The sequence below is a fragment of the Drosophila willistoni genome, chromosome 3R (genome assembly GCF_018902025.1).
Source record: "Drosophila willistoni isolate 14030-0811.24 chromosome 3R, UCI_dwil_1.1, whole genome shotgun sequence".
Taxonomy (NCBI): Eukaryota; Metazoa; Arthropoda; class Insecta; order Diptera; family Drosophilidae; genus Drosophila; species Drosophila willistoni.
The window spans coordinates 16172991-16231491 of record NC_061086.1 but is presented as its reverse complement, the minus strand read 5'-3'; the positions used below and the strand labels follow the sequence as shown (position 1 = coordinate 16231491).

The 58501-nt window shown below is 37.9% G+C and overlaps 10 protein-coding genes across 10 annotated transcripts; 5 read left to right on the top strand and 5 right to left on the bottom strand.

Annotated features, from left to right (window-relative positions):
- The first annotated feature begins 1382 nt into the window (after positions 1-1382).
- On the top strand, positions 1383-15696 carry LOC6650970 (neuropeptide SIFamide receptor). The gene is made up of 5 exons (XM_047012762.1): positions 1383-2259; positions 2340-2406; positions 9377-9476; positions 14094-14732; positions 14797-15696. Exons 1-5 carry the CDS (start codon positions 1441-1443, stop codon positions 15515-15517), a joined length of 2346 nt encoding a protein of 781 aa, XP_046868718.1. The 5' UTR covers positions 1383-1440; the 3' UTR covers positions 15518-15696.
- Positions 9723-10212, bottom strand: LOC6650971. The gene is made up of 3 exons (XM_002074122.1): positions 10201-10212; positions 9983-10119; positions 9723-9864 (listed from the first exon to the last, which is right to left on the bottom strand). Exons 1-3 carry the CDS (start codon positions 10210-10212, stop codon positions 9723-9725), a joined length of 291 nt encoding a protein of 96 aa, XP_002074158.1.
- A 2772-nt stretch (positions 15697-18468) lies between the features above and the next one.
- Positions 18469-19402, top strand: LOC6650969 (farnesol dehydrogenase). The gene is made up of 2 exons (XM_002074120.4): positions 18469-19082; positions 19143-19402. The coding sequence occupies exons 1-2, from the start codon at positions 18510-18512 to the stop codon at positions 19320-19322; spliced, it is 753 nt and encodes a 250-aa protein (XP_002074156.1). The 5' UTR covers positions 18469-18509; the 3' UTR covers positions 19323-19402.
- Positions 19403-19894: 492 nt separating this feature from the next.
- LOC6650968 (3'-5' ssDNA/RNA exonuclease TatD) lies at positions 19895-22330 on the top strand. The gene is made up of 4 exons (XM_002074119.4): positions 19895-20340; positions 20663-21011; positions 21077-21358; positions 21427-22330. Exons 1-4 carry the CDS (start codon positions 20142-20144, stop codon positions 21563-21565), a joined length of 969 nt encoding a protein of 322 aa, XP_002074155.2. The 5' UTR covers positions 19895-20141; the 3' UTR covers positions 21566-22330.
- A 1-nt stretch (position 22331) lies between these two features.
- On the bottom strand, positions 22332-23278 carry LOC6650967 (isopentenyl-diphosphate Delta-isomerase 1). The gene is made up of 2 exons (XM_002074118.4): positions 22907-23278; positions 22332-22847 (listed from the first exon to the last, which is right to left on the bottom strand). The coding sequence occupies exons 1-2, from the start codon at positions 23207-23209 to the stop codon at positions 22392-22394; spliced, it is 759 nt and encodes a 252-aa protein (XP_002074154.1). The 5' UTR covers positions 23210-23278; the 3' UTR covers positions 22332-22391.
- A 70-nt stretch (positions 23279-23348) lies between these two features.
- Positions 23349-24273, top strand: LOC6651738 (AP-2 complex subunit sigma). The gene is made up of 3 exons (XM_002074117.4): positions 23349-23481; positions 23545-23694; positions 23779-24273. Exons 1-3 carry the CDS (start codon positions 23479-23481, stop codon positions 24052-24054), a joined length of 429 nt encoding a protein of 142 aa, XP_002074153.1. The 5' UTR covers positions 23349-23478; the 3' UTR covers positions 24055-24273.
- A 325-nt stretch (positions 24274-24598) lies between these two features.
- LOC6651737 (ras-related protein Rab-1A) lies at positions 24599-27439 on the top strand. Its single transcript, XM_002074116.4, has 5 exons — positions 24599-24939; positions 25861-25981; positions 26054-26101; positions 26164-26391; positions 26769-27439. The coding sequence occupies exons 1-5, from the start codon at positions 24917-24919 to the stop codon at positions 26964-26966; spliced, it is 618 nt and encodes a 205-aa protein (XP_002074152.1). The 5' UTR covers positions 24599-24916; the 3' UTR covers positions 26967-27439.
- Positions 27440-28254: 815 nt separating this feature from the next.
- On the bottom strand, positions 28255-30059 carry LOC111519396 (neuromedin-U receptor 1-like). Its single transcript, XM_023179894.2, has 2 exons — positions 30037-30059; positions 28255-29410 (listed from the first exon to the last, which is right to left on the bottom strand). Exons 1-2 carry the CDS (start codon positions 30057-30059, stop codon positions 28378-28380), a joined length of 1056 nt encoding a protein of 351 aa, XP_023035662.1. The 3' UTR covers positions 28255-28377.
- Positions 30060-30538: 479 nt separating this feature from the next.
- LOC6651735 (growth hormone secretagogue receptor type 1) lies at positions 30539-35053 on the bottom strand. Its single transcript, XM_023180420.2, has 4 exons — positions 34516-35053; positions 34278-34440; positions 34027-34207; positions 30539-32230 (listed from the first exon to the last, which is right to left on the bottom strand). The coding sequence occupies exons 1-4, from the start codon at positions 34603-34605 to the stop codon at positions 31282-31284; spliced, it is 1383 nt and encodes a 460-aa protein (XP_023036188.1). The 5' UTR covers positions 34606-35053; the 3' UTR covers positions 30539-31281.
- A 19846-nt stretch (positions 35054-54899) lies between these two features.
- On the bottom strand, positions 54900-57915 carry LOC6651734 (nose resistant to fluoxetine protein 6). The gene is made up of 9 exons (XM_002074113.3): positions 57621-57915; positions 57172-57556; positions 57033-57106; positions 56770-56969; positions 56599-56711; positions 56320-56536; positions 56074-56246; positions 55541-56006; positions 54900-55479 (listed from the first exon to the last, which is right to left on the bottom strand). Exons 1-9 carry the CDS (start codon positions 57898-57900, stop codon positions 55153-55155), a joined length of 2235 nt encoding a protein of 744 aa, XP_002074149.1. The 5' UTR covers positions 57901-57915; the 3' UTR covers positions 54900-55152.
- Between the last annotated feature and the right edge of the window lie 586 nt (positions 57916-58501).

Here is a 58501-nt window from a genome sequence, read left to right as displayed (position 1 = left end):
TTAATTAGTTTTGCCTGGACCTTTAGTCTAACGTTTAGTCATACGCCCCCATTGATGACTCTAGGGGCCAGCGGACACTGACTATCATCATCATCATCGTCATTATTAGGAGAACCCAACCGCAGAGCCAGCAGCATCTAAGCACAATTAGGTTTGAAGCACTTTCACACTTGCTCTGTCACAGCCAGAGCTGTGAATCGTGCATCCTTGGTCAGGGCACACAAGTCGAGGCACCAGCTGTGGCAACAGGACCTCTTTTGTCGCCAGTCGCCAGTTTGTCTGCTCTGTTGAAGCATATATATTGGACACAGACACTCCTCCTAACACTAACGAATCGAATGATATGGCTTTTTGGGTCTCCCAAAAGGCGCTTGTTTCAAGGCGCTTACTGGCTATTTTTTTTTTGGTTTTCTGTTCTTTTTTTGCCACTCAATCGAAGTGTTTTCGTGTGCTTGGCAGTTGTGCTTAATGGAATTTTTATATGCTACCATTGAATTGAGTCAATTGCTCGTTTAGTCGCTGCTTATTCGGCTATATTTGTTACATATTTGTTGTGCGCTTTTTCGTTCTTTGAGGTCAAAGTGCAAGCCAACACATTGTTTTTCAATTGTGCCAAACGAAATGGCGTTACAATTAATTAACCCCGCGCATGTGTTGGAGATGCTGCAAAAATTGGTACTACATACATACATACATACATATAAAATGTTCATATGATGAATGATGACCATGTCCCTGAGCCAAATGGCCTTCTCTTTAAGCTGCCGCTCCCGCGAACCATGCGTCCAGGCACCCCAAACATTTGGCCTTATCTGAAATATGCACACAAGTCCTTGAGCCGCTGAGTTTTTTATCCTTTTTTTTTTTTTTTTGTTCGTCGTAATGCCAACTAAGGCAAAGGCAAAGTAAAGCAGCAAAACTTAAACTGAGTGAAATCGAATCCACAAATCTACATCCCAATCGGCAACACAATTTTGTATGTAGGTGCAAATTATTTTGCAGCCTTGACAAGTGCAACAGCAACAACAACAACAGCAATAACAGTCTTTTACACACAATTACAAAACAAAAAGTTTTGGCCAAAAAGTTAATTAAATGTTATTTTGTTTTCTTTTTCCTCTCTCGTTGTGTAATTTTATTTATTTCGTTTGGAAAAGCCACGAAATTTTTTTCAACATATCCAACAATTTCAAATGTTCTTCTAAAGCCAACAAAATGCCAAGCGACAATGCCATTTTTATAGACTTTTTCTAACAAAAAACAAAAACAAAAAAATTACTAATAATAAAAAGCAAAAAACCAACGAAACCAACCCCCAATAATAAATAGAAATAACTATACATACATATATGTATATATAAAGATACTCAAGCAGAGATAACACTCACTAATCAAGGCGCCATTGAAAGTGTCATCTAGTTTATCCAAGTCAGCCTGACGATGTCGGCTAACGGGAGGATTCGCAAGCGAAAGCATAAAAACCATACAAGTGGCGTCACATCGACTCTGACGGCAACATCAACATCAACAACAGCAACAACAACAGCAGCAGCAACAACAACAACAGCATCAGCAACTATAACATCTAGCAGCAAACCCTGGGCCATAAACGATGAGGACGGCTCTCTCGATGGGGATTACAATAATTTCACGCATAATTTCGTCGATTTGCAGAATCTTCTGAATTTCAACGACAGCAACAATGTTGCCAGCAACGTCTACAGCAGCAACAGCAACAGCAATAGCACCAACACTAACTCTAGCTCCTCAAGCACATCGAGTGCCATTAAATTGAGTAACGGTGCCATTATGGAAACACTTTTGGGCACCGTCTTGACCACAGCCACGGCTACAGTATCCCCTGCTGCCACAACAACAGCAGCAGCAGCTTTGGCATCGGCGGCAGCATCCACTTCCGTTGGGAATCCATTGCCTGGCTTGGCCATTGCCGATGCCACCTCGTCCACCTACTATGCCAACTTGCTGAGCATATCGCCGGCAACCACCAGCATAATTACTGCAGCAGCAGCAGCCACCAAATCCTACAATGACAGTTCCCTGCACTGGGAGCAAATCGATGGCAATGTGGATTTCGGTTTCGACTCCATATATCGTCATTCATTGACCATGTCCATTGTCTATTGTGTGGCATATATTGTGGTATTCCTGGTGGGACTCATTGGCAATAGCTTTGTGATTGCTGTTGTATTGCGGGCTCCACGTATGCGCACCGTTACCAACTATTTCATTGTGAATCTGGTAAGAGTTTCTCCACATCGATCACTTGAATCTTCATTATTTTTTGGTGTTCTTTTTCGTTTGCTTTCTCCTAATTTCAGGCCATTGCGGACATCCTGGTGATTGTATTTTGCCTGCCAGCCACTCTAATTGGCAACATCTTTGTGCGTAAGTACATTACTTAGACTTGTAAGACGGCGAGATTTATTTGCTGCTATTAACGCCAAAAGACTCGCTTTTTCTGTTTGCTGTGCATATTAACTGAATTTATGTGTTGCAATTAATCGCCGCTTAGATTAGGCTCTCGGGCAAATGACATGGCGTAAATTTGTTGCCCCTCGTCTGCTTGTGGTGATTTTGCCACGTGTCGTATTAGTAATTTGCCGAATTTACCAAATGAGCATATATATATACAAAACGAGCATATATGTACATATGTATATATATATTCCTGTAAAACAGAGCATTTTGAAACTATTTTGAAATTTCATGTTACCCTAAGGATGATAATAAAATCAAACATCGTCAATTTTTTTGGCAATCAATAAATATTCAATTAATTGAAAAATAATTGCTAAGGCCTTGTTTCACGACAGTGGCAATTTGACCAATGGGTACTTTTCCTTTACTTGTCCTTTCAATTCATAGATAATTCAGTTCTTAATTCCATTTTCATTGGCATTTACCGAAATTGTCCTTGTTTGAAGTTGTATTAAAAATTAAATGATAATAACTTTTATCATTAAACTCAGAACAAAAACTATTTGGGAACTAAATTTTTATTACCGATTTTAAAAAAAAATCCATGTTTTTTTAGATGTTATAACAAAAATTTAATATTAATAATGTTAATAAGTCGTATGCGTACCCACAGCTTTTAAGCTATTGCTAGGAAACGTTGTACTCTATTCTTTCTGATGGACAACTTGGCGAAATCGGATTGTTCGGGGAACCATAATAATGGAAATCGAAAAAAATAAAGTTTTCTCTATATAAACTTTTTATATAAATAGACTATAAAAGTATATCGTATACCTATATCTTGAGATAGAGAAATACAATTTAGAATAATTTAAACAGAACATTAGTCTAACCGAAATTAGTTGATATTTTTGCCTAAATGTACACTATGGATTTTAAAAAAACGAAAAGATTCCTTAGAATACACCAATTTATGTGGCATCTTTTGGGGATGGAACTACTTTACATCCACACAGACAATGAAAAGGCAAAATAGTAACCATTTTAAAGACATTGTCAGAGACATTAATTAAATATGTACCTTGTGCAAAAGCTGTATACTTTATTCAACTGTTTGTTTGTCATGAAACTTGTCACTTTGTATTCTTCAACGCCCAACGGCTCATTAATTTAATGTCCTTGTCATGACACCTCAATTGTTTTCACTTCTTGTGGATTAGCTAGTCGAAATTACAAATTTCAAATGCGTATAACCAATTACTCGTAGTTGGAGGATTTCAAAGTATCTGCGACCCAATATAAACAAGGTTATGCATAATTATTTTGGTTTCATTTAAATAAATTTTCCTGACATCTACCTAACTATTTGTCTCTCTGTTGAGGTGCTGTCATACGAGAATTGATTGTCATAGAGCTTCTTATTTGGCAGCAGCAACAGCGGCGGCAGGCAACCCAAGAATTCACATGCAAATGGCAAATAAGCAAGTCACAAATCGCCGTCGACATGAAAAAATGATCGAAATCCTTCAGAAATCAAATTTTGATTGTAATGCATAGCATGTCAGGGTAGCTACCTACAATTCTGGCTACCTCAACATCAAGCCACCTGACCTGGTCCTAGTATTTACATACATACGTACATATTTAGGCTTGTAGATTGTGCCAAGTTTTGCCAATTAAATTTTTTCCTGACTTGTAAAACTCTTTGGGTCTCTCTCTCCTCTCTCTCTCTCTCTTTTTTTTTCTTGTTGCTATACCAAAAATAAAGAACTCTAAGAAACAACATTGCACTCAAAACACTGAATAGGGCTTGGGGTTTTTCGGTGGTGGTTGGATAATGGGGAATGAGTTGTGTGTGGGCCTTAGTCCTCCTTAGTCAAAACGAAATGAGCCGAATGTGAAAGGACGAGAAAACGAATGAAGCGCGCAGCGAACACAACAAAAAAAAAATGAATGAGTCTGCTGCATTGTGGGTCCATGTGTGTGTGTGTGTGTTTGTGTGTGACTGTGTGTGTCATTGCGCACTCTCGCTGCTGTCTCTCTGGTCGCTCTCACTCTCAATGTATGTACTCAGACTAGCGTTATTGCTGTTGCCTGTTGTGTGGGGTGGCCCAAAGGATCATCGACACAAAACTGACCTAATTTCACAAATTCATTCTAGGCGCAGGGTTTCTGTGGCGGGCGGACTGCGCGGCATGTCAGAACGAATGGTTCTTAGTGGGTCATAGTGGGTGGTGCTAGTGGCAACCTTTTTGACTTGCCTTTGGCTTGGGCTTGGGCTTGGGTTTGGGCCCAAGACTCGGCCCCAAAACAGCTGAGGCCTAAGCAATAGCAAACAAATTGCAGCCCTTCGGCTGGCATTTTGACTTCTGTATCCCCACTTGCTCTTCTGCCCTTCTCCCTCTCTCTCGCTGCCCACCCTTAAGCAATTTCGATTCACTTTCGACAGGTTGCCGAATAGGCCCCCAAAAGGTGCTTAAAATTGAAGCCGATGGATAGAACAAAATGCGGTGAAAGGGTCTTTTGACGGACGGGGGGGGGGGGAGGTGTAGGAAAAGAGCCCCAAGATAATGTCGGGTCTATGCCATATTTGCACATGGCTTGGGGTATATATTATGTATGTATGTATGTATTTCGATTGGACAAAGGGAGAATTATATGAAATCAAATTCGCCGCGTTGATTTCGACGCCAGCTTTGGCCATTATCTAAGCACACCTTTAGCCTCAGAATTGCAATGGAAGGTTGTTTGCATTCAAGGCTCTTTGCGGCTGGATGAATTGACCTAAATATTTCGCATGGCAAACCTAATAGTCAGGGTTATACACACACACACAGTCACACACACACACACACACACGAATGGACTATGTGAGTATCGTATACCTGGGCTGGGCTCGATTGGGTTGGGTTGGGTTGGTTTTGGGTTGAGTTGGTCTGACTTGTGCGCCTTGAGTACGGAATGTGGGCACTAGCCCTTATTTATGTGAATTTCGAAAACCAATAAAATGCGAAATGAATTGATTTCCTAGCAACGAATGCCTTGAGACGAAGGATATTCGCGCTTTATATTTATCTTTTATTTTCATTGTCTATTATCAATGCGAAATGGTTATCATTAAGGCAATTTTTATGCAATTTGTGAATCCGTGTCACGTTTTTATTTATGTTGCTTGGTTTTTGAAGTCACGTTGCCATTTTCTTCATTAAATTGCTGCGTGATTTGCAACCAGCTAACAATAAGAACAACAACCAACAGGCATCCCGCGATGCTGATAATGAAGTCATTTTTCAGCACTTTACTCTGGCTGATTGTATTTTAATTTAGTTGCTACGTGCCACCTCCAATGCTCCTGCTAGCGGGTCCTTTTTCTGCCTCTCAACCACTTGGCGCTCATCTTGCGGTATTCAATTTGCCAACAGAACACGCAGAAAACAGCCAAGCAGCTGCTTCAGCAGGAGAAGGAGCAGGAGCACGAGTTGGAGCAGTAGCTGCCGGTGGACGTGACATAAAAGTGATAATCATAACAATAACGCATTTGTCTCGAGTGTTATGCCTTTTCCATGGCCATACCAAATCGAAGTTTTACTCATATACCCCCCCACCGCCCACATAACCATACCCGTACCCATGCCCATTTCCCGCTGGCCGATTTGTTACGCCTGATTATTTCATTAACTTTATGGCCTTACTTGAGTACATGATTGGGCCAGGACAGAAGCATGAACAAGACCAAGAGCGAGTCTCAATGCCACAGAGCACGAACAATGCGAAGCAAATCCAATTGACTTGGCCTACAATGCGGCGCAAACTTTTCCTGACAAGACAAGAAAACGAATTCCATAGATAAGGTCAGAGGGCGTACTTTCCGATACCTCTTTTGCATAGACGATATTGATATTTATCAATCTGTCTGCAATTAATAATTGTCTAAATTTAAATAAATAATTACCAGCCTATCGAGGCATAATTAAAAACCAATTATGGTAAGAGTAATTAAATTTTTATAGAATTCATAAGCCAAATAATGTATACCCCCTCCTATGACAAATGGGTCACAGGGTATTAAAAAGGCTTAAGCATTAGTTGGTGGACATTTTAATTTTTTTTTCATGAGCACATTTGAAGGTTGCCTGATAAGCTCAAATATCGATTGGGATTATCTCCAGTAGTTGATCAATATTGAGCAAAAAGCTAATGCTTATAAATAGTAATTTTGTTGCGTTTGTTGTGTTCGTTGCTGCTGCTGCTTTCGGGGCTGGTTGTGCTTCTGCTTCTAGCCATGTCTGTTTGCCATATGTTGACTTGTCAAAACAAACTTAACGATTCATCCCACTTGAGACTGAGCAGTGAAAGGGGACTTTGTGAGAAACTTGAGAGATATTTAACAAACACTTGCGAAAAAATGAGAATGTTGCCCAAAATAAATCATCGCATTTTCATTTCCATTTTTATTGGCATTCGAAACTTTATTGATTAGGTTTAACACAAAACGTATATCATTTTAATAGTCATCAGTCTATATCCAGAATATTATTTTTTTTATTAGAAAAGTTCATAAAAACTAAAGCTTTTAATCTGCTTTGGCTATGATGACATTTTAAATGGGCTGGCAAATTCGAGTACCCCAAAGGCTATGCGGATAGGCCTCAATTTTCACAGGTTACAATTATTTTTCCCCCCAGCTAAATTATATATTTTGTGGCAGTTTTAATGTTGTTTCGTGCTTTAAGCTCCGCTATTTAAATGATAAAGTTTTAGACCTAAACGTCCTTGGGTTATCTAAATAGATGGCCACAAAAATCTGTTAGGAAAGAGTTCTCTATGAAACTTTGAATCTCAACGAAAACTTTATAAGTATTGAGTTAATAAATTTTCAAGTTTATGAACTTTTTCCTCAATATGGCCAGTTTTTTGGGATTTCCGTTTCTCACGTATTTGCTTCTATAACAATTTAATAATTTGTCTATATTATTAGAAATTTCTTATTAAGATTGAAGTTGAAATTAAGAATCCTAGTAAAAATCCTTAATGATGTAATTTGTATCTACATTTGTAAAAGAAATCTGAAGCCTGCTAACCAAATACAAAAAACTGAGAAAAAGTCAATAACAATTGCAAATAACGATTACATTTAAACCTTTTTCTGACACAACCAAAAACGAATGCTAGAATTCGGCTTATACTTTCAGCCTCATAAATTTCAATGTAATTGTATTTAAATCAATTTAAATAGTTGTCAACCCTGATCTAGAATTGAATCTCTTAAAGGTATATAAATTCCTATGTTAATCAGATGTGTAGTTTGGTGTAAACCAATTAAATTTAATTATCTACATTAATTCCCTTGGACTTGAAACTAAATTGGCACCATAAAGGCTTTATGACAAGAAAGTTGAAGTGGTTTGAACAAAACTTTATCTTGTCAGATTAATAAGTAGAAAGTTTTGCATTAGACTAAAAACTTTTCTGTCCACCAACCACAAAACTAACCATATACCATATACCAATATATCAAAGTTTATCCTTATCAGCCATAGAACGAAGTTAAAATAAGTATAAAACAATATGTATATGTATATATGTACATATGTATGTATGTAGTCAAATACTCATATTAATGGCTTCGGTCTCGGTCTGTTGCACTTGCAGGTTGGCCTCTCAGCTTAAAGCCAAACCAATTCAAAAAACAAAAAATATAAAGAGATCGAATGGGACGCAAAAGCAAACAACGAAAAATGAAAACCAAAATTGAAATGAAACGAAACGAAAACCCATTTAAGCTTCTGTCTACTTACATTTGCTCACATTTGAGTGTCTCTTCACATCAGTAGCATGGTGTGTGTGTGTGTGTGAGAGTGTGTTTGTCGTGTTTGGAGGATGTGTGTCTGTTTGGACGACGTCAACAGAGGCAAAAAGGTTCATAGCCACAAAGTACAAATAATATTTCTATTTTTATGTGCCAAATCATATTAAATTTGGCTTTTATTGGCCTCTGCAACTTGCCGTGGTCCACAGTGCGTATGCATAATAATAAAAAGTGAAAACAAATCGAGATAAGACAGGCGAACGAGACAGGAAATTAGCCGTCCGTCCGACCGCCCGTTCGTCCGTACAGCGGTTGAGAAGGCGTCTCCTGCAACGTGCATTGAACTCCAAGCCAATTCCAAACAAAATCCCAGTAAAACGGAACCCATCCTTCGCGCTCTATGTCATCGCTGTGCTAATGATGTGTGTGTGTGTGCTGCTAGTGTTGTTTAATTGCCGTTCAATGATATGTCATGCCCGCCAATCCCGGGCCCGGTTTTGGCTTGGTTCGAATTGTTATTTCGTCGCTGTCTGTCATCAACCTTAACAAACTTTGCCCCAGGTCACCCTCTCTGTCCCTCTCTCTCTCTCTCTGTATCTCTCTGTATATTTTTATATGGTCGTGTTGTGTCTGAGTGAGTTAAGTATTTGCTTTTAGCATAAAATTCATAACGCATAGTTATATGCGGAGTAGAGATGGGGGATAGTCAGGCTCGTGTCTTCCATCAAATAGAATAAAAGGAATACAAATTAACTTAGGCAAACAATGCCAGGGAAGGACTGCCTGCCTGCTTTGCTTGCACCGACGCCAAGACTCAATATACATGGCTATTGGGTTTTTGGATGGGATGGGATTGGGTGGGGCGGTCTTGGCCGCAATCTGAGTCTTGTCACCAAATTATGAATGATATGCAGCACATAAATCTCAGTCAGCAAACAACGGCGGCGACGTGGGCGACATGAACAACGTCAACGACGAACATTGAACGCTAACAGGGACAGCGATGGCAACTGGCCACAACCACAACCACGACGACATGACCGAAAGTTACTCAGCATAATTTTTGCATTGTTTATGTACAATATTAACTCCTATATACCATCTCTCTTCTTCTTTTTCTTCTTCTAGCCTGGATGCTTGGATGGCTGATGTGCAAGTTTGTGCCCTATATACAGGGTGTTTCGGTGGCGGCATCGGTTTACAGTTTAATTGCCGTATCCTTGGACAGGTAAGTGGAACATTAAGATGGGGTTTGGAAATGGGCAAGAGTTGGGTGCACTCAACCAAAGTGTTATTGAACTCGTTTCATTGCAATTAATAAGAATCCATTTTACAATTCACTTAATTTCCTTTGGGTAAAAAAAGTTTAAACCATTTGTTTGGCTATTCACATTTTTATTGTGGGATCAGATTGGAATTGGAATGGGATACGGGATGGGAATCGGGGTATTTTGGAAATTGGCTGCAATTGCACTTAATGATGGACAACTAGAGCTGGGGCAGCATGATGCACAGGTACAAGTGGAACCACTGGCTTCACATGATGCACTGCCACCACTGGCTTGGCCACAATTGGGGTGATGACCTTCACGGCAGCTGGATGATGCACAACATGACTGAAAGGAAAAGACCATGACGTGGCAATAAAAATGAAATAAGTGTTTCGGGTGGGTGTGTGTGTGTGTGTTGTGCGGTGTGTCACAAAAATGGATTACATGGCTGTCATCGACTTACGAGTGCACTGAGTGGGCCCCATGATGAATGATTGGAGTATGGACTACGGCAGGATGATGCGCCACGACGGGAGCAACGGCTACTACACCGGGATAGGCACAAACCTGAGCGGCAGCAAATGCGGCAAGAACAAACAGCTGCAAAGGCATTGATAAATTAATGATGGCCTAATAAATGGCTTCCTTTCATCCATTCTCCAAAAAAAATATGATACTCACAACTTTGAACATTTTGTTTGGATGAGAAGGATGTGTGTGGCTTGGTGTGTGTATATTTGGATGCTTAGCAAACTGTAACTATTGCCAATTGACAACTCGGGCCTGGCTTTTATAGGAGTTGTGGGTTCTAACCAGTTGTTGGTTGTTGGCCAGCAGCTGACTAGATTACTGCGAAAGTGAACGCCGCTGCGGCCGCAGCGCGTTGCATTGATATTTTCGCTCAATGCAAGCCGCTGGGAAAACTGGTCAAGATCAAGTTCAGCATAGTTGGTTCGCCTTGTACGTATTAGGAATATATGTACATAGATATATGATGTTTTATGTTTAAATTTTTTTGTTGAATTTTTATCTCATTTCAATTATTCTAGAATGCTGTTTTAATATGTGCGCCTTGCCTTGCCTTGCCTTGCGTTGCCTTGTGGCTGTTGTCTATTGATTTTGTTCTCGAATGCTTCAATGATTTGCCATCGAAATGTCAAACCTTCTGCTTCCTGTATCGTAAAAATAAAAACAGAAAAATGAAATGGGAATGGAAATGGAAATGGCAGAGAGTCGAGAGATTTCACTGACCATTTCGAATTCGCATGCTCATAAAACGGCGAAGTATTGTGGGCGGGCAGCTGACTTATCAAGTGATACTAAAACGTTTTGACGTGTGCCAGTCATAACCCCCAAGGACAATAAGAGGCGCCAAATGTTTGCCGCTTTATGAATGCCTGCGAGAGGGTGTGGATTGGGTGGATTTTGGTTGAATGTGCGGCATTTTCATTTATATCAATTTCAGGCGAAATATCCTGGCCACTGTTGGTGTCATTTTTCAGCCAGCGGGGACAACAACAAGCAGCCATAATAGAAGTACATCATTTGATCATTTCACCGCCCACATGAAATTCATTCTCCCCCCTTAAGTCTTAGTACAAGTTAAAGTCCAAGTTGTCTTTACTTATTCGTTGTTTTGCTTTGTTGTATATATTTTACGAGCCACTCGTAAACCAAATCGAAATTTAAGATTTATTATCTGAAACAAGAAACTTAAATCTCTCTTTCGTTTGGACTTGTGGTTAGGAGTTATATGGAGTGGGTGGGAATTGACTTAGCTTATCACTTGCTTATACTTATGCCAATGCCATTTAATTAGGGTCGTTAGTTTTATGAATACGAATACTGATCCCTACTCACACACACACAGCAAGTATATGTGTGTGTATTATCATAAGGGCTATATATCAAGGAATTCTCTCATATATATATAAACATAGTAGTTGTGAGTTGTGTCTTTATGGCAATGAGCCAGTGAGCTTTCCTTTTTTGCTTTCCTTTGTGTGTTTTTTCATTGGTGTGTACCAAAATGTCAACTCAGTGCCCAGGACACACAGAACAGAACAAGGAACAGAGCCATAAAATCTTATATGTAGCAACCAGAGGGCCAAGTAGATGGGAAGATGGGAAGATGGAGGACGGGCCCAAAAGGATCAGCAGAGAAACTACGGCCAATTATTAAATTTGCTAGATCCTTATGAGCCAAGCGTCGGAATATGTAAATTACTTTCAAGTTTTTTTTTTGTGGAAAGCGTCGACAAGATGAAGGCATTTCGCCTTGAGCACAATCCAATACATTTGCATATGTATCATAATTCAGTCAACGTCTACATATCTTTCCATTCGTAATCAGCAGAGAGGAAAATTTCCACCCTGCAACAAAGTAATGGGGTGTATGTCAAGGCAGACCTTAACTTAGTTAATAATTACAGTGTTTTAAGGCCGATTTTTAAATATTTCATTCAAACATTCTATTTGTATACCCCGCATCAAGCTAATGTAGGCATTTGTGGCCCAACAAAACAACAGACACCCATTTACTTAAGCTAAATAAAGGCTATTAAATCCTGCCCATATCAGTGTTTAGCTGAATGGCTAATTACGTGTCCTAAGAGTACTTTATAGTGTAAAAATGGCAGCAAATTTTGATGAGTATGAAAAATCCCTAGATTAGTGCTCTTTCAAGTGTTCGTCAAGGGGTATCTTAGTCATTTTTGAATAGTTAAAACTAAAGACAAAAAGTTACAAGTAAATAGGAGTAATTTTAGTGCATATATGGAATCAGGGTGTATTAATTTTGGTCAGAAGATAAAAGATTAAAAAAAGGAAAGTAAAGTAAATTCGATTTTTTATTTATTCAACTCAGTTAATCTTCAAATAAGTGACTTATTAACTACTTGAATTTACCTAATTTAATTGTATTTTTAAATCTTATTTAATCGATTTATTTAAGACAAACGTCTCAAATGTTTTTTTTTAAAGCCATTTATCTATTTATTGCTTTGAAAAAAATGTACAAAAGATATGAAAGACAATTATTAAATACAAGAACTTAAAAAATTTACAATCAGTGCTTTAGTTTTTAATGTTACAAAAATTAAATTGGTTGGCAAATGTTTTAATAATCAGTGACATATTTAAGAGGAGTAGAATTGATATAAAATATTAGTAACAATAATAATTGAATGTCTTTCACATAAAAAATTATTATTGCTCAAATCTGATAAGGTGCAATTAAAGTTTTGGCATAAATCATACATTTAAAATTGTGAAGATTCTTCAATTTAAAAAGTCTTTGTACATATCAACTGTCATTTGATAAATTCAATAATTGAACTTGGCAGATATATAAGATATATATATAATTTATATAATGTCCAAAGATATCTCTAAATAGTCTAAAATTCATTAGTTAAAATAGGCAGAAAGAAAATACAATAAAAGATAAATTATGTATATAATTTATATAATCTCCATAAATATCTGTAAATATTTCAATAGTCTTTTGTATTTAATATTTACTGATATAATTTATATTTAGTTCGAATGCATTGTTTGTCCTCAAGACCAAACTCAATTAAATGCTTTGAAAGAAGTATGACGATGGCCCCTGCCAGTCTTAACCGCAAATCGCGTAGACAAATTATGTTAATACAATTTGTTGGCATCTATAAATAAACATTATGACAATTTAATATTGGCTTTCATTGAGAGGACAGTATCTCCCCGTTCTGACCCTTCGTCGAGAGCACCTCCAGACGAGACCAAGTCTCTAGCCTTTGGTTTGCAAGCTTCATTTCCATTTTGTTTGTTAGCTATTTTTGTCCTGAGTTGAGGAGCTTCTTCTCCTTTAATGGAATTACCGTTGTGTTATCTGGCAAATGTTTTGGTGGGCAGACGACGACCCTGCAAAAATTCTGCGAGTACAAAGCGCAGCCCAAAGATGGGGATGGGGAGGTGCCTCCCCCCTATAATTATGTGGTACCAACCCAGACTAGTGCCCCGTACAATTCTTGTCTATGACTATTGAACAGGCGCCATAATAAGTGGGACTGCACTAAGCTAAATGAAATGAAAAATGCTGAACTCGTTGGCGTTGACGTTGAGGTTGAGGATGAGAATGAGGTTGCTCCACCCCCGCTGTCAACTTTGTCGGCTCCTCAGCTCTTATTCAAATTACAATTCATTATGGCAAGCAAAATAAAAAATTGGTACCAAAACCCAGGCCACCATAGCCACCTTTTTCATAGATAGAATGTGAAATACAGAGGGAGAGAGAGAGGTGGAGAAAATAAGTATATGGGAGAGAGAGTTCAATAGACGAGATTGGAAAGCGAAAACTCAGCAGAAAAAAGGCTTAAGGATGCCACCAATGGCTGGTATCCTGCGTGTGCAAATTAATCAGGCAAAGCCAAGATATTTGCATGCCAAGCTCTCTGTTGAAACGGTGTCGTCATCGTCATTGTCGCCCTCGTAGCCGACGCCAGATGATTGCTTGCCATTATCCTTGAGTCCGCTGTCAGCCAGAGATGGTAAACATTCTTCACTCTTTGTTGGCACTTCTTTACTTGCAGGTTCATTGCCATCTGGTGGCCGTTGAAGCAGATGACAAAGCGACGTGCACGCATCATGATAATCGGTATATGGGTAATCGCTCTAGTAACCACCATCCCATGGCTGCTGTTCTTTGATTTGGTCCCCGCCGAGGAGGTCTTCTCAGGTGCCCTGGCCACGGCGTATACACAACCGCAGTATTTGTGCCAGGAAGTCTGGCCACCGGGCACTGATGGCAATTTATATTTTCTGTTGGCCAATCTAGTGGCCTGCTATCTACTGCCCATGTCACTGATAACGCTGTGCTATGTCTTGATCTGGATTAAGGTGTCCACTCGCTCCATACCGGGTGAATCCAAGGATGCCCAAATGGATCGCATGCAGCAGAAGAGTAAAGTGAAAGTTATCAAAATGCTGGTGGCAGTGGTCATTCTGTTTGTTCTCTCCTGGTTGCCTCTCTATGTGATTTTTGCCCGCATCAAATTTGGCTCGGATATTTCCCAAGAGGAGTTTGAAATACTAAAGAAGGTCATGCCAGTAGCCCAGTGGCTAGGATCATCGAACAGCTGCATCAACCCGATTCTGTATTCGGTCAACAAGAAGTACAGGCGAGGATTTGCTGCTATTATTAAATCTCGCAGCTGTTGTGGACGCCTCAGGTATGAGAGCTTAACTCATCCTTTTGTTTGATTCTTTTGCCTAGCATTAGCTTTTTTCTTGCAGATACTATGACAACGTGGCCATAGCCTCATCGACCACCAGTACACGCAAATCCTCGCATTACCAGCAGAACAGTTCACGCAAGAGTGCTAGCAGCAAGGGCAATAATGTCTCCTACATCTATGAGCACAACTCCCTGCGTCGTCACAATATGATGCTGAAGCAGGACAGTAATCTATCACAACAAATGCTGCTCAAGCAGGACTCTCATGGCTCTCGCCAGTTCCTGATTAAGCAGGAGAGTTCCTGCAGCGATGCCTCAGGGATACGGCGCCCCCTGTGCCAGCAGGACAGCAATGGTTCCAAGATATCGCTCTCCAAACAGGATTCAATTGTCTCCTATATGGAAGGACGACGAGCAGCTGGACACGGTGCCACACAGATGCAGGGTGACTGCCTGGCCGATAGTGCTTCGAATGAGATGCGTCGCCCTGGCGTAATACCAGGTTCGCTATTGGACAAGCGACAAAAGTTTGTCAAACAAGATTCGGTCATCTCGTTTGTAGATCAGCGACCCGAACCGCGTCGACATCAGCTGGTCAAACAGGATTCGGTTATTTCATTTGCCGATCAACGGCGTGGACTTCTCCATAAGCAGGATTCTCTGATGGCCAACAGAGCCAGCGATGCGCCGACTCATCATGTTTCAATACTCAAAAAGACCGATTCGCAATTGAGCTATGGGTCCGCTTCACCTCGTCGTAATGTGGATCTCTATGAATAAATTGAAGACGATGAATCACAAGTTAAGTAGATAACTCAATAGATACCAGCGCTTAGAATAAATTGATTTCAAAATATCCGACACATATCTGTTCACTAAACTTCCACTCCATGACATGTTTGGATTAATGCCATTTAAAAAAAAAAAACGAAAATTCAAAGAATTATCGAAATATAATTTCTGTGCGGTATTTTGAAATCTATTTTTCTATATATGTATGCAGTGGCGAATTTTCAAAGGTGAAAAATGAGAAAATTTACCACTAAAAATATGTAATAGGCAGTCGAATAGTTAAATACTCTGTTCTATCTAAAGAATGGTTGTTTCTGCCAACTTTTACCCAACTTTTCAAATGTTCTTTAGAAAACTTAACAAATTTGTCGACTATCTATTGCATACTTCATAGGGCAACTCATTTTACATCCCCAAATCCGCCTCATTATGTATGTGTATGCATATAATATAATCTAAACAGCAAAAACCTCCATAATTAACTACGGTATAAATACAAATATATATTTCTATAGACGCTAGGAAGACTCAGAGCCTAGAGGGGGGGAGTAAGGTGAAGAAATGGCCTGCGACTGTGATACAAGTCGGCAGTTAGAACTTGGTTCTTGGTTAGGCAGTGCCGCACATATCCGTCATCGCATAGAGATAGAAGTGGGTATAAGGGTTGGACCAATACGAGCAGAGATCGCTTAGTTAGACAAACCACACACAAAACCACAGACACACCACACCACAACACACACACACCCACATAGTTAATAGATGTTTTATACGTGTTTCAATGGTACTATACAATAAAAAACAAAAAACAAAAAGAAAAGTAACTACTCTTGGCTATGGCTATAATATTTATGTACCGTTACGCAGTTTTAAGATTGTTTGTACTCACAATTTGCTATATATAATTATCGAAACAGTTTAAAAATCGGAAATCGAAAGTTAAACCTTTTTGTACGAAAGCAAGAGTGAAAACAGAAACGAAACGTAAAGAAAAACTAAATGAAACGGGAAAGTCCAGTATCATAGAAACAAAAGCAAAAAACCAAAGATAAAAACAAAACAAATATGAATAAAGAACAAACTAAATAACAAAATGAAGAGAGAATGAAACACCGAGGTCTAAAGTAACGTACCTACTAAATTTTTGTATGGAAATTCTTACAATTTATACATATATATTTATATTGATTTTGGAATAAGCAATATGCCATACATATGTACACAAAAACAAATATATATACATATGTTATGTACATATGTATGTATGTATCTATCAAACAACAATAATCAATTTTATTAGAATTTTACACAAAACCCAAAAAGCAAAATGGAAACCAAGTCGCTAAAGCAGAAATGGCACAACGGTTACGGAACAGTTACGCAAATATCGATGAAAAGTAAACATTACAAAAACGCACACTTGACCATGGATAATGTTATCGATATGCATAAAATAGAAATTGGATGAAAGATCATAAAGAATATGGTGGAACGGTATAGAGATAGAGACCTAGAGCTAGGAGCTAGAGTAGACAAAAGGGCGGGTCGGAATTGGGGGTCCGAAGTTGGGTCTTTTCAAAGCCCAACACAAACCGAATGTGAGCACAAAGCAGTCAGAGATTTCGCACTAAAAACGTATCACTAAACCAAACCAAAAACAAAAACAAAAACCAAAGAAAAAATAAGAAAACAAATTGGAGAAAAACAATAATCGAAATTAAATTCGTTAAACATTAAACACCAAATGAACTTTAAACTATAAACTACTTATAATCAATGGTATAACTATATAAAACTAAACAAATGAAAAAGAATATTAACAAAAAAAAAAATAAATAAACTATGCAATTTTATTGTTAGCCAAAATTTTATAAATGTCAAGTAATAAATGAATAAAATATATTTATACATATGTATACCGAATATATTGAAAATCGTATGCAAAACAATGTATGTAAATGGCATGTGAACTTAAATTAGGCGCTGATATTGGTAGAGTTTTGGCACGCTTATATGTATGTATGTATGATGAAAACAACGATTTAGATTCCACCATTTAAATGGAAAAGCTTGAAGCTTCGAGATTAAATGAAAAGCCATCAAATTAGTCTGTACAAAACTCCAGCGCTTAATGCAAATAGAAAGCATACCTATATTAAAAGAGAATTATCAATAATAAATATATAATACGAAATCTATATTTATGTACTACAGATTATATATATATATATATATATATGTGTAACAAGAAATCATATTATGTATATAATATAAGCTATGGACAACCGATAATTTATATGTATATGTATGACCCCATAGAAACTAATATTTTGAGAAAATACCAAAATAGAAATGTCCTTGCCAGCTTTCTATATATATTCTCTATTCCCAACCAAAAGAGACAAGATGGACATGAGTTATTAGAGGCAAAACGATTGTGAAGCAAATGCAAGTAATATTAAAATATAAAAGACATATAAAATATATCAAATAAACCAAATCGAACTTTAAGTTTTAAAATAAATTTGTAGTGCATACTCGTACACACATACATGCATATACAATATTATATTATGTATTTTGTTCGTTATATACAAAAACAAAACAAAAAACACAAACAGAAATTTGAAACAAAAAATTCAGCGCGTTATCAAGTTAATGAATGGCATTAAATAAAACACCGAGTCTATATACATATATATATAAGTACTCTATACACATATGTGGAAAAAAAATGTACTATATGTATTTCTATCACGAACAATACACGCATGTTAGCCGAACTAAACCAAAAATATAATAAAGAAAATATTCAACCAAATTTGTCAGAGTTCTTAATCAAAAATACCGCTAACCGTTTTGACTATTCTACGTTATCGATCAACAAAAGCTTAAAGAGACAAAGAACAGCTACACGCCCTTTTGCAAAGCTTCATTAACAGCTGTGACATATTTCGATGGGATTCTAACCGGTGCTAAGATGAATCGTTGGCTTAATCGTGTGGCTGTTGTAACTGGGGCCAGCTCTGGCATTGGCAAAGCCTGCTGCAAGGATCTGGTATCGAAGGGCATGATTGTGGTTGGTCTGGCCCGACGTGGAGAGAAACTGTTGCAGTTAAAGTCTAATTTGCCAGTTAATCAGGCAGCTCGCTTCCACGGTCGTCAGTGTGATGTTAGCATCGAGCAAGAAGTGATTGATTCCTTTCAATGGATTGAACAAACCTTGGGCGGTTGTGATGTTCTAGTCAATAATGCCGGAATTGTTCGTCGTTGCAATATCACAGATTCAGGAAATTCTTCCGATCTACGTGCCATTTTGGAGACCAATGTTTTGGGTGTCGCTTGGTGTACACGAGAAGCGTTTCATTCTATGCAACAGAGACAAGTTAATGATGGCCATGTTGTACTCATCAACAGCATAGCTGGCCATAGTGTTCCAATGGTAAATGGTCTAAGCTTTAATATGTATGCTCCATCTAAGCATGCAATTACTGCAATGACCGAAGTACTCAGACAGGAATTCTTTAAAAAAGACACAAAAATTAAAATAACTGTAAGTGTCTCATTTCTAAAAGACATTTGATAGTATCGAAATTACAAGTAATCTTTTTAGAGCATCAGTCCTGGTGTCGTAAATACCGAGATCTTTGATGAGAACTCCGTGGAAGTGGCCACCGGAATGCCCATGCTGCAACCGGAAGATATAGCTCACGCTATCAGCTATTGCATACAAACTCCGCCCAATGTGCAGATACATGAACTTACCATCAAACCAGTTGGAGAAAGATTTTAAAACACAAACTATGTACATATAATGTTTTCTATTTCAAACCAATTGGCTAAAATAATAACTGCTACTTGGAGAATTTAAAATTTTTTTGATAACATATCGCTGACAGTGATGAATAACGTGATCGCAATAAGCGCCACCATGTAACCGACACCTAAGTGTGCCCGCATTTTTCCTATTTAGTATAAAATAATATAATAGATAATAATATAATATATAATATTATAATATGTAATTATATAATATATAATAATATAATTCATAACCATAACATACATATAATACAGTAAATAAAATATATATATATCATAAAATATGTTCACTGGGTTCAACGTCAACTTGGCGCACTAGTGTTTGTATGAAACCATTGAGAAATAATTGTTGTTTTTAAATTTACAAACAATATTTCATTCCCAGCATTGGAACACGCCTCTGCGTAAAAGACTCCTGGCTCTACGTTGTGAGAATGGGCCCGCAGGACTTGGTAGACTTCATGCGTAGCTTTAAGTAGCACCCGTTTCTCACGGTGTATAAGGTGAGGCGAATTCCCGCTAATAGGGGGTGTGTTTTTGGTTTGTATTCGCCAGCAGTTTGAAGTGCGTGTCGGGATTTGTTTTCAATTAAATTTGTTTTGTTTTAATAATTGTTTAGTTTAATTTATCTAATTGGGCAACTACTTCAAAATTGCCTACGAATTATATTAGTTATATTAGTTTCACGGTTCTCAGTGCCGAGGCGCTTCCTTGCTAATTGAATTACATTACACAAACACAACCACAAAGGCTACGTCATAAGCTATTTCCATCCAAACATACTCGAGTTATGGAACAACAACAAAAACAAGAGCAACAAATGGCAACCGAAGTGGAAACCGCAACACCCACCGCCCACACAGCTGAGTTGCAGGAGCAATTGGAGCATTGCTTCGAGAATTTAATTGTAATCGATGTGGGGGCAAATTTGACCAATAAAAAGTATAGCCGTGATCTGGATTCCGTGGTGCAAAGAGCAAGAGACGCAGGTTAGTGTCTCTCGACATTGTTGTTGTTGTTGTTGCTGGCTAATTGAAAGAAGAGAGCAGCAAGTGCGATAAGACTAATAATAAATAAGACGCAGACAAGACATCTCGTTGTCTCGTCTTGGGCAAGGCGAGGCAAATGGTCATCAGCTTTGAGCACGCACACTCATAGCCAGAATACCAGAAGGTCAATTGATGAGAATTATGTATGTGTGTATCCGATGTGTGTGTGCGATATGTGCAAGTGTGTGTATGTGTTTGTAACTGCAATGTGCAGTCTATCTAACTTTCTCTTTGTTTTTTTGTTGGATTTCTACCTGGACAGGTGTTCAAAAACTTATGGTCCACGGCACTTCGGTCAAATCGAGCAAGGAAGCGCTGCGCCTTTCGCGCATTTATCCCGACATAATCTACTCAACTGCTGGCATCCATCCACACGACTCGAAATCCATTGTGGAGGAGCCGTCCACATGGTTTGATTTCGAGCACATTGCCATTGCCCAGGAATGCGTCGCTGTGGGTCCTTGCGGACTGGACTATCAGCGGGATTTCTCCGAACCCGATGTCCAGAAGCAGATCTTTGCCAAGCAACTGCAATTGGCCATTCGACTAAAGAAACCTCTGCTAATTCACGAGCGGTCGGCTCAAACTGATCTACTCGAAATCCTTGACAAGTAAATTAAAATCCTGCATTATTCTCCATTCATATTTCATTAATCTTTTACCATTTATATTGTAGATTCGAGAATTTGCCGCCTGTGATTATTAGAGGTTTCATGGGCACAGCCGAGGAAGCCCTTAAGTATTTGGATCGTAGATTCTACATCAGTTTAACTGGTTACTTGTGCAAGGACAAATCGGACACTGGAGTGCGCAGGCTGTTGGAGAATGGCACCCTACCCTTGGATCGTCTGCTGGTAGAATCGGATGCACCATTCATGTATCCAAATACCAGGGCATCCAAATTACCCCAACATGTTAAGACTGGCATCACAGAACGTTCTCTCCTGTACTTACACAGGTTATTTTTTTTTTGGGATAATACTGAAACTGTTCATTTAATTGATATTGTTTTTTAATCTCTTGCAGATATTGCACCTTTCAACGTAACGAGCCTTGTAGCTTGCCGGCCATAGTAGAAATGATAGCTGCATTCATGAAGAAAAGTCCCGATGAGGTAGCTTTGGCCACCGCATTTAATGCCTTAAAACTCTTCGGCTTGTCCTAGAGGTGCACTAACTAATTCATACCGACAGAAATTCAACGAGCCTGAGATTCACCGTAGAGACTCACATCATGTGCCTTAAACATTAATCGAATTCGACTTCATACACCCAACACACAATTACGAACTACGTATACTCTAAATGAAGTATACTTTTCACTCCTATAATACTATATTGCATGGCGAATTTTCGATCGTAAATTTGCCAATTTAATTTTAAGTTGTTGGAATTTCCCCCACCGTCGTGTGGGGGCCAGAAGGTGCCAAGGTGGTGCCACGTTTCACGCTTCGCAGCACGCGCGTGCTAATTGTATGTTAAATGCTGCAGTTTGTCTTGTGTTTTTTTCATCTGTATTAGTTTAAGGGTTCTTGTTTTAGTCCTAGTATATAGTACAATTTTTTTGTAAATATTTATTCTTGTTGTTGATGATGATTGTGAGATATGATGATAATGATGATGTAAACGTAATGTGATCATTTTACGAGCTAAATATTTATGTCATATAGAAGGAATGCCACACTAGTTAGTGCTATGATTGATGCCTATATACACATATTATAATAATATCTACTATATACTCGTATATATATACATATATATATTTTTGTTAAATTTACATATACACACAACGTTGTACTGAACTGATCTGATCAACTAATGGAGCTGCAACCGCTATGTGCCCTTTCGTTCGCACACAAATACAAAAACCTATTTTCCATTTGAATAAAGCGACTTTAAAAAACCAACAAAACAAATAGAAAGAAAAAGTTATGTAGAGATTCATTTGCATATTTGACTTGGCGCATATATACAAACATTTATATATTTTTAAAAGCGCTGGATTTTATTCAAGTCCTCGAACTGACTTAGTCTGTGTAAATTGTCCCACCATTGTTTGAGCCGGTGTCGCAATATTAGAGAAAACCATGGCGTCAAAGGGGCATGAAATTTCGATACTGCATCGTCAATCTCATCGCGTTTGAGATACCGCACCTCACTGACCTCATTGCTGTTTGGCCTTACCGTTACATCTTTCTGTAGAAATAGAATGTAATCGATTTCATGCTCACCCCAAATGCCATCGCCCTTGTCGGCATAGTGGATTCGGGTGAGGTAATGAAAATCCTTTGGCTGTATCTCATCTTTGGGTATTCCCAGTTCATAATTTAGCCGACGTTGGGCAGCCAGTCGTATGCCCAGGGCTTGATCCTCTTCTCGTTCCTCGTATATTTCATGCAAAGGATGACTGCAACAGGCATTGGTGTAGGTGTCGGGAAAGGTTATCTTGAATTGTTTCAAAAATAGTATCAAGAAGCCTCTAATTTAGCCACTACTATACGCACCTTGTGTACGGATCGCCTTTGGACCAGCATCTCGCCTTTGGTATTAAACAGAAACACGCTGAAGGCGCGGTGCAGTCTTACATCATTCGTTTGGGGATCTACTCGATGACAGTCAGCCTTGGTAGCAGCACCAATGGCCTTGTCGTTTTCATCTACCAATATGCATTGCTCTTTCAATGCTATCGTCTGTAAAGGATCGTGAACATCAAGGCGAGCCTCCTTTTGTTTGCCCACCTGTGTGGTGGAACAATGACGGAGCCATTGTAGGCGCAATGACAACAGTTTCCAGCGCGATGTCAACATTTTTGGTAATTGAGGTGTTAATGACTAGCTTCAAAATATATGTCTTGCTTAAATATATGCAAAAACAAAAAAAAAAGTGAAAACGTCGCGGGCAGAGTTGCCACCCGGCCATCGAACAGTGTTGAGCAGCGGTGGGCGGCAAACAGCTGTTCAAGGCTGACAAAAGTTATACAGAATTTGTTCATAATCAGTTTTTCGCTTCCGTTGTAGCTGAAAATTGAAAATAGTGAAGTAATTACTAGAGTAATTACAGCCACACACCGATCAAAATGGTGAGCATATATATATAACTATTTTTAAACTGAAATGACTTTGTTTTTGCTACTCCCGCTTAGATTCGCTTCATACTTATACAGAACCGAGCTGGCAAGACTCGCCTGGCTAAATGGTACATGAACTTTGATGACGATGAAAAGCAAAAACTCATAGAGGAAGTGCATGCTGTGGTCACAGTGCGAGATGCCAAGCACACCAACTTTGTAGAGGTAGTATAATGCAGAAAACAATTTGGGGGCGTATATGCAATCTAATCCCTTCTATTTTCATTCTCCCTACCACCCCCTCTTTAGTTCCGCAACTTTAAAATTGTATATAGACGATATGCGGGCTTGTACTTCTGCATCTGTGTGGATGTTAACGACAACAATTTGTGTTATCTGGAGGCCATTCATAATTTCGTTGAAGTTCTTAACGAATACTTCCATAATGTGTGCGAGCTGGATCTGGTTTTTAATTTCTACAAGGTTTATAGTGTAGTAGATGAGATGTTTTTGGCTGGCGAAATACGTGAAACATCACAGACAAAGGTGCTCAAACAGCTGCTAACTTTGAATTCATTGGAATAGAAAGCTGGCGCCAGACGCAGAACGATGCATTCCTCCCCATTGTCCCGCTTATCGAATCTTCTAACATACTATACATATAAAATTTATTATTATTATGTACTATTATTATCTATGATGTGTTCTATATGCAAGCAAGCGCTCTCAAATGTTAAACGACGTGTTTAGAATCAAATACTGTATAATAAGAGATTATATGCAAGTGCAAGTATTAAAAAATTAGATGATATGGTTGTTTTTAGCAAAAGGGAAAGGCGGAGACGCCCCCACACAAACGAAAGCGATATAGACCTTGTAACTTAAACGAGTTTAATAGCTTTTATTTTAATTACACTATGTTAGCATCTGAACGAAGCTTCAAGTGGTCCTAAGTGTGTTCAACCATATAAAGTTTTTAAATATTGTTTACCAAAAAAAAAGCATTAAGAAAAAACTTAAATTTACAGTGCCTGCAAATATTTTATACCAATAACCATCTGGTAGCCTTGTGACCGCAGTGGCGTTGCCAGAGCGAGGGAATTTCTGTTTCTGGCAACGCTAGTGCCACTTCGTCATTTTCAGTCAGTCGCCATTGTTCTCCTATAAAACTGAAATTTTTGTGGAAATTAATATTTTCCTTTAAACTCGTTGCAATATATACAAATACCGTATAATAGCAATAGTCTTTAGTAGTGCGTGCCTATTCCGTATATAATCGAAAGTATCCAGTCAGAGGAATAATCAACAAAACACCCACCAACAACCAGACAGAACTAGTAGAAATCGAATATTTGTTCGTGGCAAAAATATACACACATACACATATATATACATCGGTATATAACACACAAGGAAAGGAATAAAAAAGAAAAAAAACCTCAACAAAATGTCATCTATGAATCCAGAATAGTAAGTCGCGTCACTTGCAAAATAAAGAAATTGCGCATAAAATACAAAGATTGCGTCGAATTTGTGCCTTTTGTTAAAAACATTTTCGTTCGATAATTTTTTCGCTCAACGCGAGGTTTTTTTTTTCATTTTCTGCGACGTCATACGTCCACGACAACGACTAATATGACTAGTACTATAGCCTCTGTTCTGCCTTAGATTCTCGGTCCACTCCCTTTTTTTCTGTTTTGCGCGAGAACTTGTTAAAAATGAAAAGCGAAATTCATACTTAATTTACAAAATATACATACATACAATATGTGTACTTCTTCTCAAACTTTGGACCAGACAAAAAAAAAAACATGAAAAGAATATACATAGCCGTTAATTGTTGTTGCCGTTGTTTCTCAGGCTGCATCAATTTGTGTCCCAAAGTTCAGTTTCAATTCAGTTACTGTTACTGCGTGAATTCATGGGGCGTATGAGTCACCTGCCCGAACATCTCCCATAACCCCCTCTCTCGCCCACATTTGGTGTTGTTGTAGTTTGACTGCTTTCTCAGTCATCGTTTTTGCTGTTTATCGTTGTTGCGCTACGTAATCAAAGCCTCTTCTAGCTTTATTGTTGCTTTAATTGCCTGCTCATTCAGAACACTTCCCGCTAGACCAAAGAGTAGATAGATAGAGAAAGTGCGGTGGAGCGACAAAGAGAAAAAAGGTAGAGAAAGAATTCAAGTTTATCCTTTTACCATTGGCCATGTTAAACATATCAAATTTCACTTTTGTACGCGTTCGATTACTTTGAATAAGGCGAGAAGTGAGCGAGGGTAGTTTCAAGATAAGATAAAAAGCATGTGTGTGATTGTGTGGGTGTGTGAGTGTACGGCTATCGCATAGTTTTCCCATGTCTGACTAATTATTCTCATTTTTTTACACTTTTCAGCGATTATCTATTCAAATTGCTGTTGATCGGTGACTCTGGAGTTGGAAAATCCTGTCTACTGCTGCGATTTGCTGATGATACATACACAGAGAGCTATATCAGTACAATCGGTGTAGATTTTGTAAGTTGTCTGAACTACAAAACCAAACCAGTTTATTTTTATTGTGACACTCATTTTTATTGTTTTTTACAGAAAATTAGAACCATAGAACTCGATGGCAAGACCATTAAATTGCAAATCGTAAGTAACTCCCGAGATATTTGATTCATCATGAGTTCTAACTTTTCATCTCTTTTGTATAGTGGGATACTGCTGGCCAGGAGCGCTTCCGTACTATCACTTCATCATATTATCGTGGTGCACATGGCATTATCGTTGTCTATGATTGCACGGACCAGGAGTCCTTCAACAATGTAAAGCAATGGCTTGAAGAAATTGAGCGATATGCTTGCGAAAATGTAAACAAGTTGTTGGTGGGAAACAAAAGTGATTTGACCACTAAGAAAGTTGTCGATCATACCACAGCTGCGGTAAGAATTTATCCATATACATGTGTTTCAAACAGTTAAAACAAAAGACAAACAGATTTCTGCATTTACTTTTATTGACACGAGCGACGAAATTGTATTTTGCTATAAATAAGTAGTTTTGAAATGAAAAACAAAAGCCAAACTAAAGCGTGTTAGGAAACTCCATTTAAATATATAGCTCAGTACAGCTTAAATCGTTGAGTGAATCAGTCTAGAGGAGAATTTATAGTTTTTTATATAAAATTTATCTGGCCAATTTGAATATCTTCAAGTAAATAGGTTTTTTTGTAGTTATCTTTGTCAATACTTTTTATCGCTTAAATTTGATTTTAAGAATCAGATTTATTAACAGATTTTCTTCTTTATTTGTTTTGCAGGAATATGCGGCTCAGTTAGGCATTCCATTCCTTGAAACTTCGGCAAAGAGTGCCACCAATGTGGAGCAGGCCTTTATGACGATGGCGGCCGAGATTAAGAATCGTGTTGGGCCGCCGTCCAGCGCCACTGATAATGCTAGCAAAGTGAAAATCGATCAAGGACGTCCAGTGGAAAATACCAAATCCGGTTGCTGCTGAATAAACTCTGATTGTGAATCATTATTTTATTATACAATTAAACAAAATTTAAATATAATAAATTAAAAAAAAAAAGAAAGGAAAACACACAACAAACCAACAACAACAACAAGAAAAAATAACAAACAATAATGATAATAATTATAAAAGAAGAAAAAAAACGGGCAATTCATAATTATAAATTTGAACTATGTAATAACTATAAATGATAATGCGTATGTGTATGATTATGATTGCATATGATTAGTGCGTTTGTATGATCCAGATAGCTGGCAGTGATCCCATAAGAGGGACACCTCCACACTTTAAACAATTATGTAATAGTAATCTTATACACACACCGACACACACAGACACACTCAGCTCCAAATGCATCTACCACTCCTGGAACTAACCCTCTTTCTGATTTCCAACTGTTTTTGTTCATTAGTAGTGCAAAATAAAATAAAGAACTTGTGTAGCAATAAACTTAATCTTACCACAACAGCGTGTATCCATAAAGAGTACTAATTAATCTAAATATTGTATCGATATGGATGTGCAACCATAGACAACAACAAAAAAAGAAAACAAAAAAAAAAAAAAACACTTGTACTGTGTCCGCAGATCTACTTATAACTATGTATACATAAAAATATGAATGTGTTTAAAATTACAATACAACAATTTCTAAAAACAAAAACGTATTTATCTCTAGCGAACTTTGTATGTACATGCAAGTGCATAACACATTATATACTTAGCCATGTATGTGTGTTTGTATGTACGTGGACTCGCCCCCTTTGTCTCTGTCATATTGCGAAATACGAAAAGATAAATTTTATGTAAATCAAAATGAAAACATTTTTAGCATTAACAAGAAGATGATGAAGAAGACCTTTTGGTGTGTTTGTATTTTCTGAAGCAAAACTATGGATTTGTTTAGGCACATAAAATTAGTGTAATAATGATCAAGATGGAGTTTAATAAAAATTTGCATGATCGTAATGAAGTATAGATACATCGAAAAGTATGGGAACAAGGAATGACATATTTGTACTAAAAGAAAAAACAAATCATACAAAAAAATATACAATTTTTATTGGCATTGACTTTAATTAAAGACTGTTTCATTTGTTTTTCTACGTAATACCAAAAAGAACAAAAATTTGAAAGGACTGATTAGATCACTTACCTGACAAACGTCATTAACTTATTTCAATAAATTAGAAAGATCATCATCAATTAAAAACATTTTGTAAAAACTTTCGCACATTTCGGTTTCAAAAACATTCATTTCTAGCTTTTATTGACTTCTTCTGAGGTACTTCAGTCTTGACAACAAGATTTCTTCTATTAACTATGACTATTGTTGGAATTGAACTAAATACCATGGTAATGGGGATGGGCGAAGGAGAAGGTTTGATGTTTCTCAGCTCTTACTGGCTCGTCGCTCCTGCAAACAAGCTGTGGTTATGGTTGCCGCCGTTGTCCCTATAATGGCAGCACCCAGAATGCCTCGCTCTCGTTCGCTTAGGCCGGAAACGGAGAGGCTATTGCTCCTCCAAGTGGATGATGTTGTGCGCTCAGTGCCCGATGAGGTGGACATAGAGTTGATCAGAAATGTGGCCTCTCGACGTAGCATGCGACGAGCCTGTTGAGCTTTACCAGAACTTGAGCCAGGAATGGTTGTGCCTTCGTCTCCATCTTGGTTCTGCCTTTGTGACGATGTGCGCCGTCTACTGCCGTCCGTGGCGAAGGGTTGTCGCTGGTGATGCGAGCGATAATGATGATGATGGTGGTGATGATGACGTGGCCCCTGGCCCAGACATGTCAACAGTAGACGCCAAAATCCACTGCGAAACTTTGACGACATTAGATTGTAGAGAATGGGATTCATTGCCGAGTTTAGGTACAGCATGAAGCGCGAGAAATACAATAGATTGTAGTAGCCCGCAATGCCCAGGCTTTCCACATCCTCGGCATTTGCCATAATCACCCACAACGTGAAGGCACGAAAGGGCAGCAGACACAGAAAGAAACTGGATACGACTGCCACCAGCATAAAGATCACCTGTTTGCGATGTTTCCTCATGCCATTGCTCTGCTGATGGCTGTTACCCTTGACACTGGGCGTTGTGGTTGCATTGCTTGTCGTCTGATTGGCTGCCGATGTTTGAGTCTGCGGTGAGGTGGGCCTATGGAAGGCATTATTGGGTCGCAGCAACTTGTAGGCAATGGCCGCATACAGTAGCACCAATATGCCGAAGGGCAGAAAAAAGAAGACCGTGATGCTGCCCACAAAGTAAAAGATTGGCCAAAACCCATCAGCAGCTGTTGTGCAAACGGGGGCGTCTGTGCCGTCGCCATAAGGCTCCACACTATAGCTGGATATGGCGATGATGGGACTGCAAAAAGTATACGTATATGGATGAGTGATATGGTTATATAGTATGAGTTTTTCTCTTTATCTCGTTGCCTCGATGGCAATGTTGCTGTTGTTGTCTGCAAAGTTTTAACGCGTTAGCAGAGAAAAACAAATATTTAAAAGCTACTCAAAACTTCCGAAGGGAAGCACTCAACTTAATCAGAGAACGGAAACGGAAATGTCTGCTCATACTTACAAAAATACTAAATTCTTTAGCTACATAGTATGACAAAAACTCTACTTACTACAAATCTACGAAAACAATTTCAACTAACATAAAAGAATGAAATGTAAGGCAAGTATTTACATATATGTACATATATATTTTATATGTATTTACACAATTTTTCCAAGGTTGCCCTCAAATGTATGTATGTATGTATAAAAATAGTCAACCCGTTTGACCAATTGAAATGTCATAAAATATTTTATTTACTTACAAACTCAGCGCGTGTATGTTTATATAGATATATATGTAAGTATTCTTATATTGTATTCATATATTTTTAAGCCAAATATAAATATGTATTAGATTTATGTATTTGTGTATGCGTGTGCTTAAGTTGTTGTTGTTGTTATATGTACAACTGTGTTGATGGTGATGTACATTTTATTTGAACTGCCACAAAGTAGGCAACAGTTTATTTCTCTTGCTTTTTATACCCTTGCAGAAGGTTTAAGGACATTTACTTTAGATTGACTCTTAAGGCTCTCTAAATGCAATTATATAGAAATGCATTACGCGCTTAAATTATATTTAAATATTCTGGCATTTATTTGAATTCAAAAGAAATCAAATATTTTCGATCGAATGCAGAAAGTTATTTAAAATAAAATAGTTCAGAATAATACAAAAAATTTGATTTCTAGTTATTTTGAAGGACATTTGAAATTCTTATTGGTTAAAATTCGTGCAGACGGTTGTTTCCGTTTTATAGGTACTTGTTGTACCCTGCACAATGGGTATTTAAATTTTAATAATGGATACCCCAATTTAGAATCAGCGTTGCGGATATTGTGAATAAAATGCGAATTTAATGATGTAAAATGGATAAAAAGTATGCAAAATCTATGAATTTTTTAAAATTATTAACAATGTTTGCAACAAAGAACATTTTTATCAAAAGTTTTTCAAAATGTAGTAAAAGGAAATTCTTTACGTATATAAAGCATATTTGAGGGATCAAATTTTGTCAAACTCATATCCCTAGATCAGTTGCTTAATTTGAATAGCAATTTGCAAGAGTATAAAAACTTCGGCGTGGCCAAAGTTAGACCAGTTTTCTGGCTTTTTCGTTTTTGTTATGGCCGCTCGTGTAATGGCTAGGTCCCAAATCGAAAAAAAGAAACTATTTCAATACACCTAAATCATGTTTATCCGATGCCTTGATGGGGTTCCCAAACGCATATTAAGCCATTTCCATTTGCTATATGTATGTATGTATATGCGCCAAACGTTTAATGGAGGCCTTGCCTGGATCATGACTGCCACATTCCTTGACTTGCCTCCTGCCCCCCTTGCACCACCCGTTGTGTCAGTGGCCAGTAGTTGTAGTTGTAGTTGGAGTTTATTGTAGTGTTTTCTGGGTTGTTCGGCTGTCGTTGCTGTTATTTATCTTTGGCACATTCATTCGAGTTTAATAGCCCGAAAAATTGATTGTTTTTTGTGCGGATATGTCCAAGGAGCAAGACCGACATTTGGCTGTAGCAGAAGCAACTCTAGATGGCTGTCAACGGATGAATGAAATCGATTATGCTTGCAAAAAAGGCGCTTAAAACACAATTTCACTACGGTATACACAGCAAAGGAGCAGGAGCCATCAACTTCAATACATTCCAGTTAAGTGAAGCGAATGTGTAAACGAGTTACAAGCGATTTTTCACGCCCTTCTCGTCCCATTCATTGGCTCATCTCGCACTCTCGTTGAGATTGGTCCTGCCTTTAGCCATAGTTTCCTCATCGAAACTGATTTGCTGCTTATGTCGACGCGACTTGGCACTCTTCGGCTCCAATCTCAGTGCCAGCAGCTGGCTATCACTCTCACGACGACGTCTATCCATTGCCGTTTGCGGCATCGCCGAATTGTGGAGCATGGCCATGACCTCCAGATCGCTTCCGCATGGCATCTGCAGTTCAATCTTTAATCGTGTGCGGCTAATGTCCTCGCTGCAGCGACGATTTGAGCTGCGCGACAGAATACTGGAATTGGTAGCAGCGGTGGCATTCGATGAATTTGTATTCGTAGTGGTATTGGTGCCCATCCCCGTAGAAATGGTGCCACTGCGGCCCCGGGAGCTGCCATCGCCCAGTCCATGGGTGCGTCCCAGCGTGAGTAATCTGAGCAGCATTCGGCCAGCGTCGTGACAGAGACGGGCGAAACCCTTGCGAAATTTCGTTGACATCAGATTATATAGTATGGGGTTCATGGCTGAATTGAGGTATAGCATGATGCGACAAAAGTAAAGCAGACTATAGTAACGCGTCAGGCCAATGTCGTGCAGTGTTTGGTCCGTGCTCAATATGATCCAGAGCGTAAGTACACGAAATGGCAGCAAGCAGACAAAAAATGAGAGAACAACGGCGCCAAGCATAAGGACTACTTGCTTGCGAGCTTTCAGGCTCAGTTCCGGTTTGGTGGGACGGGCACGCAGCATGGATCCCTGATTCGAGATGAGGTTCTTGGCAATGATGCTGTACAGTATGAGGAGGGTTAGAAACGGTAATATAAAGAACACCGATATAGTCATCAGAAAGAACGCAATCGTCCAATCCGTAATGGCCTGGGTGAGGCAAACGGCCACCAATGATCCATCAATATATTCGGCCATCTTGTATTCGGCTACCCACAGTATGGGACTATTGGAAAAGTTTTGGGGAGAGATGAAAGCAAACAAGAAACGTAATCAGGTTGAAGACGGGTCTTGGGAAACTGGATGAGGAAATGGAAATGGATAGATGACAGGGCGAGAATTACAGAGGTAGAGACAAAGAGAGTAGAATAAAAAGACCAAGCTGAACATGAAAACATATGCTAATCACCTTTAGATGAGGCAGTGATAGAAAATAAAAATCTTAAATGTAATGTGCTAACCTTTTATAACCTTTTTGAAGGTTTTTCAATGTAATTTTCATTGAAAAATCCTAAAATATTTCGATCTTTATATCAGTTCACAAAGATGATTTTATCAAATAGTTAGTGACAATAATGATACTTGTATATAGATGATCATTGTGGGAGGATAACCATGGCTATGAAAGGGTGATTAAGCCGAACCAGCAAAATTTAAGTGAGTATTATATGTTTATCTTATTTCTAGATTTTTTATATGATTGGGGCTTGGTAATTTATTCTTTGGTTGTTGTCTAAAGACTGTTTTGTGGCTTTAAAGGAAACCTTAAAGAGTTTTTTGCCTACATATGGCAGAGAGTCAACAGGCTGTTGGCTTGTAGTGAGCTTGTGGTTCAGAGCTAAAATGATTTTGGTCTAAATCAGGATATGCGTCAGAGGAACGCACAAGTTCCACCCCTTTCCCATGGCCATGTTCATGCTCATCCTTTGGCCGTGGGCGTCGTAAAGACGCGACTGTTTGAATGTGCTTTTAAAATACATTTTTTTTTTGTGCTTCTGTTTTGCCTGAATTTTGCTTTTGCCTTTTGCCCACTTGTGTGCCCCGTAATTAATAGGCGAAAAAGCTTAGAGCCATATTGAGAGCTCCAAGAGAAACCATGACCCTGCCTACAACTTTACCAGTATGGTGGGGTCAGCGTCCGCCCTGACAATGTGCTGTTTATTTCATTGTTATGAACGCAGCAAGATTTGCAAAATTAAAAAGGGTCGCTGCTCGTCCTTGGCATCAGGCGGAAGATGGCAGAGGAAGCACGAAGAATGGACATGGAACATACAATAATAAAGTGTCAATGAAATGAAATGCCATGATAGCGGACATTGGTGCTTATTAAAGATGACAGCGTGCTGATAAGAGGAGCGAGAAAAAGTTGGACAAAGGCTAGCCGGAAGTTGAGGCATAGACCAAACCCAAAAAAGAAAGAGAAAAGAATGCGAAATAGGCAATGAGAAAAGGCAAAAGATGATGTCGATGAGTGAGAGATGTAAAAAGCAAAACACAGAGAGAGTGAGAGTGAGAGAGAGAGAGAGAGGCAGATGGAGGAGAAATTTTGGCCAATGTTTAGCATGTAAATGGACACGCTAATGCCAAACAAAAGGCCAACACCAAATACCAAAATAAACAAAACAAAAACAAGGAAATAGGAAACCATCGACAGCCCCAAAAATTGGGGAAAAAACAAAACACAAATCATTAAAAATGACGACGATTGACACTTGTAATTAATGAGCAAAGGGAACTTAATGCTCGGTTGCCCAAAATGAATAAATTGTAATAAACCATAAACCAGATTCATCTAGGATAAGGCAAAAGTATACACACAATGTATATATATAGACAGACATAGATATGATAGATAATCTATATGGTAAATGAACCAAAACCAGATCATGCTTTAAATTAAAATATTTTTCTTAAAAAATAACCAATTAAATTTCAATTAGAAAAGAGATGAAGAACAAAAACAGAAAACAGACGACCAGGATCCAATATACATACAAATATACAAAACAGGACATAACTTACCTCGTGAAAAGCGCAGCTATGCCCCAGGCTAGGACACAGATGAGTATGGCCCGCCCCTTGGTACAGACATAGCCGGCCTTTAATGGCTCGCAGATTGCGTAATAGCGCTCGAATGAGATAGCCAAGATGGTCAAGACACTGGCATGGGCTACAGTTAGCTCTACAAAGGGCACAGCTTTGCCTGTGGGCAGAGTTAATTAGAAAAGGAGGCCGAAAAGAGACAAAAAATATGTATGTAAGTGGCTACTTACACATCTCATGGCCCAAAACCCAAGTTTCGGGGCGTGTGTTAACCTCCACAAGGACCGTGGGAGTACAGACTAGAAGGACCAACAAGTCGGCAATACTAAGATTGGTTAGAAATATGTTTGTGGAGTTGCGCATATCCTTTGTTTTAACAATCACAATGGGCACCTGCAGCAAGGAATGAATAGAATGGAATGGAATGATGATGGTCATAAGCAGCGCGGGAAGATCACGAGAACTCACCATCACATTGCCCACAACTCCTAGCAGCATGATGGCTATGCAGAAGCACATGGCGGTTGTGCGTATATACGACGGAATCTGTGGCAGCATCTGCTCAGTATTCGTGCCCTCAGGCTCCTCATACCCACCCTCGTGGCTGGCGTCACTGGCATTGTGGGCGGAGTGAGTATGGGCGAGGCTATCGTTATGGCCGATGCCGGTTGGAATACTATTAGTTTGGTTGTATGTGCCATTGCTGCTACTAGCAGCGCCACGGGATAGCCCAGCGTGCTCTGTCTTCGCTGTGACTGTTGTTGTTGTTGTCCTTTGTGTTGCTGTTGTTGTTGTTGTTGCTGTTGCAGCAGCAACATCTTGGCCTGCAGCCTGTGATATCAGCAGCAGCAGGAGCAACTGTTTGCCTAAGCCTGTACCAATACCGGTCAGCCGTGGATGCCGATGCCGCCCGGTCCAGGCCACAGCGATGCCGTGGCTGCCGTTCAATAGTATCGATAGCGTCGTCAAGGGCTTTCTTCGTCGCAATGGGAATGGAGATGGAATTACATGGGCAACATTGCGTTAAGTGCTTTAAGAGCGGAAGTGATACAATGTCGCCTTCCCGCCCGCCTGCTGTTCAGGTGCTGGATGCCAATATTTATGCTGAGACTTAAATACGCGCTAATGAAATTAAGTTACCCCAGCAGTGGCACACAAATTTATGGTACGGCTGTTTAGCCTGATCCAATGGGCATTAAACAAATCAATCAGTGTGGCTTTGCGGTTGTCCTGGTCCTAGTCCTCGTCCTCGTCCTCCTCCTTGTCCTATGGCCTGAAGTCTGTAATTGAAGTGAAAAGCAAAAGTGGCAGGGGATTAGCATTTAAGTATGCTGTAGCAGGACCAACATAACCAACAACAACTTGACCATCAAGCCAACTTAACTAACGATAATGAATGAAAAGTTCATTAGGCACTGTCATTTACATAACATTAGACACACACACACACACGTAAACCACATCAGGATGTGGGAGATGGGTTTTAATTACCAACAGAGTTGTCAATGTCTGGCCGAACTATAAAAATTAATCTAAAGATTCACCACAGTCCTAATGAAAGCCGGTGGAAACCATTAATTGTGACAAAGGTTCTGGGCAACATTTCCCAGACACTTAGCCCTTAGATATGGTTGGATTAAATGTTGAATGTTGCTTTACCAAGTGAATTCATGCAGTTTTCCATAATCTTAAAGTAGATACAGAAATATACATATATCTAAAGTGTTTCTGTATGGTTGTTTCAAGTGCCATCACTATCGTCTAACTCGACGATTATCACTAAAAGCTGTCCAAGCATCGTTGGCGACATCGTCTGCTCCTAATCCTCATCAGCTCAATTGCTCCTGCTGCTGCTGCCCGTCAGCCAAAATGGCTTTATTAAGTCCCCATTTTGCGACGCGCAACGCGCTTAATTGTATTATACTCATACACACGAACACGCACACCCCCTCATACACACACACACACACATATGTGCAATACATTTAGATGAGAATGAGCGCTTTGACTCTAACAAGGACACTCTCATCTCATGCATATGGCATAAACACACGCTTCCGGTGGTAAGGACACTCTTTGCAGTGCCATTTTGATTAATTTGATAAATTCATTATGTGCACACCATATTGGCGTGCTTCTGCTCCTTTTTCCATAGCCAATGGTGTCCACTGGCAAGCTGTGCACTTTTGTTTGTTTGCTATCCTGTCCGAGGAGCCTCCGTCATCGTCGTGATGGTCAGAATCTGTGTTTGTCTTTTTCGGGATTGGGTTCAATGTCCCTAAATGACATAACAAGGCAGTTTGTGTCACATTGGTTTTAAAAATGCGACTTTAACGATGTTGACAATGTTGCTCTGGCCATCGTGATTAGAGAGAGCACAGAAAGGATGGAAGGATGGATGGTAAGTGAAAGGAATAAAATGAAATTGGCCAACGGAGGGACAGTTGAAGTGTGTTTGGGTGTGTGTGTCTCGGCTTAAGGATAGATAGTTGGCCATTTTGTTTGGCATAATTGTTTGAAAAGTTGTTGAGAAAGATACAAATGAATTGCTTTTTCGCAAAAAGTTCAACTGTAAGCTGACTTGAGTTGAGTTTCAATATAAATATATGTATGTAGTAGATATATAGTAGCCTGTCGAGTCCATGGGCATTTGTGGCTCATATTTCCATGGTTCCTCTCTTGATGCCCAAGGGGGAATTGACAAAAAGGGGGGGAAGAACCAACAACAACTGCTGCTGCGACCACAAACATGGCCTGTCTGCCTGCCTGAATGTAAATCTAAAACGGTTTATGGTTACGTTCCGAAATCCCAACTGCTTACATGTCGAGAGTGTTGAGCGGCAATTTGATGGATAACTTGTGGCCAGAGTTTCTATGTGGAGGCGTATATATGTACACATACCAACTTTTACATAGAAACACTTATGCGAATGTGTGTGTGTTTGTGTCTGTCAGAGAGAGAGAGAAAGAGTATTTGGTATAATTTTTTTGCCGAGATTTGAATAAGGTTCAAAAAGCTGTTGATGATAATGGAAATTGAATGGTTTTGGTCTGAATACATATATGTAAATGTATATGTAGAGTATCTCTATGTGAGTGTGCTGGTGATGGTATTGGTGTTGATGTTGCTGTTGCTGTTGGCAAGTGTAACGTTTTTTATGGTATTTAAGATTGAACCAAATTTATTGCTGACACCCTAATAAAATTAACATTGAAATGGCAATTTGAGGCAGCAATAAGAATCAGTAACCGCCGATTCAAGCAAGTTGTCACACTCACGCACACACACACACACACACACACACACTCACTCACACACACATCTAATCAATTTATCGTTCAATAATAGTCAAGTCAGAAGCGCTATATGTGATCAGGGACGTAGTAAGAATATTCATGCCACCAAGGGAAAAATCGCAAAATCTGAACCTTTTTAAAATAAATAAATCATTGATAACTTGGAATTTAAATTTTAGGAATCATTTCACTCGAAAAATTTTAGGAGTAATTGTTTTCGTCACATTACTATCAAATGAGTTCAGAAAAAACTTTTTGCTTGAAACAATAATTTCAAATTTTTAGATCAAATGAAAATCTAAATTTTATTTCAAGATACAAAAAAGAAGTTTAAAAATTTGCCTTCATAAGAACGTTTTTTATGATAAATTATATCATTATATTCTATCAGTATAGCAATTTATTTACCAAATGTAATTACTTCTACAATATTTGATTTGAGGTATCTCATCTCGTTTCATCTCATAAGTATGGATAAAAGAGATAAGGATTCTAAAACATTTGTTTTCCGGCTCGAGTTTAATGAAAAAAAAACCCAAGGTTTTATTCGTTTCGAATTTTTTACAACAAATTTTCATCTTTATTGAAAATTGTCTAGAGTTTTAAACTATTTTTATTTCAAGTATATCAATATCTCATTTGACCCCACATTAAATCTGTATTTTGTTGTATTTAAATTTAAAGTAATAGGTTTGAAAATAAATATTAAAACGTCTTTAAGCGAAGCCACCTCACATAGAATATTGCCTTTTTAATTTCAATATCCAATTATGATTGGATTGAGAGGTTTTTTCTTTACGTGAACTTGTCCAAAAATCGAGTTTTCGGCTAAAAACAGTCAGTTTAGACGTAAATGAAAGATTTCTTTTATATAGTTTATCGCAGGAAAACTTGTTCTATAGATAAATTCATGTCCCAATCCGCTTTTTACACAGTATATTGAATACATCTGAGGTTTTAAAATAAATTTTAATTTATAAACTGTTGATGATTTTTTAAATTTAGAGGAATTATGATTTCAACATATGTACATATTCCTTCCAATCATTAAATTTCTAAAAAGATGCCATAATTCTATGTGGTTTGGCTTCTTTATATAAATTAGTTCAATATTTTAGAGATAAAAATATTCAAATTGATATGCTGACTACGCCCCTGATGAGGACAATATTCCTGCGCCAGCCGCTTTGACAAATCGCTCGGCTAGGCTAAAAATAATGAAAAGAGAAGAACAAAAAACAAAAATGAAAAAAAACAAAACGAAAAGAAAAAGTTAAAGGAAAGCCACCAAATTGATTTGGAACATTTTTTTGGTTTTCTTTAATCGAGCAGCCTCCTCCGTTTCTAGGGGGGACTATCTCACCCCGCCTCAAGCTGCTGGCTTATTTCATCCCCCAACCGCCCATCATTGCCTCGCCTCGCCTCGCCTCATTTCGCTTCGCCTGTGGCTGGCTATGGCATTTTACTTTGGGGTGCCAGCTCGCTAAATAAATTGAAATGACTTCGTAATTGTATTTGTGACTCTGGCTAAATTAATCTAACTAGTTCGCATGCCGGATCGGCGCTCGTGTGGAACCAGCAGCAGCAGCAGCAGCAGGAAAAACAGCAACAACAATGGCATTACAATGAACAAAGCGCCGTAAAACCAAAAGCTTGTTTTTCAATTGCAACCACCGAAAAATGTGAGTGGCTAGATGGCACTACATCGGTGCTGGGGTGGAAAATTACTTACAAACCCGAAATGGGGCCACTCCACTCGAAAATCAAATTGATATGTTGCCGTTAGCCAAGTCGGTCTCCATGTCCCTGTTCATGTCCCCTTAATTGACCAGTGAATGGCAATTAGATGTATTTTTAGCTGGACATGCGAAGATCCTTGATTTGATTGAACGAATAGAGTCAAGTACGTTCACATTTGGGATATATTCTTCACATGCTTAAAATCTTGCATTATCGATGAAATCCACGAATCAATAACTTTATAAAATTTATGTTTAATAAAGAGATTAATTTATTACTTTACGCCACACATGCCTGTTTATAGCCTTTTTGAATTTCTGATTTTTGAATGGACAATGTTTGCTTTTGATTTCCAAAATGATATTACGCATACGACATGTTGTTCGCTCAATGTTAAAAAATGAATGTTAAAACACAGACAGGTGAGCATAATTATGCTTTTATCTATATTGTTTAACCAACACATGATTTTTTTTATCATAATATTGGTTAGTTTAAGTCTATATTGACCACTTTTAAAAATTTTGTGTGAAGTTTTCATTTTGAGGTCATTTTAAGCATTTACTTGGTTAAAACCCTAAGCAAGCCCTTAATTGAACCCCATTTAGTCTCAATTGTGGTCGATTTTTGTTGTTAAAAAAAATTCAATAATTGCAGAAGCTCATCAATATAGAAGGCATTATGTTGTTGATGGCCAACAGAGCTTGCTCTCAGGTTTTATAGAATAACTTCACCTTTCTTATGATATGAAGGATTTATACATCTTCGTGTGACTAGAATTCAATTCATTTACTGAGAAATTTTCAATTAACGCATCCCATATCTAGGATTCCAATGTTGCCTCTGGCATTGGCCAATGCCAACGCCTATGGATGGTGACCCAGTAGTTTCCAGTTGTGGTTGGTTGTAGCATCAATAATTCTTTGTCGCAGCCTGTGAAATGCATTGCAAGGAGTCAAGGATAGTCGCCCTGCCTTCAGCAGCCTTTTTGACTTCTCTGGCTACAGCCATTTTCATTTATTTATGTGACTTAGAACATTGTCTGTCTGTCTGTCTGTCCGGTCTGTTTGTGAAAGTAACTGCCACAATGTTGTTAGTTTGGTTTCCCGCACTAAATGTTGAAACAATACATGGAGATACATACATACATATAGATATGCCATACATTTCTGTTTCTTATGTATGTCTCACCATGTATGTGTATACTCGTGGCATTGTTGGTTGCTTTGGTCGTTCAACTAAATGTTTGTCTAAAGCAAGCTGCTGCTGCTGCTTTCTTTATCTGCCCGCGTTTAAAACGCGCTCCAGTTGCTCATACGCCGCGTAGCCGGTTGCCCGCTTAACTTTGTCAGTTGAATGAAATTGTATATAGTCTTCTTTAGGGTGTAAGCTTGTTGCTGCTGCTGCTGCTCGTATTTAGCAGTGGCATGACATTGATAAGGCATTGGCCCGCGGAAAGGCGTTTTTATCCATGCCATTGTCCGTGGGTGATGAAAGATTCAACTGGGGGCTGGACGATTTGCTGCGGGGCCGATTTGAAGCCGGGAAATTCTGCAGCTGCTGTCAGCGCTCTCAGTCTGTTCAGTCTACTGCCACATACTTGTTAGTATGTTTGTCTGTTTGTTTGTTTGTTTATTTGCTTGCTATGGGAATTTATACAATGTACATACACATTTTAACACGGTCAAATGGACGGAGGAGAAAAAGGGAGAGAGAGAGGGTGTACCATAAGTATTACAGATACAGATAGCATTGGCTATTGTTTTACGATAGCGTGGAAATTGAAAAGCAAAGGAAAAGAATAATATGGAATGCTTTGCCCTTTGATACCCTAATGATGGTCGTCTTTTAGGGGCGGATAATGGTCGAAAGCTTCGATAAAATCTTCAAATGAAATGTTGGTAACACTTTTTGCACAGTGTTGGTCAGAGATTAAGACCATTTATGTAACTGGCAAATCAATTTCAGAGACTGAGAGAGAGACTGAGCGATCCATAATTAATACTCCCAATATACTACCCTAGGGAAATGCCCAGAAAAACTCTAGCCTCATGCTAAAGACACTTTAATTGCTCTGCCATAAATACATACTTCTGTAAATATGTGTGTTTGTTTGTCTTCGCTGGCATATCGGATGGCATGGCATGGCATGGCATTTGAATATAGCTTACTAATGCTTATTTAACATTTCACTGACCTTGAAAGTTATCGCATTTCACACATGACTCGAAACCGAAAGAGGGAATGGACCTTTTGAACGATTCTCAGTCATGTGGGAAATGCAATAAGGGCACAGACACACACACAAATACACTCAAACACTTATATCCTGTCCATAGTGCAAGTGGAGAGGCATTAGCTGTTGCCTTCCTTTATGTCCTTGTCATTTCCGGAGCACGCTTAAATTGAAAAATGGCGCTTGCCGCACTTCCGTTGGCATTATTGACTTGGTTGCCTTCACATCGTTAACTTGCCACCTCGGAGGCAGTAAATACAAACTTGGGCGTTTCTTCTACGCATTTGACATTTCTGTTTCTTTGGAATTTTAGCACTGCACTTGCTTCTCCTTCGAAGTTGGTTCATTCCATTTGTCAACATTACGCTTGAAGTGCACGCCCCCTTTCTGCTGACGTCAGCTTAGTAAGCCAAAAATAAAAGCACTGAAACTGTGACTTATGGGTCTAAGAGAAGTAGCTACAGGGGTGACCCATAACCCGTGACCCTTATGGCTTAGAGTGCAATGGCAGCATTTAAAACTGCATTAACTTGAGCCACTGCCACTACCACTGATGCCTGGTGACAGATAATCACACACACAGACTGACAATGAGCGTGGAGCCAAATGAGTTGATCAAGTGCCAAGTGGCCAAAGAGCACGACCATAAGGCCGGGGCTAGGTTAGGCTAGGGTCCAAGTGTTGGTAATTGTCGCCTTTTATTGGCTGCAATTTTTATGAGTTGCCTGCATAGTTAAGCATGGCTGACTTTCACTTTTACGAGTTCACTGAACCACTGTCAGAACCAGCCGCACCACCCACGGGTTTAATATGCAAAAATAATAAGTGAGTTTACATATATACAACAAAAACATCACATTATAATGACCGCAGGATACAAATGAAAATGAAAATGGCAGCAAACGCTTTTCGTTTTTCTTCATCTTCAACGTTTTTTTTTTTTTTGTCGGTATTGGCCATGTTTTTATGGCTTTGTCGGCCACGCGTTTACCAAGTGCGTAATGAAAAATTGTATTTATTGTGAAATAAAAATATTTATCAGTAAATTAAACATCATGTCAGTCTGCATCTTAACCATCCTCCATCCCTCCAAAAAGTAAGGGATCACGAAATTGTTGCCAAAATTTTCATCAGCCAAAAAAAACCAAAAAGAACCAAAATTGGAGATGATGTACTCTCAGTCAAAGATTGCATCATGTAACTTAAAATGCTTTGGGGTCGGCTAAATTTAGATGGTTCCCTGAAACTCAATGATTTTGAAACAAAAGCTGAGAATCTTTACTGACAGTTAAACGTTTTGCCATCTCAGAGAGGTTGTTAAGATTCATTTCATTTTAAACAAATGCATTTTGTATAATTACCCTTTTGTTTACATAATAAGTAAGACAATGACAAATGATAGAATTTAATTCAGTTTCTTCAATGAAATTAGTGCAAAGGTTTCGTTTACAAAACTTACAATGTATTTCAACAGGTTTCGAAACAACCTTGTTATAATTACACTTTAAGATTTTGAAAAACAAAAAGGCCATAATTGGGTTCAATCTTTAACCAACATTTATGGTCAATGGTTATGCAGAATATTCAAGTCAATGAGTCTTTTTGTTAATAATTAGAACTCTACTAAAGCGATTCCTACAATCTATTTTGAATTAAGTCCTTTCACTTCCATAATTTGAAAAACGCGGGTGGAAAACGACTTTCTCTTGCAGTATTAGTAGCTATACCAAAATTTAATGGTTATAAATGGGAACTACCTCAAAAATAGCCGTGTTATGCATAAAAACGTTTCATACTCCTATGTTATCATTTTAGTCAGATGCTTTTAATGTAGAGAAGGAAATGTTTCCAACCCCATAAACTTTATATATTCTTCATCAACGAGAGAAGTCGATTTGATACCGGTCGCTCCGTTTGTGGGTATCAACTTTATTTCGTCAATTGAAAAGGTACTAGAATAAAACTTAGTATTTAATCTAAATATTGCCGAATTGAGATCAAGTTTATCACTTCGTCGGATCGGACATAAAAATCATTTATCGATAGCCTACTTTATTAAGAATTATTGCAGTAAAAATAAAGAAGAGTTTTTTTAATAAAAACTTATTCTTAATGAGAAATTTTTCGTAATATATCTAAAAAATTGTAAAATATGCAAAAATATTTGGAAGACGCCCAATAAATTAGACAACTGAACAATGAGGATCCGGGTTAGAATCCCAGGTAAAAAAAATAGTTAGGTTGATAACCCTCCCTTCCCTTAAGCGAACTAATAATATAACTCGTCTTAAAAGAAATGACAGACCAACTCAATAATTAGTGATTAGGGCCACCTGCAGGATCCCCAGGATTTCACTTAAGTACTAAACTAAGAAAAATATCTCAAACTTGTTGTTCTAAGTTTCTAGTCTTAACTTAAGTTAACTTAACAACAAGTTTGAGATATTTGAGATATCATTAAATATATTAATCGTTAAAACAAAAAAAAAGGTTGATACTGATAAAATTTTTTGGAAAATTAAAATTTTTGGAAAGCAATACTTATTTCATAAGTTTCTTTAAAGAAACAAAGGATATTTAAATACAAGGGACTACATGGGTATATAAATTTCGGCCCCGCCAAATTTATTATCTTCTCATAACTAGTTATTTACGTCCTTCAATTAAATATTTCGACAAATAATTAAAGTTGAAAACAAATTGGGATTCAAATTTAAAACTTTTCGCCTCTGATCCTTCCCTCGTAACATTGAATTTGAAAAGTAATTAACGATATTTGTTAAGTAATTTATGTAATCTTGGGGGCACGTGGAACATGTGTTCATAATTATAATAAGATTGGGCATTACATTAAGTGCTCAAGGCATTGCGAAACAGTTTATAATATTCTTCCTGTTTTTGTTATCAAATAAATAAACTCAAGTAAAGCGTTCATATTATTTCTTTTCTTTTTTTTTTGTGCTGAAAAAGGGGAAATGTCATTTACATTTTTACATTTAAATGAACAAAAACGGGAGGATCTTTTGTGTTTTTATTTGTTGCCAAAATTAAGAGAGAACGACAGAGTGGGAGCACGTCTGTTGGCAATTAGAATTGCAAATGCGAGAATGACGAGCTCCAAAAACCAAGAGGAAAAACCAGAGCGAGTGTCAAAAATAACTACGATAAATAAACGGTCCCCCTTGCTGGAGATGGAGGCCAGCCGGCGAGCTGGAGCCGAATGGTGGTCCACCCACCCACCATCAATCGTATCTGAATCCGGAAATGGCACCAAAGTGCGATACAAGTGGTCTTGCGTGCGTGTGTGTGTGTGTGTGTGTGTGTGTGGGGAGAAGGCATTTTGGTCTTCTTCCTTTTCAACAATTGCGTGGGTGCTCACAGTTTTTCAATTTTGATGCGCCCAGAATACAATTTGAAAGTAATGACGAAGAAAGTTGTTACTTAGCGTGTGGCTCATTTGTCAGGAATTGGGATTGGGATTCTGATGGGAGGGGGGCGGACTGAAGCTAAAGCGGGTTATAATCTAAATGGTCTCATACAAATAGGCATGCATAAATTTATATAAACATAAGTATATATATAAACCCTTGCTGAATGGCGTGAAAAACTATGCCCAGCAGTCTTTAAAGACTTTTCCCAGTTACGGATTAGTTTTGGCCAAGTTTTTCTTGCCAGAGCATAATTGTTAGAATTCGATTGATCTGTGATTGTGATAAACAGCTGCTAACTGAATCAATAAACATGAATACAACAGCTATTAATACGTATGTACATATGTTTGTTTGTTTCTACACTGTGTGGGCTCTATCTATCTATCTATCTATCTATCTATGTAAGTATCTATAAGTAGGCACTCTCTATGTATTGTATCAGGTATAATCAGAACACAATTCCATTTAATTGGCCCATTGACTAGCAATTGTTTTTGTTAGAAGAAGAACTGCCATTCAATGGGCCAGAGCCAATCAATGGCTTAGTTAGACTCAGTCGTTGTGTATAAATAGAACTAGTTGTTAATTAATCGAGAGGGCAAAGGCGAAAAATATTCCCATATATATATTCATAAATAGTTATCACACTTGCTCGAGGACTTTTCTGTAGCGTGTCACTTAACATGACAAATGAAGGGTATTAGTTATTTTTGGTTATTCTGGGGGGCCCCCTCGACATTTAACAAACTGCTGTCATATATTTAAAGTTAATGGAAAGTGTCAACTTTGACTATCATCACTTGAACATTTCCTTTAGTCATTTATTAGGTAAATATTCCATATGAAGGAGAAAATGGGTTTCTTAACCAAATTGATATTTGTTGAAATTTAGTTGCTTCTAGGTCAAAGGTCTTCATAAATTTAGTTTTCATATGCTCAGCTTATGCCTTATAAGTTATGCGTTAGCTGCAATTGCTGTCTTGGCATATAAATGGCCAATAAGAGCTATCATAAACTTGCCAAACTCACACACAAAAACCATATTCTGGCTAATACTTGGGCTTCCTAGCATATTGTCTGAAGTGCCTTAAAAAAATCTCTAGGATAATGCAGTGAAATGTTCCTTTTTGCCTGCCAGCGTACATTTGACTTCTAATTAAGCTTGCCCCACAAAATAAAAACAAAAAGAGCAGCCAAATTTCCAAGCACTTCATTCCATGGCTGGCATGATGATTAACCGCCCACACGTACCTCCTAAGTATATGATAGAACTGGGAATCTTCCCTCTGCCCCCTAGCACCTCCACCTTCTCGTTAACGCGATTTCACTTGGCCTTCATTCGGTATGCGCGTGCTAATCAAATTGGGTCTAGTCCCTGTCTGAGCCCATTGTCTATGGCCCGGTGTTTGTGTGTGTGTGTGTGTGTGGGCCAGGATAGCGAGATTGGGGTTGAGGTCGTTGCTGGTTCCTTGGTTTGTTTATCAGCCGTCTGCGTCTAATGTGTAAGTATGCCAAAAGTGATTGCATAATTATGCAAATGCTCCGGCTCTGCCACAATATACGTCTAATGAATTACTCAGACTAAAGTCTGGTAAGAGGCGAACGTGATAGCCAAAAAAAAAAAACGGGGGGGCGCGGACTAGAAGAACCAAAGAAGTGTAAACAAGCGAAACGAATGGAAGGGCGGGGTATTGTGGGGTGTTGCTTTTGCTCTTGTTGTTGTTGTTGTTCTCCATAATAATTATATAATAATTTGCTATTGTTTAGTTGACTGAAAATTCAATTAGTTTCCAAATTTGCCGGACAATTAAGAAATATTTTGCATATACATAGCTGAAGAAACCAGTGGCAGATTACAATCTGGGATAACTTCTAGCACTTTATCCCAGAATCTTATATGATAAATGGTTTGGAAAAACACTTCTATAGCTGTTTGGCAATGCCAGCCATTTATCATGACTTCTTTTGTCATATATTTCGAGCATTTTTTGGGGCAATAACTTACAATTATCAAGTTTTGTCTTTGGTTCACAATTTGTTGCGGTTTCGTTGTGATGGAGAACCCCTTTTTGGACCGCCACTGTTTATGGGTCTGTAAGCTATCATCGTTGTATACAGCTTGGTAATTGTGCTGACGGTAAATTAAGCAGCCATTAGTCATCCAACAAAACCCGGTCTACCCCTCTTCATCCCTTTTTCCATTATACTGCTGACACGTGCCCCACACCCTGTCGCCCAGTCATCTAGAGTCATCCAGTCAGTCCTTTTATTTTTTTTTCTTGTTTTGTCAGTTCATAATCGTTACATTTTTTTAAGCATTTACTCTAGTTGTTTATTTTCTTAGAGCCAAAAGTTCTATCGAAATTTTGTTGCTGGTCATAAAAAAAAAAGAAAAGAAGCAAAAAAAACTATTTGGCACACAAAAGAACTAAAAGTGAAAAGTAAAATGTAAGGTAAATAAATATTAGACGCATTAAATATAAATAACAAAATGATCATCGATAGTATTTCGGGTTAAATAAACTTGGAACCCCGCCCACAATTGGGCCATAAAATAAAAAATTCAGACGTCCCGTCGCACACCTTTTATTTGCATAGCAGGCACGACACAGTTGAGTTTGAACAAAACGAAATGAAATGAAAAGAAATGCATGATGAAAATGAAAATTTGTTGTTTATTGTTGGTTTTCTTGTTATTTTGTATGCGTCAGAAAAAATGAAAAAAAAAAACAAAAATGCGACATTTTTTATTCAAACAGCGTATCGTTCCGATCGCGATTGCCCCAGAAAAGCAAAGCAAAAAAACCAAAATAAAACCAAAAATCGAAAGGCGCCACAAACACGCGCAAGTCTGGCCAAAATCAAATGGACAAACCGACTAGCCTGAGACTAAATGTCCAACTCTCCCCAATTCACCGCCAATTTCGGCCCATGACGTGTCTTCATACATACCCACATACCCTCTACCAAAAGTGGTAAGTAGGCATATTATGACCTCCAAAAAGCAAAAAGGGAGGCCTTTATGGTTTCATAAAATATGCTTTTGCCTCATACATAAACTACTGATGAGTCAATTAAGTAGCCTCTTGGCATTAATCTGTTTATACTAAAGGACAATTTATGCAGTAAAGCTTTCATCTTATTCATCACCATATAAATTAATGGTTTATAACTGAAACTGAAAAGAATATTAACAATGAGTCTCTTTCTAGAAGTTATAAGAGGTTTTAATTGTTGAGAATTGCAATAGAGAATGGCTTAAGTCTACCAAGAAGAACTCCATCAGTTTTTCATAATTTTCAAATTAAATAGTTTTTAGAAAAAAGAATCATCGTGGATACATAATGGCGAAAAAAAAGTTAGCACATCCATTTTTATACCCTTGCAAAAAGGGTATATTAATTTTGGTCAGAAGTGTGCAACGCATAGAAGGAAGCATTTCCGACCATATAAAGTATATATATTCTTGATCAGCACGACGAGACGAGTTCAAATAGCCATGTCCGTCCGTCCGTCCGTCCGTCCGTCCGTCCGTCCGTCCGTCCGTCTGTCCGTCCGTCTGGATCAACGCAAACTCCTCCTAGACCGTAAGAGCTACAGAGCTGAAATTTTGCATGTAGGCTTGTATATACTGCAGGCGTTGTATATCTCGGATTCAGCCGGATCGGATCACTATATCATATAGCTCCCATACAAATGGCAAAGTCACGAACAGTGACTTTTCTCAATAACTTTGTTATTTTCTGAGCTATTGTCATGAAATTTCATATTGGTGAATTAATTACACATATAAACGACTGTGCCAAATTTAATCAAGATCGGGTGACTATATCATATAGCTCCCATAGAAACGATCTTTCGAAAACAGTGACTTTTGTCAATAACTTCGTTACTTTTGACGCGATTGCTTTTAAATTAAATATTTGTTAGTTTAGTATATCTGTTAATGACTGTGCCGAGTTTGATAAATATCGGGTAACTATATCATATAGCTCCCATAGGAACGATCGGTGGAAAACAGTGACTTTGATCAAATCTTCGTTATTTCCTATACTAAGATTGTAGGCCGTTCTTTCGCAAACATTAGCCTTTTTAGATAAAACGTTTTTCTATTTTGATGGCTATAGGTAAGGAAAGAGTTACCAAAAAAGTTGCAAGGGTATACAAACTTTGACGCGGTCGAAGTTAGCCCCGGCCCTCTGGTTTTAATTTAAATTTACGAATGTTTGTAGAGTTTTCATGTGTTAATTTATATCTTTGAGTTTTGTCACAAGTTTTGTAGACACAGCTTTAGCGGATTTTCTCTAAATTTCCATTAGTAAAACTAAGATAATCTGTATACCAGAAATATTCAATTTGGCGTCAGTTTTCAATTTGGAGCCAATTGGAGAACTGAATTTTGTATGTTTTTTTATGAATAATATTTTATGCTAAGGTATAACGATACTTGATCTACAAAAGATGGTGAACTAAATTTAACGTTGAATGAGATATTATTCATTATAACCCGATAAAAACTATATAGACTATATACTATGAAATATGTAATAACACCTAAAACGGAGAAACGACGATTCTCTGTTCAATTCCTATTTTATCTAATTTAAATTTATTTAGTGTAGAATAAGTTTTATATTTATGTATTTTTCTCATCGTTTTGGGAATCAGAAACGTTTAGCCAAAGCTAAAGACTCCTATGAATTAGCCTTCTTCATTATTAGTCAAAGTCGATGCCTTAGTTTAGACTCTTGCAGAATCTATATCTTTTGCTATTCTTTTAGTTCTTCCTTTTTCCAGCAGCGCGTAATTAGTAAAAAATGAGCAAAGATAAAAAAAACGAACAAAAAAAAGTGAAATGGCAACATGAAAGACTGACTAGCGCATAAATCACCATTCATATAAATAAAGACATATTTGATTTGAAACTGAGGCAATTTTTGTCTATGCCTTAATGTGTGTGTGTGTGTATGTGGATGTTTGTGTTTGTATGATTATTTCTGACCAAAATAGCAAAGCTCAATCAACTCTTGATGCAGCCATAAAGATGAGGCCAAAATAATTTGGTCACAGTGACAGACTTGGAAGGGATTTCAAATTTTTAATATGTACCTTTCTTTGATTATACAAGAATTATTAAGACTTTTTGTTAACTATATGATTATTAGCTTAAGACATTATTATCTGCATAACTAATTAGCAAATTCCCATGTACATAGTCTGCATTCTTATCTCTTAGTATATCACTCTTGCAATTCTAATGTAAATACATATAGGGATTAAATGAATAAATGAATGAATTAATACTTTTTGAAGATAAAGTTAAGCCTATGAATATGTATAATCTATTTGTATATAAATAAGACAAGACTTAGAACTTAGAACTTGTTCTAACGTATAACCGACAATACCTTCAAAATATGTTTTTCTTTATTAAATCCAAATCTAATGAGTAGTGCATCATTTAATAAACAAATGCGTTATATTTGAGTTGTGAAAGACATCTTCATCCCTTTTAATATGGTTGACCTCTTCTGCTTTAACAGCTTTGGCTGTTAAGAGGGGTTAAGTAGACTTTAAATCCCTTCGCTTTATCCGCCTCTGCTTAAACGTTTCTGTGTGCGTATACGCAATAAATTTTCATATTTCTTATGCCAAAGGCGCGCGCGCCGTCTTAACCGATTTGCTCCACAATTCGGTTGGGTTATGACGTTGCATGCCAAAGAGTTGACTACCAAAACAAAACGGAAAACAAAAAATGGAAACACAGAAAGAAAAATACAAAAAAAAAAAGAAAGAAAAGAAACAAAACATTATAAACATGTCGGGTATTAAATATAATATGTTTGGCAAGAAATTTTGCGCGGGAGGCCCAGCAGAAAGTGTAAACAAAAAGGTTTTTTCATGCTTTTTTTTTGGAAACAGCGCCAACAGATGTTGCATTTATTTAATGAGCCGCCGATGGGGCCAATTGGCCCGTCTATGGGGTGTTGGAGATGTGTTCTTAAGCAAATAAAACCTCATATTTATATAAAATGAATAATACAAACATATACTCGAATATATGTATATACTTATTTTTGGATGCCGGGTGGTTTAACTTAGCCCAATGCCAAGGCTTTTGCATATGGAGAATTAATTCCATACTGTGACAACACTCTCATGGGCTTCAAGTGCGTCACAAGGTCTGGGACCTGATAAGCCAAAGCCAGAGCAAGCAGCAGGCAGCGCGGGGAGAGTGGATAGCGAAGTGGAGTGGAGCCCGATCTTCAAGTTTCAATTCGAGAGGCTCGTAATGATCATGATCATAATTGAAACAAATGATCATAATGACTAAGCAACCAGCAGTAGTAGTGGCATTAATTTGTCAATGTTTATGCTTTGAAATCAATATTATCTACAGAATAAATATTTATTAATAATGATGCTTAATAACATTTCGAACGTGGAACCAGTTCCACATAGCCAGAATAACCACAGATGGAAAGAGATGGAGAATAATTAAAACGCATATGCAAATGCCGGCAACATTTTGAATCAAACTAAAACACAAAAAAATGTGGTCTCTGAATGCGAGAGGTGTAGCATTAATTTACACTGAGAGAATAATCGTTTCATTGACAACTAAAAAAACCTTTCTTCAAATCAAAGTAAGTAAATAAATCAATGAACAAATAATTATGAACCCATTTATTATATATCTATATATACCTATATATATAATTTTTAAACCTTTCTACCATAAAATAAGTTTAAGAAACCAAAACTACATCTAGTAATTATTTTTGGGGACGGTCCGTTCTAAAAATCAAAACTTTCGGCTTAATACTTTCAGTCAGTATGAGGATTTATCAAAATTGCTTGACCACTTTTAAGACTCACTAGCTGAGGGTATCGAGAGATGAAAAAAGTCAAATTCAGTTCGAAATATTGACATTTCGGGAAGTGTCCAGACGCCTCAGACTCCCCAAGGGGCGGCTTGGATACGCCTATGATTAATTATAAGGATGAGTTTCCTGAAAAGCCATGACTTTTGCAAATAAAAGTAACAAAATGGTTTTTCTCTTAAGGACCTGGAACTATTTTTCAAATGTATCTCCTTTGAATACACTTCTTTTAATCTTAATTAACAATTAAAAATTGTTCCACACTTTTATGCAATCAAAATTTATTCAATTTTCCACACCTTTCACTTCAATTCAAAAAAATATTAAATATAATTAACACCTTTTTTGTAATATTTTTCAGCACTTACCAAAGAGAGGCAAATAAAACAGATCAAGCAAAAGAGTTAAGATAGTTTGGAAAATTAAATCTTTTAAATCATTTCGTTCTTGAAAAATGGAAAACAAGATATTGAGTGAATTTTATGAATGAAATTTATTCAGAATTGAGCTTGGTTAGGCTTCAAATATAAAGTTTAATAATAAACTTGGAAAATAAACATGGAATAGACATCTCCTTATATTGGGCCCATTCATAATTATTTGAAGAAAAACCTATTTAAGAACTGTTATATCTGCCCACGCAATTGCAATCGGCCAAGACATCAAGTGCATTAATTTCTCATGTCAAACTTCACGGCAACACTTAACGAAATACGTTTTTTTTTATGTTTCGCATGTAATTAAAAGCATTAACACGGCAACAGCAACAACAACAACAACAACAACAACCGCATTCGATCTGACAACAGCGTTGACATTAATGGCAACCACAAAGTGCAGGCCAATATATATCCACACACGCACACGGAGACACGCACACACACACACACACACTTGGTCACTTGTCAAAATAACAAAAGAACTCTTCTGACAATATTACAATTTATTTGGCCATATATATTTAGCTAAGTATATAGTGTCTAAGATGCACCTGTCCGCTTTCCGTTAATAGACATTCAAATTCAAAATAGACTGACTGACTGACTGACAAAGCGATTGTGTGCCGGCTTTTAGCCACTTTCTTTCTTTAAGCCGCAACTGGGCAGAGAGTGCACGGCACGAGTGATCCGCTCGACGGCAAGTTTCCCAAAAGACTAACCAAAACACACACAGACAATTTTCTAGCAAACAATTTTCATACGCCGCGTTGTTGCCGGCATAGAGCCAAACAGAAAGAAGATAAAAAAACAGTTGCACGACTTTGCTACCACACGAAAGCTTCACGACGAAGCTTCAAAGCCCATAATGGGGAAGCTTTTTGCTATGCTTTTACAATGCATAAAGGGAATGGGAATAGAAGTGGGTGGCGGTCGGGGGTATGTAGCGGTGCTGGGTGGGCTTTAGTGAATGAAGCGGAAAACAGAAACAAAACGTTGTGTTAATTGAAGAGGTGGCGACACGAAGGGCGGTGGGGGAGGCGGCTGGTGGGGTGCTGGGGTGGCAGGCGTCACGTAAAAGCGGGGAGGCACACTGCTGACATGCAACTTGAATGAAATGCGCGTAAAAAGCTAATTTGCGATTTGTTCATTATTTCAAGTAACCCACAATACAGGGTGACACAATGGGAAGACATATTTCTAGCAATCAATTACAATAACAATAAACTTTTGGTCAATCTTAATGGACAATGCTTTAAAACTACGACCTATCTATGGATAAAAACTGAAGCATTGAGAGCTGAATACAAATCAATTTGGTTTTCTTCATTGAATACTGAAGTCTGCCATAACTTTTCTGATTTTAAACGATTTTAGGCTATTTTTTAAACGATTTAGGTAAATTTTTTAAGTCTTTATATGATAAAAGCTTGATTATCCGAGATTTCTAATTACCAGAGTCCATGGACGTATGCAAATGTGCAAATTATGACTGACTGGAGGTCATCTTGGTTGGGACAATTTTATTTTCCATATTTTCTTACTTAGCTTAATTTACGCCTTGAAGTATTGAGAATATCGTCCTAAATACTTTTGGAAATTCGAAATACATTAGAAGATATGACATTTTATGAGGCAATGTTTTCATAGGAGTCAAATTTTGAAATATTTTTTGATCTGGTGGTAAAGATAGAGCCCAAACCAAACCAAAATTACGTATGTATAGTAGCACGGTAGTGTTGATTCTCTGGATTTTTTATATCCTTGTTGCCTCCTGTAGGTCTCCTTATAATTATTGGGACGTATAGGCCAATAAACTAACACCCTGATGATTCGATCTTACAGCGGATCGGGACCCTAATATATAACCGTAGCTCTTCCGGGTGGGATGGGTTGTTGCTGCAGTTTCGTGGCATCTCACTACATATAATTTATTATAGAGTCCCTAATGAAACTAAAAGAGAGAACTATATTCTCCAAAATACCGAGATTAATGAAAGAAAGTGCAATCGACGCAGATTGGCATTGTTTTGGTCGCGGCCACATACAGAATTTTGGGTTTTTAAGAAATAATTTTTTTTACACTAAGCTACAAGGACAGGATTACATTCATTCTAATTTTAACACCTTTTTAAACGTGAAGTTTAGACAATAATGCCTCGAGTTATCCTTGCCTTCAGCAATATGCATTTCTTTTTGGGCTAGTTTTAAAGGCAAACAATATTTTAAAGAGCCCTCAGTAATAATAACAGTAATAAGGGTCCGAAGAACAGGCTCCCAACCAAGATCAACACAAAGTAATAAAACTTAAGAAAGGTTTGCATATTTTAGGAAATCCCACAAGTCAAAGTAAACAAAATATTTAAGAAAATCTCATTAATTCAAATTTTTGACCAGATAAATACAGTGAAAAGATATTTTGAAAAAAGTTTATTTTATAATAAATAAAGAAATAAAAGTTAAGAAATATATTGTATCTTTAATTGACAACAAAAAAGTTTCTATTTACTGTAGTAGTTTTTTCAATCAGTTCGACAGTACGACCAAATAAAGAAGCGTTTTCAAATGCTGAAGCATCCTGATTTCTAATCGAAGTTTAACCGTACAGTGTCTGATACATGAACCAATATAGCACGGCTCCTCAGAACTTGAAAAATTGGATTAATACTATCACTATATATAAATTAAGTGCGTGTTTCCGATGACAGTTAAAAATCGTTCACAAGATTTTAAATATTAGGTCAATGAACAATTACTTACTAATCTAATAGTAATAATATATTATACCAAATACTCAAGTCACTAATCTGATTAATCTATGTTTATACAAATTATTTATTAGACTCATGAGGAATTTAACTGTCAATTAGGCTATTAAAAGAAACTGTTTCGAAACGTGTTCAAAGTCCATAAAGATTAAGTTTCACTCTGTAAAACATCCGCTTAAATATTTATATCTCTGATTGTAATCAGTTTAGATTTTTTCAAGCTATTTTGCAAGTTCATGGCACAACTATTTTATATTCAATGATTAGATTAAGTACATCCTATAATAATATAAATTAAAATGTATAACTAATTTACTTATTTTCGACAACATTATTAATAGTTTCTGGTTGATCGGACTTCTGCTCCTGCTGCTCCAATTCAGTCTTTGACGGCAATTCTGGAGCTGGGACATTAGTCTCTGGTACATCACTGGGTAATGCTTTAGTCTCCAGAGCTGGAGCAGATGGTGGAGCATTATTCTCGGTAGTTGGAACAATTGGAAGTAACTTGGCCTTGGCAGCTGCTCTTCGATTTGGCAATAGAAGAGTCTCCAGGCCAGTGCATGGTGCTTCGATTACGATATACATAAGATAGGCCAGTAGCACGGAAAAACCAAAGTCTTGCCAGAAACGAAGCATCTGAATTAGAGAGTAAATAGTGATTTTGAGTGGGAACGTGGATTACGCTTATCGAACTTACCACATCGTAGTCAGAGAAGCGAGTATTCACACGTGTACGTCCGGCGTTGAGGTTTTGAATGATCAAATGGAACATGTAGACGCAGAATGAAAGCTTGGACAACGGCTGCCATAACGGAGAGGAAAGGAAGGCATTGGCCAAACCACCATAACCCTGCATGCAGGCAAACACCACCCAGCTCAAGCCCACAGGCCATGCCACACGCGAAAATGCCACAAAGAAGGCTTCATTTAGAATAGGAATTGTCTTGCTCTTGCCCGTTCCATATGGATACATGGCAAAGATGCACACAAAGAGGCAGGCCAGACCGAATAGCCAACCTAACCAAGCAACGATCCGATTAAGTTTGAATGTCTTGCCACGTGTTGCATGCAGGAAATAGCCAAAGAGGAAACCAACCAGCCACGGTGAGGTACGTGTGTGTGTGGTATGAGAAATATCACCACCACCACCCAATGGATTCAATCTTCAAAAACAAATCACAATGATTAAATTTATAATTTCCAAAGCAAATTGAAATAATGAATACTTACACCGAGTAATTCTTGGTGACCATAATTGTGAAGAGGCAGGCAACCATTAACATGGTAAAGGTAAAAACCACAGCGGCACCTTTTTTACCCCATTTATAGACGATAAACAGGAGAATCGGTGAAATTATATACAACTGCATATCAATGGCCAAATACCAAGTATGTGCCAGACACTGCCCGATGGTAAGACGAAAAAAAAAACATTAAAATCTTCTCAACTTAAAGGTTCTTTAAGATGAAACTTACTTCTTGATCAGCTGCATAATTTTGTATATATAAGAGAGTCCAATACCAATTATCTTTGCAGCTATCATAGCTATCGAAATTCCAATTACCATAGAGTGGGCCATCACCCAAATAGGGTAGCAACTTGTAATAGACAAGAATGGCCACGGCAACAATTGGTGTGAGACGTAGATAACGATGCAGATACATAAGAGGCACATTCAGTTTGCCCTTGGAACTAAACAACAGTAGAACGAATAAGCAAATCCCTCTAAATGACTAAGAATCTCAGGAACTTACCGTTCCATGGTACGCAGAGTGATCATAGCAACCAGCAGGCCACTCAAATAGAAGAAGCTATCGACAGCAAAAACACCTTGATAAATGAACTCCATATAGGGACTCTTTATCCACTGAAAGCGAAGAGAATTACATGTGAAATGCTGCCAAATTATACAATTTCATTCTTACCGAATAGACATCAAGATAATTGATATTGGGTGAGGTGATTCCCATGATATAATCATGACCATAGCAGACCCAAATTAATGACATGCAACGTATTCCATTCAAAGATGATATAACATTTGGATTCTTTTTGGTTGAAACTTGGAATAATGCTTTCGAATTGGCACGTGCCGAGAATATTTTAATCAGAACGGGGACTTTTGCTGAAATTTTAAATAAGTAATGACCATTGACTTCATTTTGAGTTTTTTTTTTTGATTACTCACTCTGATCTTGGCACAAAAAGTAATCATAGAGGGTGGACAAGCCGACAATTCCAGCAACCACAGAAAGGAAAACGCTGCAAAATTCATCAAATAATTCTCAATTAACAATTACAATTTGTTAAGGATTTCTCTAGCTTACATTGTGAATATGGTAAGGCCATCAAAGGAGTCCTTTTCTGCTACCTTGCAAGAATTCTGATTTACCAATTGTGAATTATCGCTTAGTTCTACGCCAAGGAATTGCTTAAACAATCGTTTTAACATTGTGTCCATATTTGTGGCCGCACAGGCCGAGGGAAAACACACAGCAGTTTGGATATTGAACATTCGCATCATTCCCAAGCCACCAGAACCACCCAGCAAATCAGTCAGAGGCAAATTGGCCAAACAATATTTGCCCAATATGGTGCTGCTTGTGGTGCCAATTGATGTCTGTTCAATGCTCATGCATTCATCGTAATGGCCCAAGTCCTTGAAATGACCCATAAGTATGCCAGCTGGCAACGAACCCCATGAATCGATCACTATTCGATATAAATTCCAAATTTAGCCATTTCGAAGTGCAGGAGACGCGTTTAAGTGACTTACTTTTGTATGACCAAGTACTGCCGGAAGTTAAGGCCTGAGTTAACTGGGCCAATTCTGCATAACACAACAAATCCTGGGCAGAAGGCAAACGTCCTTCGGGAGTAACATCCGTCACTGTTAGATTATTATAGAACTGGAAAAACTCTTCAGACAGATGACGTAACTTTGCCAGACGTTGATAATCCTCGATATCGATTTTCGGATTCAATTCTAAATCACTAGATCCTGCTCTGACCGCAGCCAGGCCACAAAATAATAACACAATCACTATTCTAGCCATCTTTCTTAGCCAATATTTTAAACACAACTGATTTGTTTACGGAATGATACCTCTTTTTATAACCCATTGCCGAGGCAGTTTCGGCTGACTGATAAGGATTAAATACACATCATACATACCACCGACATACATTCATACATACATATTTACAATTATAATTTATACCTATATTAATACAATCGAAGAATATAATAGTCTTTAGCCAGAATATGATGCTATCATGTTGCCTATCGTAAAGTGTGCACGTTTTAGCCATTCTAGTGCATATGGGCTTTCGAATTGGATTAACATCAGGCAAATGGGCCAAACCGGCTCTTAGGCTTCCCATAGTCCGATAAGGATAAGCTGACCTCAAGTAGCCCGATGAAATTAGTTGGGAATATTTATTACCCAGATTGTCATCTTTAAGAGTGGGGTGTACTTTGCATATTTTTCTTATTACCACTAAAGACCTCAATTGCTACTACCTGTCGTATCTAATCAAACAAATCAGTTGGGTATTTCCTAAGCAAGTTTCCTAAAAATCGTTATAAATAACAAAGAAACCCAAATCCACTTCACACACACACACTCACACACACAAAGTAATCAGGAAGAAGTA

What these genes read in the sequence shown, in the direction of transcription:
- LOC6651735 (XM_023180420.2), bottom strand. Translation starts at nt 34,605, where the DNA reads ATGCTGCCACAGATTCCGTCGTATATACGCACAACCGCCATGTGCTTC. An exon ending in GAGTTGTGGGCAATGTGATG is followed by an intron (nt 34,441 to 34,515) that starts GTGAGTTCTCGT and finishes TCCTTGCTGCAG; the next exon opens with GTGCCCATTGTGATTGTTAA. An exon ending in GGTTTTGGGCCATGAGATGT is followed by an intron (nt 34,208 to 34,277) that starts GTAAGTAGCCAC and finishes CTCTGCCCACAG; the next exon opens with GCAAAGCTGTGCCCTTTGTA.
- LOC6651737 (XM_002074116.4), top strand. Translation starts at nt 24,917, where the DNA reads ATGTCATCTATGAATCCAGAATA. An exon ending in TCATCTATGAATCCAGAATA is followed by an intron (nt 24,940 to 25,860) that starts GTAAGTCGCGTC and finishes TACACTTTTCAG; the next exon opens with CGATTATCTATTCAAATTGC. An exon ending in AGACCATTAAATTGCAAATC is followed by an intron (nt 26,102 to 26,163) that starts GTAAGTAACTCC and finishes TCTTTTGTATAG; the next exon opens with TGGGATACTGCTGGCCAGGA.
- LOC111519396 (XM_023179894.2), bottom strand. Translation starts at nt 30,059, where the DNA reads ATGTCCTTAAACCTTCTGCAAGG. An exon ending in TCCTTAAACCTTCTGCAAGG is followed by an intron (nt 29,411 to 30,036) that starts GTATAAAAAGCA and finishes AACGAGATAAAG; the next exon opens with AGAAAAACTCATACTATATA.
- LOC6650968 (XM_002074119.4), top strand. Translation starts at nt 20,142, where the DNA reads ATGGAACAACAACAAAAACAAGAGCAACAAATGGCAACCGAAGTGGAA. An exon ending in GCAAAGAGCAAGAGACGCAG is followed by an intron (nt 20,341 to 20,662) that starts GTTAGTGTCTCT and finishes CTACCTGGACAG; the next exon opens with GTGTTCAAAAACTTATGGTC. An exon ending in TCTCTCCTGTACTTACACAG is followed by an intron (nt 21,359 to 21,426) that starts GTTATTTTTTTT and finishes AATCTCTTGCAG; the next exon opens with ATATTGCACCTTTCAACGTA.
- LOC6650967 (XM_002074118.4), bottom strand. Translation starts at nt 23,209, where the DNA reads ATGTTGACATCGCGCTGGAAACTGTTGTCATTGCGCCTACAATGGCTC. An exon ending in AAAGGCGATCCGTACACAAG is followed by an intron (nt 22,848 to 22,906) that starts GTGCGTATAGTA and finishes AAACAATTCAAG; the next exon opens with ATAACCTTTCCCGACACCTA.
- LOC6650970 (XM_047012762.1), top strand. Translation starts at nt 1,441, where the DNA reads ATGTCGGCTAACGGGAGGATTCGCAAGCGAAAGCATAAAAACCATACA. An exon ending in AATTGGCAACATCTTTGTGC is followed by an intron (nt 2,407 to 9,376) that starts GTAAGTACATTA and finishes TTCTTCTTCTAG; the next exon opens with CCTGGATGCTTGGATGGCTG. An exon ending in ATTGCCGTATCCTTGGACAG is followed by an intron (nt 9,477 to 14,093) that starts GTAAGTGGAACA and finishes CTTTACTTGCAG; the next exon opens with GTTCATTGCCATCTGGTGGC.
- LOC6651734 (XM_002074113.3), bottom strand. Translation starts at nt 57,900, where the DNA reads ATGGCTAGAATAGTGATTGTGTTATTATTTTGTGGCCTGGCTGCGGTC. An exon ending in ATTATCTTGATGTCTATTCG is followed by an intron (nt 56,712 to 56,769) that starts GTAAGAATGAAA and finishes CTTCGCTTTCAG; the next exon opens with TGGATAAAGAGTCCCTATAT. An exon ending in GCTTCTCTGACTACGATGTG is followed by an intron (nt 55,480 to 55,540) that starts GTAAGTTCGATA and finishes TCTCTAATTCAG; the next exon opens with ATGCTTCGTTTCTGGCAAGA.
- LOC6651738 (XM_002074117.4), top strand. An exon ending in AGCACACCAACTTTGTAGAG is followed by an intron (nt 23,695 to 23,778) that starts GTAGTATAATGC and finishes CCCCCTCTTTAG; the next exon opens with TTCCGCAACTTTAAAATTGT.
- LOC6650971 (XM_002074122.1), bottom strand. An exon ending in GGGGCCCACTCAGTGCACTC is followed by an intron (nt 9,865 to 9,982) that starts GTAAGTCGATGA and finishes TTTTCCTTTCAG; the next exon opens with TCATGTTGTGCATCATCCAG.
- LOC6650969 (XM_002074120.4), top strand. Translation starts at nt 18,510, where the DNA reads ATGAATCGTTGGCTTAATCGTGTGGCTGTTGTAACTGGGGCCAGCTCT. An exon ending in ACACAAAAATTAAAATAACT is followed by an intron (nt 19,083 to 19,142) that starts GTAAGTGTCTCA and finishes TAATCTTTTTAG; the next exon opens with AGCATCAGTCCTGGTGTCGT.